This window comes from Lemur catta, chromosome 7, assembly GCF_020740605.2.
Source record: "Lemur catta isolate mLemCat1 chromosome 7, mLemCat1.pri, whole genome shotgun sequence".
In the NCBI taxonomy this organism is placed as follows: domain Eukaryota; kingdom Metazoa; phylum Chordata; class Mammalia; order Primates; family Lemuridae; genus Lemur; species Lemur catta.
The window spans coordinates 34,717,506-34,771,399 of NC_059134.1; the positions used below are offsets into that span (position 1 = coordinate 34,717,506).

General features: G+C 39.6%; 2 protein-coding genes across 2 annotated transcripts; both read left to right on the top strand.

The window, feature by feature from the left end:
• Positions 1-6,651: 6,651 nt before the first annotated feature.
• Positions 6,652-16,987, top strand: MMP12 (matrix metallopeptidase 12). Its single transcript, XM_045555422.1, has 10 exons — positions 6,652-6,781; positions 7,834-8,075; positions 8,645-8,793; positions 8,879-9,004; positions 11,731-11,892; positions 12,405-12,528; positions 13,631-13,764; positions 14,147-14,306; positions 15,838-15,944; positions 16,719-16,987. Exons 1-10 carry the CDS (start codon positions 6,677-6,679, stop codon positions 16,817-16,819), a joined length of 1,410 nt encoding a protein of 469 aa, XP_045411378.1. The 5' UTR covers positions 6,652-6,676; the 3' UTR covers positions 16,820-16,987.
• Positions 16,988-28,961: 11,974 nt separating this feature from the next.
• On the top strand, positions 28,962-37,392 carry LOC123641885 (stromelysin-1). The gene is made up of 10 exons (XM_045556816.1): positions 28,962-29,126; positions 29,949-30,193; positions 30,286-30,434; positions 30,564-30,689; positions 32,600-32,764; positions 32,950-33,094; positions 33,980-34,113; positions 34,517-34,676; positions 35,833-35,936; positions 36,982-37,392. The coding sequence occupies exons 1-10, from the start codon at positions 29,022-29,024 to the stop codon at positions 37,080-37,082; spliced, it is 1,434 nt and encodes a 477-aa protein (XP_045412772.1). The 5' UTR covers positions 28,962-29,021; the 3' UTR covers positions 37,083-37,392.
• Positions 37,393-53,894: the final 16,502 nt, after the last annotated feature.

Sequence of the window (53,894 nt, forward strand, 5' to 3'; positions counted from 1 at the left end):
TGGCAAAGGCAGGCGACCTGGGATAACAGGAGAACTTCCAGTGCAGGGGCCCTCACTCAAAATCCATGTCCATTACAAACTAGCCGTGGTGCCCCTGAGACTTCCTGTATAGCATCCGTGGCTTGCCACGCTTTTTTAGTAGAGGGTCTGACTTCAATATTTTGAAGTTCTTTATGTCTCTTTGAGTTCTCCACGGCAATGAAAATGCCCATGATATAGGTAGCTCTTTAAGGAGCCATCGAACAAAACCTTGAGGAAGGATTCGTTGAAAGGCAGCCAAGAGCAAGAGAGGCGTCTGAGAGCCCTGATTTATTTGGAGTGGAATGGCTTAGGAATTGGGGTGGGGGCATTTAAATATTTCATAATTTTGCCTTAGATCACCCCTAGTTTGAGTATGTGCTTGGAAAGGGGACTACCTACAGCAAAAATGGGAGTACTTGCCTGTACTAGGTCCAGTGATGGCACCTCCATGTTTTTATTTCAATTCACTATTTATTAACTGGCTAGTGATATTATTCCTCTGCAGTCTTGGAAAGCTAAAAAGGATACACAATTTATGAAGCTTATATACTTTCTTGAAAAAATGAGACAAAACATCTAGAAAAGTATACTTAAAATATATTAACGGTAATAATAATAGATGTTAATGATCACACAACATACCCATTATGTAGAAGTACCATGTTGAGTATCTCTCCTGTGTGTGTAGCATGTATGGATCTCAAGTCTATTTCCTTCCCTAAAATTTAACTTCAATTCTGAGCCCCCATCGTTCTGGGCTGATAGGAAATTCAGCCTCAGTCATCTCGTCCTCATTGATCCACCCGGCCTGCATCTCCTCTCAGTTCTGCTGACGGCTGCTTCCGCGGCACGCTGGCTTCTGCATCTCACTTCCCTGCTGTACCCTGTGGTTACTCCTTCTGTGGTCCCACCACATCCTTCCAGTGCTGCCGCAGAGTGGCCCCCGGTTCTTCATGGCACCCAGAACCCACGGACTCTCCCACCACTCCCAGTATTGGCTCAGCTTAGGAGAAATCATTCTCTTTCTAAACTATATCCATTTTAGTGGATTTGGGTTCTTAAAGAAGTCAGAATGTGACTAATGTGCTCAGGGCCACAAATGCTGACACAAGAAACGGCTGATGCCAAGTGTTTCTCTGAGGCTGCGACTCTGGGAGAATGAATCCCTTCTCAAGGAGGAAGAAAAGGAGGCCCCTGCCTTGTTTCTGGCATCCACCTCCAAACTTTGCCTGTTTCAGGTTCTGCGATCTGACCTCTAGGACCCTCCAGTGTTTCCTTTGAAAATGAAGATGATAACCTTTGCCTGTGGTGGCGCGTGCCTGTAGTCCCAGCTACTCGGGAAGCTGAGCCCAGAGGATCGCTTGAGCCCAGGAGTTCTAAGCCAGCCTGGGTGACATAGCAAGACCCCATCTCTAAAAAATAAAAAATAAATAGCCTTTGTCTCCTTATGGCTTTGTGATGGTTAAATGAGACAATGTATTATCAATACCAGTACATACCATAGCTGCTCACTGATACCCCTTACCTTCCCCTTAGCCTGAAAGGAGAGCCTCATGTGTTTAAATATGCAACCAGATGTGGCTCTAGCTCTCCACCACTGTATTCCTGGTACCTAAAACGACCTCAAAGTTAGTAGGTGCTCAGTAAACATGTGCCAGTGACTCTAGTTGAACAATAGGACCTAAGAACATCAGGAATGACCTTCCCCTGGGGGAGCAATAATTACATGGAGGGTGTGTTCTTAAGCCTCACCGAAAACAAGAACTGCTCTTATCTGTAGCAGGAAGGAATCTGGTTCTTGGGAGATTGACAGGAAGTACGTTGAGAGGATAGGATGTAAGATACAAAAGAAAAGCTGCCAAAGATACAAAGAAGTGAAAGAATGCCCTCACTAGAAATAAAAATAGACTACTACACCCAAATTTTAATTCTCTCTGAGTCTTGACTCACCAAGTGCCCCAAAGGGGTGCAATATGTGGAGATAGAGGCCACTTGGGCAGACATAGGGTACTGCAGGGATTGTCAGTGGAGGTCCTGGGATCAAGCTCATTGGCTTTAGAATCTCAGCTGCATCATTTTACGAACTTGGGCAAGCACTTTAATCTCTAAGACTTAATTTCTTCATTTGTAAAATTGGAATAATAATGGTACCTACTTCAAAAGAGTTGTTATAAGGAGTACATTAAATAATAGTGACACCTTAAGGGTCCAATGACTTCTGTCTTCCTTTTATCCAAGACCTTCCTCTTATGCAAGACATATGAGAAGCTCAGATGCAAGCTCAGGAGAAGGGAGGGAGATGAGAAGGGACATCCACTACCTGCCCAGACCTCTCTCCTGTGGTAGAAGGAGCTACAAAAAGACTGTGGGTCAGGGCGCAGTGGCTCATGCCTATAATCCTAGCACTCTGGGGGGCTGAGGTGGGAGGATCACTTGAGGTCAGGAGTTTGAAACAAGCCTGAGCAAGAGCGAGACCCTCGTCTCTACTAAAAATAGAAAAAATTAGCCAGGTGACTTAACATAGAAAAAAATTAGCCAGGTGTGTTGGTGCATGCCTGTAGTCTCAGCTACTCAGGAGGCTGAGGCAGGAGGATTGCTTGAGCCCAGGAGTTTGAGGTTGCTGTGAACTAGGCTGACACCAAGGCACTCTAGCCCAGGCAACAGAGCAAGACTCTGTCTCACACACACAAGAAAGGAAAGATTCTGACCCAGGCTCAGACTTGAAGCTGACAGTCCCAGTAGAGACATGGCTTCCAGCGGACACACTGAGGAAAGCAAGAATCAAAGGGTCCTTGGCAACGCTCTGTGTGAACAAGAGCACATTTATGAAAGTGCAGGGAGTAGCCGATGCCAAGGTTCCTCAAGAGAGGGACAACTTGTGCTGATAAGAGTTTCCTTATTAGAAGGTAGATTTGATAGCTCCAAGCTTCCAAAAGCATCTAAGGGTCTATTATACTTTTGCCTTCTTTAGCCAAACACCGGGATATTCCAGGATATATCCCTGGTACCATAATCTACAGCCATTTTTTGTGTCATCCCCAGGAATCCAGAGGCAAATCAAAGAATGACTATCAGTAAGAACCAGGAGGGAGAAATGATCCCAAGATATACAAAGAAATCCCTGTCACACACCAACAGTCTGTTCATGGAGGAAGAAAGCTTCAGCTAGTTAATTTTCTCCTTTTATGGATGAAGAAATGGAAGTCTGGAAAACGGAAGTGAATTGCTTAAAGAGTCATCTGGGAGGTCTCCTGACTCTGTCTTGACTTGTTGCTACAACACAATTCATTTTTATTATTCTTCAAATTTCTGTCTTCCTATAAGTATTTTTGGGGTCTCACTATGTTGTCCAGGCTGGACTCCAACTCCTGGGCTCAAGCACTCCTCCCACCTCAGCCTCCCAAGTAGTGAGGACTATAGACATGCGCCACCATGCCTGGCCCTGTGAATATCTGATTACTGCAAACATTACAAAAATAATGCCATGATACCCTCAAGCTTTTTAGTTAAAGTCATGCTGTCCCCTTTCCTCTTGTGGGTGCCAGCAGTAGCCAGACAGTCCTGGGACTATGGCAGGTGGGTCTGGATTCCCCAGGAAGACAGCAGTACTTCCCCAGGAAGTAGCCTGCTCTCTGGAGGGTGAACGTCTGTGCACCTCGTCTCCTGCCTTGGTCTGGGCAGCACCTGCTGCCAAGGTGCCTTCTGCTACTGTGGCTCCCTAGGAACTGGCCTGGAGCAGCTGGGGAGCACACTGTTTGGAGCCATCCTAGCCAGTTGTGTGGACTTAGACAAGTTAACTTTTCCACGCCGTATTTTCTTCATATGTAAAATAGTGATAATATTAAGGTTTTGTAAAGAATAGGTAACAGAGTCCATTAAAAACACCTAGCTGTGTGCCTTTGTGTGACAGATTGCCAGTAAATGTCAATTCCTTGCCTTCTCCCTTTACCCCTGTATGCACATATGTTGGCCATGCCATAGTTGGGTTAGACTAGCTAACTTTTTCCACATAGAAAAAGGTTAACCTAAATAAGAGATGAAATATAACTGTTCAAACTTTTCTAAAGAAAACAGATTTGGGCAATTTGTAGGGAACGTAGTTCCTCTGTGTTCTCACTCTGTTTTCAACCACAACTGCATCCATACCCAGCAAGGAAACACGAATAGCCTGGGTACAGCTGATGCTGATGGTGGAGATGGCTCACAGAGTCCCTCTCACCTTCTTCTGGAATAAACTGGCACTTGACCCTACGTGGACATGATCATCACCTCACCTTTGTAAGGCAGAGAATGTCAGAGTAACTGGTTACAAATCCACTGCCTTCCAGACTAGTGCTTAGCCCAAAATTGTGTCAGAGAGCTCCTTAATCCCAAGACATTCTTCCCAAGGAGGAAGTTGCAGCAGGCTGGTGAAAAACTTGGAATTGTGTAGGACTGTCACACTGGGTGCAGCCCAGAGAAGGGAGGCCAAGGGAGGAAACAGGGAAGGTAAAGATGGCGTGGTTCCTTTATCTTGTTTCTTTTCTCCCCCCAGCAAATGGTTTCCTTTCAAACAACTATAAGCTAAAACATAAAATGCAGCAGGAAACAGTGATGGGCTACCACCGTGTACCTCATCAGGTAGAGACAATGTGATGACATATTCATACTGCTGTCAGTGAACAGTTTATTTTCCTGTTCTTGCTCTCCAACAAGGTAAATACCTCAGGATAGAGATAATGACTCAGGTGTCTCTGAACTGACTTTGACTTTGCAGCCTGGTTGGATGGAAAGAGGAAGGCTTTGGAAACAGACTTGGCCTCAAACCTCAGCTATGCTACCTACTATCTGTGTGGCTTTGGGCAAGGTATTTAAGTTCAGTTTCCTCATCCATAAATGACTACGGTGAGGATTAAATAAGACCATGCATGAAACTGCTGGCAGCTGCTCAAGGCTTTCCATAAATGTTGGCTCTTTTTCCTTTGTAATACCTAGAACACGGGCTCTCAATATTTCTCTTATTATTAACTGCCCCCCATAAGGAGGTGTTTTAGACATTTTAGACATTTCCCCCATAAAATATCAGAGATATACCATACATCTGTTTATGCGCTGTACGAATATCTGTACTTTACACTTAAAAAATATTTTTTTTGTTCCTGATGACCAATTTTCATCCACTTGGGGGTGACATAACCCCCACTGGGAATGCATGTCATGAAGTAGCCCGTATTCTACACTAGTTATTGGTAGATGATCCATGATGCTAGTTCCACCTGGTCCGATGTGGCATCTCACTAGGGGATTGATAAAATGTTTCTGGAAGACACACATAAAACCAAGAGATCTGTATTTCAGAGACACTATTTCGATCACAGAAGGCAAGTCTATTGAATTTTGCATCATTAAAAAGCGACATTCGCACAAGGGAATGACCAACTGTATTCATAGGTTAGACAGACTCAGAGAGAAAACGAATCAATGCCTAGAAAGAGGAAAACAAATCAGAAAGAATCTGCACAGTTCTCAAGAGTGAGGCAAGACAATTTTTAAATTACTAAATTGTTTTTTCTTATATTTTTCTCCTTTCCTTCAAGCCCCACTCAAGCAGCCAGCTGACTCTGTTCCCCAGGCCAGGGAGGTGGATCAGAGCATAACACACTCATATTTGCTGCCCACCCCATCCACCAGCTTGATCATATAGAATCAGGAGGCAGCTAACGCGTGGTGTGATTGGAAGGGGCGTGGAGGAGAACCCCTCCTCACACAGCAGCACTGCTGCTTGCAATTCTATCTTTAGAATGGTATCTCTTGACTCTTAAATGTTTTCTGTCTTTAAACATTCTCTATTGACTAAGAGGCAGAGTCTGTGGGAATGGAACAATTAGATCAAGGGAGAAGGAAGCTGAGTTGACAGAGAGATACAGATTCCAGAGGCAAACTTTTCCTCTCTCTCAAAGTCGAGAAGTGCTAACCCTCATGCTGCTAACTCTAGATAATTTGGGAAGCAAGGAAAGTTTGCTTCTGGAATCTTTCCATCCAGGTACTTAGATGTCAAGTTATAGAATCAAGATGCAAGCCTGTATAAAACATAGAACAAACACTGAAGCAGCACCATGTCATAAACTTTTTCCTTGCTAAATACGAAATCTCTACATCCCAGTTCTCTGGGGAACTAGATTCGGCTTAGAGAACATTCATCAATTCTAGCAAAAGGATTTTATTTATCTAATCTTTTTTATTTACTTAAAAAAACTGATTTCATCTATAATGAACACAAGGGAAGTATTATAATGAAAATTGAGAATACTAAGCTTCCTAAAAATATATTTAAAGATCTCTTTCTATATTGAGCCCTTGGTATTTCTTTTACAAGGGCTTATTTTGTGGGGTAGGTGGAACTTGGGGCTTGTTTATCATTTTGAAGAAATATCCTCTGAATTGCCTAAATGAGTGATGGGTTAGATGCTAATTGACCCACGGTTGGTTGAATAAGGTCTTGCTTTTGTTTGCGTGGTTTTGAGATAAATAAAAGGATGATATCAACCGTGAGTCACTCGTAAGGATTTCATATTACAGAGCATGGCCTAAGGGCTATATAAAGAGGGACATTTAAGGAACTTGTGCTGCAAAGGCACAGAGTAAGTTGAGTTAAACCATTCAGGAGGCATCTAGAATGAAGTTTCTTCTCTTCATACTGGTCTTGCAGGTCACTGCTTCTGCAGCTCTTCCCCTGAGCAGCAACACAAGCTTGGAAGAAAATGATTTGGTATTTGCTGAAGTAAGTATAGACACTATAGTATTTATCTGGCTGATTTTTGTCTTTAAGATTCATTGCATTGGCTAGTTTGGTTTTTCTTTTGAAAAAGTACTAGTTGGAAACTGGTCTTGGAGGCTGTTTGCTTCCAGCATTAAATTTGTCTTTGCCAAAGAAGAATGTAAAAAAAGAGGTATTGGTTATGAAGAAGTGTTATAAAATGGCAAGTGAATTTGTTTCTTTTACTAAAAAGCTTTGGCCAAGGAATTTCAGTTCACTATAATTGGAGTTCACTGCTGCTATAGCATTTTACATTAAACATTTAATTTCTGTTAATAATCAGGCTTGGCCAGTTTAACCACTTCAGGCTGCCATAATAATTTAAGCATATTCCCTTTACCCTCACTCATCCCAGATATTTCTTTACAGTATGTTTTTAAAAAACAAGATCTTTTTTCAATCCTGAATTTCTTTTAGCTAATTAAAAAAGTTTGATTTCTTTATTTTCTAAGATTATTTTAACACTGAATTTATCATAGTTACCCATTGTGTTTAGTTTTGGGTTTTTAAGCAAGAAATTTTTATCCCAAACTTTTAAAAATATTTATTTATTTATTTTATTTGTTTAGAGACAGGGTTTCACTCTATTGCCCAGGCTAGAGTGCAGTGTCGTGATCAAAGTTCACTGCAGTCTCAAACCCTTGGGCTCAGGTGATCCTCCCACCTCAGCCTCCCAAAGCACAGGGATTACAGGCGTGAGCCACCGTGCCAAGCCCAAAATAGCTTTTAGAGAGTAGAAACAAGTTTGAAGAAGTAGAAACATAAAGGTATTTACACTGAGCTTCCAGGAAATTTTTTGCTAATAATTTATGTCATGTCTCTGATAGGACAGACAAATTAAGATTTTTTTCCTCATTATAATTAATTGTCCAAACAACAATAATCTAACCTGCGATTAAGATGTCTAAAATTCCTGGTTCAAAAGCATTAATGTGCGGTTGAGTCACACACAGGGAGCTCCCAAGGAGAAACTTTTCTGTGTATAGGCATGCATTACTGAATGTATTTTTTTCTAGATGTACTTGGAAAAATTTTATGGCCTTGAGATGGAGACAATTCCAAAAATGAAACTCAATAGAAACTTCATGGAGGCAAAAATCCGGGAAATGCAGCAGTTCTTGGGGCTCCAAGTGACCGGGCAACTGGACACATCTACTCTGGAGATGATGCACACACCACGATGTGGAGTGCCCGACGTTCATCATTTCAGCACCATGACAGGGAGGCCAGTGTGGAAGAAACGTTACATCACCTACAGGTAATGTAGGTGTATGTTGCCATGTATTTTTCCACTTTCCCATAGGTCTTACTTCTAACTGGAACCATTTAGATACAGCCCTCAATCTGGAAGTAGCTAAGTAGCCTCCCTCAATTGTTAACGCTATCTTTGTATTAAAATTCATTATCTCTAGAAGGGAGGATTGCTCACTCAAGGAGGAGCTGTTTGGCTTGCCAGTCCAGACCAGAGTAGAAAAGGTGTGACTAAAAGGAGAGTGAACCTGAACGTACTATAAACAAGAGACAGGAGAATGTTCGTAGACTAGTCACGATGGATAAATGCAACAGTCTGGGCGCAGGAGCCAAAGGCATAAGCTTTACAGGGATGACCTGTAAGTCATAAGGAGAAGAAATTTTTAAGTTATATTTTAGTTAAGGAGGAAACTGTCCAAGGAAGATTGCTTCTATACTTAATGAAGCCAGTTTTTCTTATCTGAATTTCATTTATGAAATGATATCTCTTCCAGTGGTGCTAGCAAAAATGAATATTGTGCTAAGACAAAATTAACCCATGGTTTCATATGTTTTTCTCTCTCTTTGCTGATAAAGAATCAATAATTATACTCCTGACATGAGGCGTGAAGATATTGATTATGCGATCCAGAAAGCTTTCCAAGTATGGAGTAATGTGACCCCCCTGAAATTCAGAAAGATTAACACAGGAGAAGCTGACATTATGATACTTTTTGCACACGGAGGTAGGGAACTTGGACTTCATCTGTGTCATTTGGCATGATCTATAGGATATACTGAAGAACTAATTATCTTTCCTTTTTTAAAAAGCTCATGGAGACTATAGTGCTTTTGACGGCAGAGGTGGAGTCATAGCCCATGCCTTTGGACCTGGAGCTGGTATTGGAGGAGACACGCATTTTGATGAGGCCGAAATCTGGACTAAAAATTCCAGAGGTAGGCCAAAAAAACAAGCAAACAAAAAACTAAAATAACAAAAACCCTAAAAAAATTCTAAATTATATCCTCACTTTATCTAAATTATATCCACACTGTATCTGAAAAATAATTACATGATGGAAAAACTTGTCCTGATCATAATTTTGCCTCTAAATCAAATTTAATACTTTGTGTGGGTCTCAATTTCACCTGCTATAAATTGAGGGTATTAGACTAGATTATCTTAAAGACCAGCTCTAAGAATCTTTGAGGATTCTATGAGCTATGAACTAGTTCATTGGCATACATTTAGAGGAACCTTGAGAACAATAGTATGAAAAGGTAAAAGCTGTTATTTAGGCGGTAATATTTTGACAGTGAAATCCATAAACTCAAAAGTAAACCCAGTTACTAATTCTATGTGTGCCAAAAACTGTAGGATAAGATTGTAATCTTTATGATTCATAATATGCTGACAATTTCTTAGATTCATAGTGACACAGAATGATAAGACTATGGAGAACCTAGAGATCTGTATAGAGAAACACAAGATTATATGGTCATGTCGTCTTTCACAATGCACAACTGATCATTTAATACCTTGGGTGCATTTGCAGAAGGACTCTAACTCACCATCCCCCTCAGACATTTGGGATGAGGTTAAACTCTCCTGTTATTTGGGGAATAGCATGGGAAAAATTCCAATCATCATGTCAGAAGCCTTCCTAATCTTTCTATTGGAAATTCTATATTGTATGACTCCCTCACGTGGAAAGTAAGTAGGGAGAAAGTCACCAAGGATATTCTCTACTCAGCATCCCCCTCTCTCTGGCTGATACTGCGTGCATTCGATAGCAATATTTTTATAGATACTATGTCCACCAGAAGGGCTATTTGTTTTAGTCTGACACATAGCCTAAGGCTTATAAAATTTTTGATGAGAAGAGGACTTTTGTATTGTCAAAAGACAGATTATGTAGGATTAGGTACTTGCAGTTCAGAAAATCCTTAGCCAGACATGTTAAATGTGTCTAAATTTTATCTGAGTTTATTTGGGGATTGCAATCTCTTCATCTGAAATGAGAGACTTGTGATGGTTAGCCACAAAGAATGTTTTGGAATTCTACTGGACCTTAGAAAAGACCGAGACATTAGTGGCTAGTTTGTAGAAAAGCTGGGCAGGAACATGCATTTCCTAGCCCAGTGTATGCTTTCCATCTGTCCGTGTTGCCTTATTTTTTAACTGGCTTGATTCCATGCTTTCAAAAAGTTGTTCAGGGAAATTCTAACTTAGAATGCTCATTCTCAGTCTGATTTTTTGACCCAGTAAATTAAATGAACAATTAGGTCAATGTTTGCTGAGTTTCTATTATGATTTTGGGTGATGGGGGTGCTTGAATGGAAAGTGAAAAGGACACAATATTACCCTTGAGCACACAATCTAGTGGGAGACAGAACACAAACAGAAATCCATTATTTTAGGATGAGGACCAATGGGGATGACTTGTAGGAGTATTATGGGAATTCAGAATAAGATAAATTTAGGTTTAGGTCAAATTGTAAAAGCTTTGTTTACTCTTCCCAGTCTTATGCAGAGTATAGACAGTGACTGAGCTCTTGCTTCTTTTTTCTATTAATATTTAAGAGAAGAAATGAAAGTATCTCTGAGTTAGTTGCAGGACTGAACTTGGGTAATAGAGAGTACTTTAAGGCCAGGCTCTGTAGCTAAGTGGTATATGACTCTGGACAAGTCAGTTCTTCTGAGCTACAGTTTTGTCTTAGAAAAAGAAAGAAAAAAAATGAAGGCATCAGATTAGAATAAAAAAAAATTTCAGGAGTTTATAAATCTGTGAATTGGGAAATTTGGGAGAAGAGATACACCCCTCTCCCCTCTCTTACTTGCAAAGGTGCATTCTCTAGGACATACAGAAAAAAATGAACAAGCATGACTATAATTTGGTAGTATAAACATGTCTCAATTATAAGTGTATAATTTTATTTAGAATCATGTGCAGTAAAAGCATGAGTTTTAGAGACAAGAAATTTGGATTTGAATCTTGGCTTAAACTTTTGATTTGGTCAATTAACCTTACTGATGCTATTTCTTTGTCCGTAAATGAAGAGCATGGTGGCTTTCTGTCAGTTGTGTAAGAATTTGACATAATGTGTTACATTTCTCAGTGACTCTCAGTACCTGAAACTTAATGGTAGCCTTATATTTGGGTTTAGGAAAGGACGATTACTAAAGACTTTTCTGTATCTATTCAAGCCTGATCAAGAGTAAAAACACAATGGAGTCATGGAGTTGAGAATGATTTAGAAGCAATGAAAACTGTTAAACACAGACATGAATTATTATAGGAATTTTCACAACAGAATATATTTCCTTTGTCTATCAGTGCAATGCTCCTTAACCGGAGGCAATTTTACCCCCAAGGGGACATTTAACAATGTCTGGAGACATTTCTTTTGGTTGTCAAAACTAAAGGGGATTTGCTACTTGCATTTTGTGGTAAATCCGGAGATTTCTAAACATCTGTAATGCACAGGACAGCCCTGGAAACTAAGAATCCTCTGGCCTGTAACATCAATAGTGCTAAGGTTGAGAAACCCTGTTGAAGAGGGTGAGGAAATAAGCAAAGTGTGTCCAGAGGTTTCTTTTTCACTGTGTCAGATGTTGTGTTATTGTCCACAGGATGACAACAGATTCACTGCTTTACCCCTTTTGGTTGGTTTCCTCCTAGGCACAAACTTGTTCCTTGTTGCTGTTCACGAGCTTGGTCATTCCTTGGGTCTCGGCCATTCCAAAGACCCAAAGGCCATAATGTTCCCCACTTATGGTTACCTTGACCTCAACACATTTCGCCTCTCTGCTGACGACATACGTGGCATTCAGTCCCTCTACGGTAAGTTGAATTTCTTTATCATTTTGCCATATGAAGATACTCCTATGAATAGTCTAATAATATCTACATTTGGATAAAATTTTAATATATATCTTTTCTTTTCAGCTTCATGAGAACCCTGTGAAGTAGGAAGCACAGATATTGTCTTCATTTACAGATGAGGACAAGAGACCTAGTATGTTAATGTCAGAGCCAGAGGCAGAACCTGAGTCCTCAAGTCTGGTGTTCTTGTTATCTAAGATAGCATTGCCCTCTTGAGGAAGGCCCATGGAAAAAATAATCTAACTGAAAAAGGAAAATAAAAGTGATCATATTTTTCTCCTCCATGATATTGCAACCACATGACCAAAAAAAAAAAAACTTACTATATGCTTCCTGTGAATGTTATAGATAACTTAAATTGATTTTGATGCAGTTTTCATTAAGAAAATTGAGTGTTTTAAAAATTGGTTCTTTCTCTTATGAACTAAAATGCAGATTTTTTTCTAATGCTTCTTGAAATGTATTTTCAGGAGGCCCAGAAGAACACCAACCAGTGCCAAATCCTGACAATCCTAAATCAGCTATCTGTGACCCCAATTTGAATTTTGATGCTGTCACTACAGTGGGAAATAAAATCTTTTTCTTTAAAGACAGGTAGGATCATTTTCAAATCTAACCAATATCGAAGGCCCCATCCTTAGATTTTTTTGTCAGAGAATAGTTTTCCAATGATGAAAAATGAAGTCGATAAAACTTGTAAGTAGGAACTTGGACTTGATTCTGTAGGCAATGGAGAGATCTGAAGATTTTGAAGCAGGAGAGTAGTATAATTAAATGTGTGTTTTAACTAGAAAAAGATGGGTTTTCAGTAGGAATCTGGGTTGGGGAATTAGAAGACAGGAAGCAGAGAAGCCAGTTTATTTTAATCACAGATAAAAAATGGTAAAGTCTGGAACTAAGGCTGTAGAAAAGTACTTCTATAAAAGACCTGATTTCTTTTTTCTTTTTTTTTTTTTTTTTGAGACAGAATCTCGTTCTATTGCCTGAGCTAGAGTGCCATGGTATCAGCCTAGCTCACAGCAACCTCAAACTCCTGGACTCAAGCAATCCTCCTGCCTCAGCCTCCCAAGTAGCTAGGACTGTGCCACCATGCCCAGTTAATTTTTCTATTTTTAGTAAGAATGGGGTCTTGGTCTTGCCCAGGCTGGTCTCAAACTCCTGAGCTCAAGCTGTCCTCCCGCTTTGGCCTCCCAGAGTGCTAGGATTACAGGCATGAGCCACCGCACCTGGCCTTGATTTCTTGATTATAGACAATTCCAGGATGACTTATGGTTTTTGTCATGGAATACAGATTGAAGCAGATAATGATGAGGGTGAGGGGCAATGGGAAGATTAATATTTGCTAAGCAGGATAAATATTCTCCATTTTTGAGATTATAAAACTGAGACATTTGAGGTCAGGTGACTTCTTTTAGGTTACACAATTGGTGAATGGATTGTAGGGCCAGATTAGAACCTTAGATCCTTGGATTCCAAGCTCCAGGGTATTTCCAAGTTGCCCGTTAAAGTCTTTGTTAATGATGAAAGAGTTGATTAAGATCTTTTCCTTGTGGGCTCCTACACAGACATCAGTGGAACAGAATGTGAGGATAATGGAAAGAAATAATGAGTCTTTTTACCAGTCCTTCCCACTCACATTCCATGATTCTTTAGTCTACTGTGATTTTTAACGTGTGTTAAATGTGTTTTATGTCAGATTCTTCTGGTGGAAGGTTCCTGAGAGACCAGAGACAAGTGTTAGTTTGATTTCTTCCTTATTGCCAACCTTGCCATCTGGCATTCAAGCTGCTTATGAAATTGAAGCCAGAAATCAAGTTTTTCTTTTTAAAGGTAATTCCAAAGTATAGTTTTGCCATTGAGTCTACTTCAAGGAAGAGAACTATTACTACTTTGAGTAGACATTCCAAAAAAATTTTTGGAGTAGATAATCCAAAAAAAAATTCTCTGGATTTTATTAATGGTGGCTCTGAACTGTAAGTTAAAATAGCCTAAATACCTTGGTAATGCATATAACTTTTGGGAAAAGTTTGTAAAATATAAGATGGTAATACTTGTGAAAAAATATGGAACCATAGGAGATAAACCATGTGTAGGAACAGCAACCAATACATTTTAGAACTGTGGGAAAGGAACAGTATTGTTTGTAGTAAGTCATTATTTTTATTACTCTTTCTGTACAATTCCAATGTACCCTTTTTCTTTGTCTTCACAGATGACAAGTACTGGCTACTTAGCAGTTTAAGACAACAGCCAAATTATCCCAAGAGCATACATTCTCTGGGTTTCCCTGACTCTGTGAAAAAAATTGATGCAGCTGTTTTTAACCCACATCTTCATAAGACCTACTTCTTTGTAGATGACCAATATTGGAGGTGAGCTTTAACAGTTGGTAATTTGACCCCTAATTGACTTGTGAAACAGGCAAGGAATGGGGTTTTCCAGAAGGTAGTTTTTCAATGCAAGTTCCAAAGATTCTTCACCTTCCTGGGAGAGGGATCAAGAGAATACAGGACTGAAATAGTTATTGTCAACTTAGTTTTTTTCTCTGTACTGTTGGTTTCTGATATATGACAGACTACATTTTTTTATATGTGTGTGTGTTTGTGTGTATATATGTATATGAACTCTTTAAATAAAATGTCATGCTATTAATCATAGAGGAAACACATTGAAAAATAGTGTGATAGATGTATGAGACCTAGTGTCTAGTCTACAGTCAGTTTGGAGGGTGTATGGATTTCCAGACTCCTTTCCATAATCATAATCACTTGACCAAAAGACAAAATGAGGAAACCATTCTCTGAGTGACAGGAGACAGCCTGCAAGTTCTTCCCTAGTAGGAAATCGGGTAGTCCAGTGAGGACAGGAGCTCAGCTGAGTGTCTGTCTCTTGCCTCAAGTGTCTACATTTTGAAAAAGGACAGGATCCTCTATACCCTCTTCTGAGCAAACCAGTCATTTCCTATATTGCTTGTATGGCTGACATGAGGCATAATAGAATGTGTTGGGAAGGTTATATTATAACCACTGTGTTTTTCCTTAAACATTTAAAATTCAAGATCTAATTCCAATTGGATACCATATACTTACGACTTGAATTCATCCACCAACTCTTACTCCTGTTTGAGACACAAAATTTTTTATTTTAGCAAATAAGACTTTCTGAAGAGCTCACAGATAAACGTAGTTTGTCATAGCTAATCATTATTAACATTAATGTTTCAACTCTGACCAGTGGCTCTATTTTGTTTTCTGCTTTTCTGTGGCCCAAGGTTTTCCTTTCCCTTAAAGGCCACTGCTGAGCGAGCAATAAAAACTTGGGGAACTAAACTGAATAAAAATAAGATAAGTAGATTCCATCACCACTTGGAAATCTAGAGTGAAACACAACTCTTTTTTTTCACTTGCCAGTGAAAGAGAATTTAGGGGAGAAACTGGGACCTGCCTATGTAGCCTGGAAGTAAAAGAGTTTATTTTCAATTTGTCTCTGACATATATGTTTAAAACCCTTTGGCTCCCTGGCTCTTAAAACCGTTGGCCCATCTATTATCTTCTGGGGTGAAATGGTTGTTTTTGTTTTCATGGAAAACTTCAAAAAGAAGGCAATGACAGGCAGCTAAATAATTGGTCAGTGGAGATGTACCAAATCCCCTTCAATGCCAGGCTCTGTAAGGCAGGACGAAGCACTAGTGGAAACATCATGGGTGGTGGAGAAAAGGATAACCCGGAGTCAGGAAGCATAGGTTTTGAATCCTTCAGGAAATCAGAATCAGCGAACTGTTTAGTCCTTGGCTTTCTTCATCATTTTCTTCATCACTCTTCAGGAGAGAAGAAGGTGGGTTCATGGTTCATGTCATGAAATCTGTTTTCTGACCAACTTCCTGCTGGTTGCTTATTTGCTCAGGTATGATGAGAGGAGACAGTCCATGGATCCTGGTTATCCCAAATTTATTACCAAGCACTTCCCAGGAATTGGGCCTAAAATTGATGCAGTCTTCTATTCTAAAAACAGTAAGTAGATTAGGGAACCGTGAAGACACTGGAAATCCCATTTTTCAACAAGGTCAGAGAATGGGATTCCAGGTTGGAAAGGAACAGGACTCTGCAGTTCTCCGTAGGGCCACGGAGGGAAAATGCACACTGTGCTTGGCTCCAGAAAGGCAGGCCAGAATACGCAGGGCTGGGGACACTGATGGTGCGTTCCTGGGGTGGTCTGGCAAGCACAGGGAATGTGATGGCCGCTGTTTCCCATGTGCAGAGTCACTGGAATTTCCTTTGACACATCAGCTGCATAGTATGTGCAAATGTGCACATGGCAGCCAGGACTCAGGCAAGCCTGGAGGCTCATCCTTTCCTGTACCTTGTGTCATGGACCTTTCTTTCAGCCCCTTCTGCCCCCATAGGCCCCCACGGACTGGGCCTGAGGGTGGGAGGACAGAAGCTTGAGTGTTTATTGTGTGTCTTCAAGCAAGGTCAGCCTAAGCAATTGGTCACTGGGCCAAGATTTTTTTGTTTTTATTTTTCCCCCAGTGTCTTTTTTCCTCTATCAAGGCCCCTGTGTTCCCTACTGGAGCCAGTATCCTCTCTCTTGAGTTCTCCACCTGGAGTATGACTTGCAGTAGGTAGATATCTGGGGGCAAGATACACAGCCAAGGGTCCCCAACATTTATATTCTCAAGTCACATCTCATCTAATCTAGATAAGATATAAAACAGACCTATGTTTTTATGTTTATGTTTAATTCTCAGAGGAGAATTAAATGATTTAATTTGTTTTCATTTTCAGGACACTACTATTTCTTCCAAGGATCTAACCAATTTGAATATGATTCCATATACCTTCGTGTCACCAAAAAGCTGAAAAGCAATAGCTGGTTTGATTGTTAGGAATGGTGTAATTAATGCTGCTTGTCAGTTCACTTCAGTTTAATAAGTATTTATTGCACACCTGCTATGTGTTCAGTGTACCACTATGTAGTGATGTGTGTCATAAGATAAAATCTACAAGCCCTAGGCAAAAGATTATATAAATAAAATGTTTTTTGATTTTGAAAATACTCATTGTCAACTTTGCTTGACTCTACTATTAAGTTTGAAAATAGATACCTTCAAAGGCCAAGAGAACATTTTTTGGAGAATGCTCTGTAAGTTCCTAACATCCTTGGACTGAGAAATTATAATTACTTCTCCAGCTTAACTAAAACTAAGTATATGTATTTTTGCTTAAATAAAAACTTTGAAAGAAAGTATTTGTTTTCTTTTTTTTTTCCTTGAAAAACAGAATGTGTACTTTGAAAATAACTCTGGACCTACTCTTAAATAAAACACATCTGTCTGTGACTGTACCAAGGAGTGAACAGAAATATGGCAACCTGGAAAAGAAAAAGCATAGATTTCTTTCAGTCACTTACATAAGGCTACCTGAATCCTTGGTCCAGATAGGAGAGCGTTCTCTAGGCTGTACATGTCCCCCAGGAGTACATACCGTGCATGGCTGCAAGACTGGAGAGGAGAAGAGATGAAATGGGAACTTCCCATCATGGTAAAATTCAGTCAGGTGTCATAATGTGAGCCATGTAATTGCCGTGCAACCTTGACAAGTGATTAAATCTAAGCTTCCTTAAATTTAGGAGGAAATATGAGTGGTACCCACCTCATAGGTTTATTGTGAAAAGCAACACAATGCATGGTGAGGATAGCATGATTTTTTTCCACTACCCTGACACACAGTTCTCCTGTCTTCTGGGTCGTATACACTGTAGAGCTCTCACTGCTTATGGGTTTGTGGAATGCTTCTAGTTTTCAACTTATTAGCAGACCGTTGCCGATTGATATACTCAAGTTCTAAGAAATGGTCAAGTGCATTTCGGGTCAGATGATCATTTTTGACTCAGTGGAATGAGCTGAAATCAAGGGAAATATGAGGCTTAGAAAGTAGGTAGAGGTGGAACTCTTTGTTCTTCATGTCTTAGATGCATTCTCAGCTCAAGTATGTGCTCCTTCGTTATAATAATCCTAGACTTGTCTTTGCAAAGAGTAGGATCAAGTTGCCACTGGGAGAAACATTATTCTCCACAGGTAACTAGATACAAGATTTCCTTCAGGATCGGCATCAAAAGAAAATTAAATGATATCTGGGTTGAATTGTCTTTGGCCTTAGGTAATTGAGAAGGAAGCGGTTTCTCCTAAATGACAACTGAATAGGAATAAAAGTCCAGAGCGCACGGGTCACTATCATGAACGTTCATGGAAATTCCTGCAAAGACTTGACGTATGACCCTTATCTCCATCCGTGTCATATTTTAAAATTTTGTTAAACAAATCCTTATAATTAACCATGTGCCAGACACTGTTCTAAATGCTGCATATACACACACAAAAAAAATAAAAATAGCTTATTTAATCCTCATTATGAACATGAGGTAAATACTACCATTTTCATTTTTCAGATGAGAAAATTGAACCATCAAGAAGAGTTTAACTTGTCCAAGGTCAGCTTGCCTTGATGCTGGGGTTCAAAGGCAGGCAGTCTGATACCTAGACTCCATGTTATGAACTACCACAAAATTCTGCCTTTCAGATTCATAAAGTGGAAAACAATCAACTAAATTCAAAACTCCTGACATTTCACTCTATAAAGCTTTGCATTTTTACTTGACTTTTCAATTAGTCTTTAAAATATCTTAAGAGTTCTGTGTTTGTCAGTCTGGGGAGTATCATTTTTTCTCTGGGAAATGGAACAGTGGGACTGCTTTGGTCTCTTTCTAGGGTTTGTGGCAGGAGGCTTAGGTGTAATTTCCCCACTTTGCTTATTGCTCAAGATTTAGTATTGCCAAGGTCCTTCTGATAAAAGAATCTGCCCTTGAGGGATGTTTGTTCTTGGCTAGCTGCTCTCTCATTCTTAATCTGGTTTCAGTTTATTTTGTGCGTGTACGTGTGTGCGTGCCAGCGCGTATACAAGTGTAGAGGAGATAGGGAAGCCCCGGAGATTTCTATTAACTCCTACAAACCCAGCAATACATTGAAAAGCAGGTTTTATTAAGACTGAAGTTGCTTTATGGTGAAAGTCTCCTTCATAATATATCACTTGCTATACTACAGGAAGTGAAGATGTGGCCTGTCTCTTCACCTGTTGCAAATATTAGGTCATTAAATATGACATGTCTGATTTCGAATCAAAAATGTAGTTTATTATATCTCAAACAAGAAACAGTACAATTCATCAAAATATGCACCTAAACTATCAAGTCAGTTTTGCCATCTTAAGGATAGCTTGTATATGCCAGCAGGGAAGAAGCCTGGAGAGTGAGTGGTGGTGAAATCAGGAAAGGCATTTTCCACAGCTTGTTGAAAGTTGAATATTTTTCCTTGCAAGAAGTGGTCCAAAGCCTGGAAGAAGTGGTAGTCAGTTGGTGCAAGGTCTGGTTAATATAGTGGATGACAGAGAGTTTCCAAGTCCAGCCTCTGTAGTTTGAGCAGCATTGTTTTTTGCAAAATGTGGTCTTGCAAGAGGATCAGCCTGTCTCTGTTGACCAATCTCATCTGCTTAATCACAAGCATCCTCATCATTTCATCCAATTGGTGGCAGTAGACACCTGCTGTAATTGATTGACCAGGTTCCCTGAAGCTGTAGTGGATAATACTAGTGCTGGACCACAAGACACCATTAGCTTTTTTTTTGATAAATATTCGGTTTTGGACTGTTTCAGCACTTCACCTTTATCCAACCATTGTGCTGAATGCTTGTGATTGTCAAAAAGAATCTATTTGTCATCACACGTAACAATATGGTATAGAAATGATTCACCTTTATGTACTGACAGCAAAGACAGGCAAGCTTCGAGATGATTTCTCTTCTGACACTTGTTTAATTCATTTGGCACCCATCTGTCCAGCTTCTTTACCTCACAAATTTGTTTCAAATGGTCCAATATTGTTGGAATAGTAACGTCAAACCTTGCTGCTAATTCACGCATAGGTTGAAATGGATTCACTTCCACTACAGCTTTCAGCTCATCATTATCCACCTTGGTCTCAGGTCACCCACATGGCTCACTTTCCAAATTAAAATCACCAGAATGGAACTTCTCAAACCATCGACATACTGTATCTTCATTAGCCATATCCTTCCCAAACACTTTTATGATATTTCTATCTGTCTACAATGCATTGGTTCCATGATGGAACTCATATTTGAAAATAACTCTAATTTTGGACTTATCCATGGTTTCACAAAAATTGCTCTAAAAAATATGAAAGATAATCACAAGCCAAAACATGTGTTTGAAAAGACTGAGAATGTACCTTCACAATAGGAAAAAAAAAAAAAAAACCCAAGAAGTGTCAAAGTGAAATGTCAGAGATATTAGCTGTCAAACTTAATACTTAAGGAAATTGGATATTTCATACTTAATGACCCAATATCTTGAAAGGCAGAGTTCTGGGCAGTGACTGCTCATACAAAGTCCATGATATTGACAAGTTAGAAAATCTGCTCAGTAACTTACTGTGTGATCTTAGGTAAGTTAGTTGACCTTTTTGAATCTCAGGAAAAATAATATCTGCCTCTTAGGTTGTTCTGAGAATTAACATTGGTGAAGCCCCTGACACTAAGTAGGTGCTCAGCTGAAGCTTGTTTCTTCTCATCTCAACTTGTCCTGGACCCAGAATTTCCCGGTTTTGCTGCTGTCCTCCTGCACAGGTAAATCCATACCGTAATAACCACTTTGAATTGTGGAGAAGGTAGAGAACCCATGTGGTCACTGTCCCCTTATTTCCTTCATTCTCAACTACTAAAAACCATCCAAAATTAGAAATACTGTCACTTAATTCTTTGCACCATTCTAGATATGTAAGTGTTATGAATAATAATGTTTATTATGTTCCTAGAAGTTTATATATAATTTCTGCTACATATAGCAAGCCCTTGGATAGCTATTGTTATTGCCATTTTAAGACTGAAGGAAAAGGGGCATAGAGAAGACAAGCAATTTGTTTGGTGTCACGGATCTAGTAGGTACAGAAATTAAGATTCTAATTGGAGACTGTTTAACCCCAGAACTCATGTTCTTTCTACCATACCACTTTGATTCTTTTGGCTAATAATCTTTTAACTAACAGGGAGTATGATCTGCTACTGTTTGACCCAATTATTAGGCACAAAATGGTTAATAAATTCAACAATCCTGCTCCTCTTCTGTACTTTTTGGAGCAGTTAAGCTGCCATAAAAATATCTTCAGGAAGATGTATACATAAGTGAGGTTTGAAGAGAAGTTTTTCCACTTATGCTCTAAATTCATGACTTTGAACATCATGTTCCTACCCTATAATTGAATAAAATACGACTTTCAAAAAGCAAAAAGGATTGTGAAATTTGTCTCAAACCACGGAGGTACTGGATTGTGTGTGTATGCTCAAAACATAGCTTAGAGCTGGATTTTGTTGATGAACGCTTAGGAATTCACAGCCAGCAAGATTTTGTTCATTTCCCCAGGATTTGGAACATTCACCAACCTTTGTGAGTAAGGAGGCTCTGTGTATAATATTTTTGAATCTGAGTGACACACAGTGACTGCTCATAGATGTGTGTCCTAACTGCGTCACATCTGGGCAGCACGAGTGGAAGATGATGGCCAGGAAAGACTGGGCTTCAAAAGAGGGGCGAGAAGTCACGAGAGGTGCCCAAAAAACTGATGACTAATTATCCAGCAGACACTAGGTTAAGAGACACATCCAGCTTTTACTGTCTATGTGGACTTGAACAAACATTTTAACTTTTTCTGAGCTTCAATTTCTTTATCTGTGAAATGGAGATACTAAGCTTTACCTTAGTGGCAATGTGGGTGTAAAGATTAGACATATTGGGCACACAGTAGATGATCACTATAGCGTGGTTTTATCCTTTCTTAAATGACAGTTCTGCATATATAGCTGTTTGATCGCATTGCACACTGAGAAAATGCAAAGTCATTAACTGCCTAAAACTGAATAGAACACTGAAAGTTCAGAATTCTGATTTCCTTCTTCCCCTGGCATGATTTTAATGCATAAGCTGGTACACCAGCACCAGCTCTGCTGGGTTGTGCCAGTTAGCTCTGCCTTGGTACATGTCCAACCCTAATTTGAGCTGTTACTACCACACAAACTTTCATTCTGTCATTCTTACATAATGTGGCCCATCCTTTGGATGTCTCAACATTAACAAAGTCATGACTCAGAAGAAGATGAGGTGTCTCTGAGCTGTGGCAAAGCAGTGCCTAGGACCATTACCACAGATTTGTCAGGGCAATGAGCATGGCTGGTTACAGGTATTTGAAGAAACCCAACCCTGAGAAATAAGTACTTACGAATTCTAGAGTTTAAGCAAAAACTATGTGGGTAGCAAAAGAAGAGATCATCTAACCAAGGAAATACCCAGGACTTTTCAGCCATTACAGAGGTGCATGAGCCAGGGAGTTGAGAGACAACTTTTCCAGTGAGAGACTGAATGTACAAACGGACAACAGCCAGATCGTATATGTAAATAGAACTCTGACCCACAACCTGAATGAACCTTCCCAGGAAACCATCCTATTACCCGTAATAAATAGCTGAAGAAGCCAGCCTGCTGTAAGTCAGGTTTGCAGAGTGCCAGATTGTTATCTCTAGTGACAAATCAGGAAGCTAAATAGTAATTTCCATCACAATTGGCCCCAAATGGCCAGGAGTTGGTTAATAACTGATAGCATCTCTAATTTTTGCCCCTATTTCCAACTTAGGACCAATCAGAGAAAGATATGCACCCCAGCCAATCCCATAGGATGCCCATGCTAGCCTGCCAGCAGCTTCCCTGTGTGCCAACAGTCTCCCTCCTTTTTTTCCCCCCACTATAAAGCTTTCCCACTCCTCTGTCTGCCGTTGCATCTCTGCCAAAACACAAATGGCAGTGGCTGACTCCCTTGCTAGAGCAAGCTCTGAATAAAGATTCTTTGCCTTTTCTAGTTTGGTTGGTCTTTGTTTGTTTCCACACCGGGCAAGTCACAAAGAAAGGAGTCCAACCTTAACTGCAGACCAGATAGTTCTGATTCTCCCCAATTTACAAGACTCAGTGTCGTGCCGTACCTTTCTCATCCTGCTTGTTTATTTTTGTTTGTATCATCACTTTCCTTTCTTAATTCTGTTTACTTCTATCTTCAATCTTTCAGGTTGCCTTTGTACCTCACTTGGATGATTCTAATAGCTGCTGAACTAGTCAACTTTGCTTTCTTCACATTCTAGTCCACCTCGATCACTGCTGCCAGATAAATTTCACAGAGGCACAGTTCTGATGTTGCCACTTATCTGACCAAGAGCACTAAATGGGGAAATTGTCAGCCTAAAAAGACAACTGCCTAGTCGCCACTGAAGCAGCCTTTCCCAAACATGCACTACAGCACATAAATGAAAAGAAAAGCTTGTTTCAGAATGAATTTGTCCACTCTTTACAGGAACAGTGAAGTTACATTGGAAAAAAAATTCAGATGTCTGTTTGCCTTATGAAATCTCAGGAACTTCTCGTCACGTCTAAAAGAACTAGAAAGATATTTTGCTCCTCACAGGGGCTAGGATATGTATTTTTCTATCATCTAGAAAACATTGAAGCTGTATCTCTACTGGACAGGTGCTGATTTTGTTTTTTGAGACAGGGTCTTGCTCTGTTGCCTGGACTAGAATACAGTGGCATCATCAGAGCTCACTGCAATCTCAGACTCCTGGGCTCAAGTGATCCTCCTGCCTCAGTCTCTTGAGTAGCTGGGACTACAGGCATGCGCCACTATGTCCAACTAATTTTTCTTACTTTTTGAGATGAAGTGTCACTGTGTTGCCCAAGCTGGTCTCCAATTCCTGGCCTCAAGTAATCCTCCTGCCTCGGCCTCCCAAAGTGCCGGGATTACAGGTATGAGCCACCACCCCCCGCCCATGTGTTGATATTGAAAAGAGGAAAAAAAGATTGTGACCTGGGAGTTTCATACCCACATAAGATATCTCCCATAGCAGACATTAACAAAAGACATGCTCAGACATGCTGGAATCAATTAACTTCACTCCTGAACCACCTTTGGAAAAAAATTACATAAGGACATATAGTTGCCAACTGACTAAAAATGAACAGCTCCAGAATGCATAGTTCAGGATGTAAAATCCTTAATAGAGCTGCTTTTACTCAGTTTGTTAGACAAAGTCAATTTTCTGATTGAAAGAGGACTTGTCAGGTGGATTTTGCAGCCTGGAGTTAAGCTTCATCCATGTTTCCCATTCCTGTTCTCCTGCTTCCACTCTAATCCTCATACAAGAAAAAGTGTTTCTCAAGCAACATTTTTTACCCCACAATCAAATGGAATATACTGCCTGTTGGAGCACCACTGAAAACTTCAAGTTATGTTATTCTGTTTTGCACAATTGGAATATTTGTGCCAAGAATATTACAAAATGCTCATTCCCTCTGTAAAATCAGAGTTGCCTAGAGCCACATAAAAGCCATTGTCATTGCCAAGGAATTTGAATGATGGATTTCAACATTTTTACCACTCATGTTGAGTGATCTGAGTCATTAGCTTTTATAAACGAAGAAAGATCGAGGCATCCACGTGCAGAAATTACCCGTGCCTAATCCCCTTTTCTGTTCTGGTTCCCCTTCCAACTAGAATGTTTGAAATTGTCTGTGGCAAATAGGCATAAACATCAGAATATATGGTCTGATTTCAGCTATGAAAAACATATGTGAAAAAACCTATAAGCAATAGGTTTTATCCTACAATTTAAACAGAACATATTGCTTTCTTAGTACTTCTGTCTGGCTGGTGAGATTCAAAATTGTGGGAAAATATAAAGGAAATTTTATAAATTCCCACTGTCAGCATGACATAAAAAAGAATACACAGGAATTTAAAAGATGAGAGGAAAGTACATAGTTAATAGCATTAATAGTGTTATTCTACTTTGACAAGACTACAAATGATTAATTTTCTTCTTTCTATTTTTTTGTACATTTTAAATTTTCTATAATAAACATATGAAGCTTTATTTAAATATATAAAGCTTTATTTAAAATATTTTGTGGACATATGGCTTTCTACCAACAATGGAATAAACTCTAAATACCTTAGCTGCAGACTAATGGTCTTCTATGATTGGGCTCCAACCTATCTTCCCACAACTTTATTTTTCATTTTTTCATTACTACCCTTCACACACCACACCTTCTATTTCAATAAAAAGTAACTCTTCAACATTTTCTATATAGATTCTAACTTTTTACCCTCCTCATAGTTGTTTATTCTGTTCCTGAATTTCCCTCCATGTCCAAATCATTCCAGGCTCAATTTCTCTGCTGCTTTTCCTATGGGATTTTTCTAAAGTAAACACCTTCTGCTTAATTCCTATACAACTTTTTACTTTATTTCTTACAGAATTAATTATATAGGGATCATCTCCTCTCCTAGATTATGATCTTCCTTCTATCATTCCTTCATTACTTTGTTCTTTTGCTCCCTCCTTCTTCTTTCTAGTTTTTAAATAGTTAATTCGGTCACCTTGTTTTTCTAAATTTCTGTTTTAAATTTGATTTCCAAATCTACACTTTTAGTTTGGGTATTCTGAAGTACTTGCAACTCAGACACTTGAGGAATGAACGTATAGCTGAAAGAATGATTATATCAGCTGGTGGTAGCAAGGATCTTACGTTATCACGTCTAATTAATCATGGAGAAGCATGATAAATAGGAAGACAAATGTAAAAATTATCAGATAGAACATTCCTTGGATTAACTGCCAGCTTTTGAATCCAAGTGGGATTAGATTGAACATAAATTTAATTCCAGGTCTCTGATGCCTGTGAGGTCAGATTTATAAAACCAGCCATTGTATATATTTAATCATATAACAAATGATTGTTCTATGGAAGAGCCATTTTCATTTCTGTGCTGAAAATACCTAATTTTTTTTTTCTGGCATTCAGAGCTCCCCTCTACATTCAATGTATTTACTCTCTTTTTTCTTCTTCTTCCTTCTTTCTTTTCTTTCCTTCCTTCCTTCCTCCTTCTTTCCTTCTTCTTTTCTTCCTTCCTTCTTTCCCTTCCCTTCTTCTTTCACTCAGTTGCTTTTCAATTTACCTATTCCTTCTCATTAATGCATTGCCTTTTAAAATGTAATTTACAGTCAGGCACCATGGCTCACACCTGTAATCCTAGCACTCTGGGAGGCTGAGGCAGGAGGATCAATTGAGCTCAGGAGTTCAAGACCAGCCTGAGCAAGTGAGACCCCACCTCTACTAAAAATAGAAAAATTAGCTGGGTATGGTGGCTTGCGCCTATAGTCCCAGCTACTTGGGAGGCTGAGGCAGGAGGATCACCTGAGCCCAGGAGTTTGAGGTTGCTGTGAGCTAGGCTGACACCACGACATTCTAGCCCAGGTGACAGAGTGAGACTCTGTCTCAAAAAAAAAAAAAAAATGGAATTTACAAAATGCAGTTAGACTATCTTGTGCATGGTCAGAAAACTCCTGGTTCTACAATTTTAGTTTGAGTATTCTGAAGACATAGGAATGAAGACTTTGAGTATGTAAGTCTTTTTTAGGGAGACTTAAAGTGATAGATCGAGTCTTTTCCTATAGAAAAAAAACCTTTAAAAATTTAATTATTAGAGAATTTGGTAAATATAACATGTCGGATCTGGAAATTTAGAAACATCTACATGATTTGTGAATTTTTTGACTTTTCTTTCACTTGTTCGATTTTTGCTAGAAGCATTTCACTCATAATTAATATATTAATTAGTTCTCTAAGCAATTTTTGGGTACATACTATACGCCAGGTACCGTGCTAAGTACTAGGAATATAGAATCAAATGGCCCATCTTGCCAGCTCCATATCAACAGTTGGGAAAATAAACATGGTATCTGTCAGGCTTCCCTCTAAACGTTAAATATATTTTATAAGTTATAATGCCCGATAAAATCTACAAGGGAAAAACCGTAATCTAGAAGGAACTGACAATTGTGGCTGCCACAGTTGTTCTGCTTTTAATTTCTCTTTTATCTGCCGGCTCCACTGCTCCTTCCTGGAATCCGTATCCCTGTCACCACTTTGACCACCAATCTCCTTGTCCTCACTTGCTGTGGCCAAATATTTCTCCCTTATTTCAATCAGGACAAGACACAGATTTTTTTCCTTAAAGAAACAGAGAATCACAGGACGTTCTTTTTGACTTGCCTTTTAGACAGAATCTAATCTAAAAATGGAGGCTTAAATTTGATGTATGGCCCTGCCAAGTGGGGGGCATCTGGTTAGGCACCTCCAGTTATAGGGATCTTACTACCACCGAGGAATCCTATTTGAGCCTCCATACATATCGGGTAAAATCTCTCCGGTGTTTATTAAGAAGCATACGAAAAAATAAAACAAAGAATGCAAAAGGAATGTAAATGGGAGGGAGGAAAATATGCACTTATTAAATGTCTACTAAGTGTGCAACACTTTCATTCATCATTGTACTTAGTTCTCACTCCCAAGATGTTCTGCCCTTTAACAAACAAATCATCAAGCAAGTGAGCAAAGGAAGAAAGAACAAATAAAATGTGGTGATCAGGGAAAGGTGCCACAAGATGGGCGGTGGCAGGTGATGAGAAGATTATGCAGAGTTTAACTAAATTTCTTCTGAAAATGTTTAAAGTCTTTCTTATAAGCATTTATTATACACTAATGATGTGAGCAACTCTCTTCCCAACAAAGAAAAGGAAAATAAAAGTAAAAAAAAAAGAAAAAGAGCAGGAAAAGGAAGAACATGAGAATAGAATTTAGGATGGCTTTTTGTTTTCAACTGCAAAACATCTACTAATGTGAATTTAGGGAGGAAACAAAGCGATTGAAAGAGAATAAGAAAAGTATGGAAGATAAAGACAGAGACTTTCAGTTCAGTGAGCAATGTAATTCATTTCAATTCTATAAGTGTTCATGGAACAACTATTATGGACTTAATACCCATTAATAAATTGGGTACAGAATTACCCAAAGAGGATACATTTCCTTCTTTTTCACAGGCCCTCTTTTTTCCAACCTGCCCATGATCTTTCTCCTCAAGGACCAGCAAATCCAGGCAGAAATCAACAGCAGGTATTTTATTTTTTATTTATTTATTTATTTATTTATTTTTTGAGGCAGAGTCTCACTTTGTTGCCCGGGCTAGAGTGAGTGCCGTGGCATCAGCCTAGCTCACAGCAACCTCAAACTCCTGGGCTTAAACAATCCTACTGCCTCAGCCTCCCGAGTAGCTGGGACTACAGGCATGCGCCACCATGCCCGGCTAATTTTTTCTACATATATTTTTAGTTGGCCAGATAATTTATTTCTATTTTTAGTAGAGACGGGGTCTCGCTCAGGCTGGTCTCGAACTCCTGACCTCGAGCGATCCACCCGCCTCGGCCTCCCAGAGGGCTAGGATTACAGGCGTGAACCACTGCGCCCGGCCAACAGCAGGTATTTTAAATCACAGATTCAACAAATAAATTCTCCCTTCCGATTTTCTTTTAGATATGTTTTCTCTGTGTAATACTATATAGTATAGAGTATAGTTATGTATGTATGCTTTTCATTTACAGACATCTTACTACATTTGATTTTAAATTATGTTCATCTTAAAATAAAACTGCTTTTAAAAGTTCTGCACAATTCTGAGTTTTACCAAGTCAGCCCACTTCTTCTATCAAACACACAAACATAAATTGTCTAGTGAATTCTAGTCAGCTTTTCCAGAGTGGAAAAAAAAATGCTCCAGTTTTCTCTTCTACCAAGACAGGAAGCATTTCCTGGAGCTTAATCACCCGTTTAACCTTGCAAAATTGGGAAGGTTGAGCGAAATTAGTAAAGTAGGTTGTATCATCCTACTTTCAATTTGGACTTTTTGGAAATGGTCCTGCTGCCTTTTGGATGAAAAGCAATGATGAGTCAGTCAAGCTGTGAGTGATCTAAACAAACATTGTCACCCTATAAAAGTTGGGCTCCAGGGGTGGACCTGGAAGGCAGTAGGCAAAGAGCAAGGCACTGAGACAGCATAGAGTTCAGCAAAGCCCGTGGAAATGGAGAGTCTTCCAATCCTATTGTCACTATGCGTGGCAGTTTGCTCAGCCTATCCATTAGATGGAGCTGCAAGGGGCGAGGACACCAGCATGGACCTTGTTCAGGTAATTAACAGAGGTAGATAGACACCACACTCATTGGCAGGGCCAAGTGGAGAGACCATCTCTGCCTTCCACAGTAAGTTCAAACCCTTCTGTGTGTCTTAAAACCCACATAGAATGATTTGAGCTTGCTATGTAGGAACAGTTCAGGGACAGAGAGTTATAAAGTGTTGGCCATGGAAAGGGTCTCAGTATCACAGTATTTGGGCTTCTCCTTTTATGTAAGAAGCAACAAAGGCCAGAAACATTAGGTGTTTTCTCAAGATCACACAACACCATAGCAATAGCAGCACTGGGGCTTGAGGCACATGATACCGAGTGGAAACTGTGTGAACCATGTCACGCTTTGAACTTCTTTAGGTATTTTAATTCAATGTAATTTTACCTAAGTATTTGTATTGCTAGTGACATGTTTAGACAAAGGAATTTGTCCAACTCTTTTCTTAAGCCAGGGACTTGTGAGAAATATAAAGTGAAAAATTAAGGAAATTGAATAAATTTACCTTAAATATACAAATATGCTCAAAGAGGCTTATTTGTTCATTTTGTTTTGTTCCTTTAAGTGCACTGGATATTTATCTTAATTTTTCACTTTACTTTTATTACTTTGATAGCAAACTAAGCTGCAGAAATAGTTAAAAGTTAAAGCAAAGGTGAGAGGAAGGCTGTAATTAAAGAATTAAATGAAATGTGACATTTATTATTTCAGGAAACTAGAGAAATACTTCAAATAGACTAAGAAAAGTGGGCAACTGCAAAATTTACTATAAATGGCTACAGCTAAAAATCATAAGAATGACCTAAAAACTATACTTATTCTATTAGCAATACCTAGAAAACTACTACAACCTTCCAAAAGATGCGAAGCAGTTTGTTAGAAGAAAGGACAGTGGTCCTGTTGTTAAAAAAATCCGAGAAATGCAGAAGTTCCTTGGGTTGGAGGTGACGGGGAAGCTGGACTCCAACACTCTGAAGGTGATTAGCAAGCCCAGGTGTGGCGTTCCTGATGTTGGTCACTTCAGTACCTTTCTTGGCACGCCCAAGTGGAGGAAAACCCAACTTACCTACAGGTAATGGGTCCAAAGAGTTTTCACATAGGATTGAAATGTTATAAGCTGTGTCATAGTAGAAAATATTATCTTCTTCAATTTTTCTCACACAGGATTGTGAATTATACACCAGATTTGCCAAGAGATGCTGTTGATTCTGCCATTGAGAGAGCTCTGCAAATCTGGGAGGAGGTAACTCCACTGACATTCTCCAGGATGGATGAAGGAGAGGCTGACATAATGATCTCTTTCGCAGTTCGAGGTAAAAATTAAAGCACAACAAAACAAAAACACATGAAATGCATCCATTTATCTGCTGTTGTTTTATTGGAAAAGGCAAAAAGAGATCCTAATTACCTATCTTTCCAATAAAAAAATTTTTTTTTGTTAGAACATGGAGACTTTTCCCCTTTTGATGGACCTGGAAAAGTTTTGGCTCACGCCTATCCTCCCGGGCAAGGGATTTATGGAGATGCTCACTTTGATGATGATGAACAATGGACGAAGGAGACAGCAGGTTCGTGCCATCTCTCAGAATGGTTTTGGTCTTAATTTCTTTTTACGTTTAGAAAACTCTTAATGACTAAAAATGCTCAAGAAATGGGGTATTCTGGATTTCCCAGTGGATCAGTGATCAGCAGAATATATTTTTGTTTAAATCATTATTGAAAAAATTTTCAGATGCCTAAAATTTATATTTCCTGTCTTGGTTAACCACAATATAACAAACATCATTAAGTATTTCTTTAATGATTGTGGATTGTGTGTGATTTAAGGGCCACCATTATTAAGAACAATTTCTCATTATATCAAAATGCAGGCTGGGCGCGGTGGCTCACGCCTGTAATCCTAGCACTCTGGGAGGCCGAGGCGGGTGGATCGCTCAAGGTCAGGAGTTCGAAACCAGCCTGAGCAAGAGTGAGACCCCGTCTCTACCAAAAATAGAAATTATATGGCCAACTAAAAATATATGTAGAAAAAATTAGCCAGGCATGGTGGCGCATGCCTGTAGTCCCAGCTACTCGGGAGGCTGAGGCAGGAGGATCGCTTAAGCTCAGCAGTTTGAGGTTGCTGTGAGCTAGGCTGACGCCACGGTACTGACTCTAGCCTGAGCAACAGAGCAAGACTCTGTCTCAAAAAAAAAAAAAAAAAGGAAACAAAATGCGGATATCTAAGGGATAGTGTATTGCATTGAATCTATACCAAAAAGTGGCCTGGATATTGCTTAAATAATTTTCCCCATTTACTTCCTTACTCTTCAAAACAGACATCAGAATTAAATTTCAACAAGTGAAGTTCTCTTTTTGCCTTTTTTCTGGCCAAGGCAATATTTTACTACCTCTAGGCAAAGAGGAATTTTTATGGATTGTTTCTTTCCAAGGAAAGGACTAACCCACAAATACAATGTCCAAACTGTTTAGGTAGAAGAATGTTTCTCAGTACATAACTGTGTATTTTGGGGAATGACTTCCAAACTTTTCAAAAGATCAGCTGAAATAAATAACGCTACTTCTGAGATTTAACTGGGATTTATAACAAAAATGTAAATATCTGTAGAAAGTACAAATGTGAGTTTAGTGCTGGATAAAATTCTTGGTTTGGCTGAATTAACAACTTCTTTTTACAAATGAACCTTCCTAGGATCACAAGGTGTACAAGTAACATTTGCAAAAGTAAAGTAGATTTACTTGTTATGTTGATTGTAATTACCCAGTGCCTTCCAGTTTCAGTATTATGGGTTTAAAAAAAAAAACAGTACGAACAGGGAAAACATGTGAATGCAGCTAATGTTTGTGTGCCTAAAATCTCTTTTGTGACAAATGCTAGACATGATTGGGCATGTTATGTTTTATACCAATTTTGCAAATCCTATGACATCTTTCATAATTCATCTTTTGAGACTCAATATAATACATACTTGATAGTGAGGCCAAAAAATTATGAAAGCAATATTCCAATAAAAAATAACAGGAGTATGGTTGTTTAAGGATTTCAGAACTGAGATGAATACAGTTTCATTCAACTGAGACTGCAAATGGTAAATGCTAATATATTGAAACAGTGTTTAGCTTTGCATTGATAAATGAAGAGAAATTTTTATCGATGTGCTAAACAAGTAGGTTCATTGCATTTCTGAGTACAAGAAAACGGACCTGGTTCTCCTGGAGTTAAGAGGCTCCTGAGGCTGAGGGTGGGTAGGCAGGTGGATATGGCAGGGTACTTCACATGAATGATTTCAAGTATGTCCTGAAATATATTTAGCATTCCATTAAGTGTATAATCAGTCAATTGCTCAATTAACCAACAAACAAGGCAAAAATAGCCCTATATGGTTCCAGGAAGTAAACAAATACAATGCACAGCTGACCTGTGTAATGTACATGTATTTTAGGAATAAGTGGCTATTATTTATGATTTCATAAATAGGAACCAATTTATTCCTCGTTGCTGCTCATGAACTTGGCCACTCCCTGGGTCTCTTTCACTCGGCCAACACCGAAGCCGTGATGTACCCACTCTACAAGTCATTCACAGACCTGGCCCAGTTCCGCCTTTCTCAAGATGATGTGGATGGCATTCAGTCCCTCTATGGTGAGTGACGCTGGAAAAATTAGGCATCGTAGCTTTGCAATGATGGTCTTCAGGGAAGTTTTAAAATGCTACATAGAACATTTATAATTTAGCTCAAAGGACCTTGAGAATGTTCGGAAAGCATGTAAATTGACAAACCCATCACATTTCCCTAATGTTTGTATCCCTGGATCTGTTCCCTTCAGGACCCCCCTCTGCCTCCCCTGATGACCCCCTGGTGCCCACGGAATCTGCCCCTCTAGGACCTGAGACACCAGCCATGTGCGATCCTGCTTTGTCCTTCGATGCAGTCAGCACCCTCAGGGGAGAAGTCCTGTTCTTTAAAGACAGGTCAGACCAGAAAATTGTATTTTCCTATCTAACGTTTTGATTTACAATACTTAGAAAGGAAAACAAAAGGAAATGTGATAGAGACTTTTAAACATTTAAAACAAAAATGTTTCCTCTGAGCTTGAAATCATTCAGACCTGGTGCTGCCCTTTCCACATTTTCCTAAAACTGTCAGGTTCATTTCTGAAGTCTTAGGATGAGTTGATTCTTATCCTCTAATGGTTGTTTCCAAATGTCCTAAGACATGGTTGCTTTTCAAAAAGCACAAGTAAATCTTTAGAATAAGAATTTTACCTTAACCTCCTTCAAAAATGACACCAGGATAAGCATTACATTTAATCAATTAATTTACTTACTGCTGTACAAATGTGCACATGATAAAACATTCAAACTGCACAAATGGGAAGAAAGTTAAACATTTTGGTTCCTCAGTTCTCCCTATATTCATTCATAATCAACACCTCTTTTATATCCTTCCAGAATTGTTCTGTCCCTGTATAAGAATATACTTGGACAGAACATACACATACACACACATACGGCCTAGATTTTTGAAAAGTATAAATGATGGTATAGCACATACACTGTTTTGCACATATTGCAGGTAATTAATTAGAGCACATACTGGGCTACTGAGTTTGCATGGTAGGATAACTTTTCTTTCATAGATAATGATACTCTGAAAAGCTATGACAGGAGGTCCACTGCAGTCTTCTAAAGAAAAAGAAAAGAATTTTCCTAATGGCAATATACTTGATTTCTGTCTATCATCCAGCCTAGAAGATGAGAGAATGGGGGAAGTTGGGTGAGGCAGGACAGTGCGGAAAATACTGTGAAGGTGAAAGACTGTTTTTCAATTTACATTTCTTTCTATATACATTTTAGACATTTTTGGCGCAAATCCTTCAGGACACATGAACTTGAGTTTCATTTGATCTCTTCATTTTGGCCATCTCTTCCTTCAGACATGGATGCTGCATATGAAGTTACTAGCAGGGATACTGTGTTCATTTTTAAAGGTAACTATTATATAATCATTTCTTTAACTCTTGAAATAAACCCTTTCACAAGGAAACTGAACAGGATTTGAATTTTTTTTACTATGTCAAAATTTGGCTACTAAAACAGCCAAAGGTAATGAAGAAATAACCAGGGCTGGTATTATTTTATTTATATTTTACAGATGATAAAAATAAAGATAGGAAGATAAATTGCCCAGAGTTGTGAATTCTCTCGTTTGATCTTTGTTCATTCATACAATCTGCAAATTTTTGCTAAAAGCCCGCTATAAGGTGGTGACTAAATCTAAAATTCAGGCTTCTTCTTTACCATGGAAATCAAAGGTGTTAAAAAGTATTTTTAAAGCTAAAAGGCTTAACTGTTATAAATTTAATATGACTCTGAATTATTTATTTTTAACAGGAAATCAGTTCTGGGGAGTCAGAGGAGGTGAGGTACAAGCAGGTTACCCAAGAAGCATCCACACCCTGGGTTTTCCTCCAACAGTAAAGAAAATCGATGCAGCCATTTCTGATAAGGACAAGAAGAAAACATACTTCTTTGTAGAGGACAAATACTGGAGGTGAGAAGCAAAAGGATGACTTTGTATGGAGCTTAATTAGGGAAATTATTTTCTTTTTCTAAGAAAACCCACCCCACCCACCCCTTAGGGCTGCTTCCCTTCCAGTAGGAAGAAAGGGTTTTAGACAACTTCTGGAAAGTACTTTCAAACATAGCAGTGCCTTATAACAGGTGTTTCTTAAGCTCTCCTACTTTGAGTCCCATGTGCAATTGGTCGGTTCTTCCCTTTCTGCTGTTGCCCCTCCTCCTGGAGACCCCTCTTCCCTTCTCCACCTACTCAAATCCTGCCTGTCCCTCAAGTCCTGGCTCAAGTGCCACTCTTTGCAGGCAGCCTTCCCTCCCGGACTTTAAACCCAATTAGGAAGATGCCCTGAGAGTCCATGCCACAATTTAGCCGTCTTACAGTTCTGCTCCTTGTCTCATTGTGTTTGCCTTGTCTTCCTAACGTTTCTATATGATTTTCAAGGGCTTCTTCAAGCCTCACTCATTCATTCCTTCTGCCTGCGTAAGAGATGACAAGCAACAGCAGTTCAGTTTTAGGGATACAACCCAGGACTCGCAGACAGATTGACTCCTGGGCCAGCTGCCCAGACTTTGAGACATCCAGACTGACCATCTGACATCCAACCAATGGGCCCAAAACGCATTTACTGTGCTTTGCTTCTCATCCCAATCCCTTTTCCTAGGAGGCTGCCATTAGAAGACTTAGATGTGCAGGGTGGGGAGGGCAGGTATATATGGCCAACTGGTAGAGAACTTGAAATTGTACTTTAGATGAATGATTCAATTCACTTTATACACACCCACATACACAACACACACACACGCACACACACACACACACATATAAATATAAGTCTCTGTGACAGAAAGATGATTAAGGTTCTCTCTGTCCAGGCTTAAAAAATATAGTTAACAAGCAACATGTGCTACATACAAAAGGATGCTGTCCCTGTTCCTGATGGAGACATGGTTTTAAGAACTAAGTTTGCAATACCATTAAAGTTACATATTTCTCTAATCCTAAATATGCTTGACATTTATTTGCAGGACTTGGAAAGTTTACTAGAATTCCACAGTAAACCTAACGTGACTTATGAATTTTGGTAACGTGGTCTCTGTGCATTGCTGAGCTGTGTTTCTTTCACTCGCAACAGATTTGATGAGAAGAGACAGTCCATGGAGCCAGGCTTTCCCAGGCAAATAGCTGAAGACTTTCCAGGGGTTGACACAAAGATTGATGCTGCTTTTGAAGCATTTGGTAAGAGGATACTAATTTTGTTGGCAATGGGGCACTTGAAACATTCTATGGTATCAGAGGGAAGAGCAGAATTGAAACAATTTTTAATAACAGGGTTTTTTCCCCCAAATGAGTTCCTTCCCCAAAATTTTGATTCACCTACTTTTGTACCAATTATATGACTACTTCACATAACAAATTATTTTGAATCATAAAGATAATTAACACAAATCTTTCTACTTTATTTGGTTTTATACATACATATAAAACCAAAGTGCTCATGTCACTTCCTCACTTCTCGAGCTGCTACCTTACAGATTACCGTGTTAGCATAAAAATTTCATCAAGTGATGTGGCCAGGTGTAATACTGGCGGCCTGGTCTTTTCCTCCATCCCATCTTATTGCTACTACTAATTTTCAGGGAGATTTTCTCTGTCTTTCCTGAGTAGTTGGTCATTGCCCATATAGGTCAGTTGCAAACACTTACCTTTCCATGTGCCCAAAGTTAAAAAAAAAAAAAAATTCCTACTCAAGGGTAGGTGAGTGGAGGCTGATGATCTTTATTGAAAGATAACTTGAGCATGTTTGCAGAGCCCTAAAGGGTCCTCTGGTGTCTTGAAAGAGTTGCTGTGCTTCTCAAGTTGCAACGTGGGGAAAGGGGAAGAGGATTGTAGGGAGGAAAAAAATAAGTGATCATATTTTCCAGAAAATAGGAGAATTTTATTGATTGGAAGCAGAATAACCTTGTAACCCAGAACGTGGCTTTGCTGTCAGACAGAGCTGGCGTGGAGTGCTGTCTCCATCCTTTCTTGTTGAGTAACCTTGGGCAAGCATCTAAATCTATCTAAACCTCAACTTGCTTATCTATAAAATGGAGTTAGATACACTACCTTACAGGGCTGTTGCAGAGATAAATGAAAACAAAATCATGCAAAATGCTTAACACAGTCCCTGGCACAAAGTAAAGTTTTATAATCACTTCCTTTTTTTAGTTCTCTATTATTATGAGTTTTGAATGTTGCCAGATGTCTTTATTTGAAAAACTATCTTACTATTATTTTGCAGGGTTTTTCTATTTCTTCAGTGGATCTTCACAGTTGGAGTTTGACCCCAATGCAAAGAAAGTGACACATATTTTGAAGAGTAACAGCTGGTTTAATTGTTAGGAGAGAGATGTAGAAGACACAATATGGGCATTTTAAATGGAGCTAGTAATTCTTCACCTAAGTCTTTGTGAATGAAAAGGGTTTGTTTTCTCCTGCGTGTGCTGTGACAGAGAACTCGAGTGTGCCCTGTGCCTCTTGCCAGTTGTCTTCATGTTACCACAGGGCATTCAAACGGGCTGCTGCTTAGCTTGCACCTTGTCACATGGAATGATTTTTCACAAGAGAAGGGGAAGCACTTGTGCAACAAATGACTGTATCTGTGTAGACTATTTGCTTGTTATTTAATAAAGATGATTTGTCAGTTATTTTATTTGTTTTGTTTGTTTCAAGAGCAAGTCGTTCTCACACTGTTGGGGACATTATGGACTGCCTGAGCAGTAGACAGCCTGAGATGCTTGGCCAGTGGATAAGGGTCTCCATGGCTGGGGCTTTGCAATGGGCTCACTTAGAACTGAAGAGAATCTACCACTTGCCCTCTTCATTAGCCCTGTAACAGGATTCTTAATCTGCCACCTAGACATTGTATGTGTTCTGACACACCTAGAGGAGAAAAATCTAGGGGGGTGGTCACATTGTAGGGCTGGCTCTGGGAAAAATTGGGAAATGAATCCTGTAATTATAGCCGATTGCCTAATTCACACACCTCATTTTATGTGGGGAAATCAAACTTGTTCTTCATCTTTTCCTTTTACTTATATATTCCCTTAGTGGAGCCCCTTCCCCTGACCTAGCAAGCAAAAGTCCTCAAATCTACCTTATTCACACAAAAAGATATCCTCCTGTATTCATTTTGTATCTGCCTGTGCCCCACTGGCAAATGATGATTCTAAAACAGGTTTATCATCCGTAAGTAACATCTTTAGCACAATGCCTGGTACACAGTAATAGCTTATTCCCTCTTTAATTTATCCATTCATTTGAGAATGGTTTATTAATCAGATTCCATATGCCAGGCATTATGCTAGGTTGTAGCACAGAAACCAAAAAAAAAAAAAAAAAAGGACACAATCCCAATCCCAATCCCTTTCCTTGTTGAGATTACAATTCAGCAAAAGAATATATGCAGATAGCCACAAATATGAATAAACAATTGTAAATATGGTAAGAGTTACAAAGGAAAAAAAATAGACTTCTTTGTTAGAATAACAGAAGAACCTAATCTGAACTAGGTGGTTTTAGAAGAACTTTTGAGGGAATGGCTTTGAAGGTTTTGAGGGGAGGCGTGGAGACTAAGTGGGGAGATGATGGCTTGGACCAGCAGTCCCCAACCTTTTTGGCACCAGGGGCCAGTGTCATGGAAGACAATTTTCCACAGTCTGAGGCGTGGGATGGGGGATGGGGGATGGTTTCAGGAAGATTCAAGCTCATTACATCTATGACAGTTGCAACCGCTCCCCAGCCCTAGCATCACAGCCTCAGCTCCACCTCAGATCATCAGGCATTAGATTCTCATAAGGAGCGTGCAACCTAGATCCCTAGCATGCTCAGTTTAAAGTAGGGTTCGAGCTGCTGAGAATCCAAGGCAGCCGCTAATCTGACAGGAGGTGGAGCTCAAGCAGTGATGTGATCCATGGGGAGTGGCTATAAATACAGATGAAGCTTCGCTGGCTCACCTACCTCTCACCTCTTGCTGTGCAGCCCAGTTCCTAACAGCCCCACGGACTGGAACCTGTCTGCAGGCCCAGGGTTGGAGACCGCTGGCTTGGACCATGTGGTCACACTGGAGAGTTAGGGATAAGAGTGAAACATACAGATATGAGACACACGGCAGGACTCAATAATGGATTATATACATGGTTTGACAGAGAGCAAAGTATTCAGAATAATCCCCAGATAGTTTTCTTGACTGTAAGGGTTGATGATGACGGCATTTACTGAGATAGGGGAAGACTTGGAGAGAAGGTCTGAGAGGGAAGAGCAAGACTTACAATGAATTGTTTAGTGTTGCCCGTTTTTGAAATGTCTGAGAGATATTCAGGTAAGCCATCAGATAAAGGAATCTGGAACACAAAATAGAGGACATAAATATGGGCATTTTTAGCACTGAGATTATTCTTAAAGCCACAAGTATGGGAGAGATCATATGGGGAGATTTTAAGATGAAACTAATGAATGGAAACATTTTGTCAAAAAAGATAGCATTTCTTTATTTTTAAAATTACCTACATTTATTTAGTTTAGTTTTAAATAGGTACTACCTAGTCACAACACAAATTTCAAAAGTTAAAAAACAATATGCAACAAAAATAATTTTCCTCTGACTCCTTTTCCCAACATCTAGCTCCTTTTCTTTCTTTCTTCTTCTTTTTTTTCTTTTTTTTTTTTTGAGACAGAGTCTCGCTCTGTTGCCCGGGCTAGAGTCTAAAGTGCTGTGGCATCATCATAGCTCACAGCAACCTCAAACTTCTGGGCTCAAGTGATCCTCCTGCTTCAGCCTCCCGAGTAGCTGGGACTACAGGCTCGAGCTACCGTGCCCAGCTAATTTTTTTTATTTTTAGTAGAGAGGGGGGTCTCACTCTTGCTGAGGCTGGTCTTGAACTCCTGACCTCAAGCAATCTTTCTGCCTCGGCCTCCCTGAGTGCTAGGATTATAGGCGTGAGCCACCGTGCCTGGCCTCTCCAGCTCCTTTTCTCAGAGGCAACCAAGTAGATTTTTATGAATCTTTCCAGAGCTATTTCATGCATACCAAACATTAATACTATCTTTTTATTTTTATTTTTGGATGGGAAGAAAAAAAATCACATCTTTATTTTTACTAACCTCTAACAGAAATTTAGCAATTCCTTTCATTAAAAATAAAGGAAATAAGTCATAGTAGTAATACTATATTTTTAAATAAAAATGGTAGCATGGAAAATCACATTGTCCTGCTCTTGTTCTTTTTTTTTTTTACTTAATATATCTTGGCAACCATTCCACTTTAGTACATGTAGAACTGCCTCATTCATTCATTTTTTTATAAAGGAATAGTTAATTTAACATTAAGACTACAATACGAAAGGCCCAAATGAAATGAAGGAACACAACTGCCCATTGACACCAAGAACAATGCTCTTTTAACATGTGCCTGTTGAATGGAATGGGGATTTAATAAAGTTCACTACTGAAAAAAAAAACACAGTTAGACTCATCACAGATAACATCCTTACACAATCTAATTGTGCAATGAAAATTAATAATGCTTCAAATAGTTTAAACCTGGTTTGATACCACACCTCCATGTTTGTACAGTTCTTAATAAGATTATCTACAGTATTTAAAACCATTCAAAGAACAAACCATTGATTAAAACCAATTGATTTAAGACTCAGTCATACCCATAAATATGTAGTTATTATGCATCAATTAAAGAAAGACTCAAGTAATATAGAGCCCCAAAGTAAATGGTTAAATATATGAACTACTTGTATTGACATCAATTATTTGATTTTCTCATGACTATTAAAAGTTGGTTCTTAGCAAATAAACCCTTTAAAGGCAAAATTCACCTCATTTGAGTTTTGACCCAGCAGTTCAACAAGAATGATGAAGTCCACAGTCTTTCTGACAAAACTGATATATGGTAAAGTCCTCACGTAAAGTGGTCAATAGGTTCTTGGAACCTGTGACTTTAAGGGAAGAAACTTATGAGGAAATGCATTTTATCATAGGCTAATTGATTTAAACAAGTTAAGTTCCTGTAGCATATTTTTTGTCACAAAAGCATCACCAAACTTCTAATGAAAGACCAAAACACTTCCAATATTGAACACTGAAATAAATGTGAGCTATACATACATTTAAGAAAGTTAAAAACAAATCAGATGATTTATCTGTTTATTCCAGTTCAGGTTTGAGGGTGGCGTGAGCCTGTCCCCGCAGCTCAGGGCACAAGGCAGGAACCAGCCCTGGACAGGATGGCACCCCATTGCAGGGAGTACTCTCACACACCCACACCCACACTCAGTGGGACCGGGACCACGTAGTCAGCCCAATTAACCTGGCGTGCCCAGCTCTGGGATGTGGGAGGAAACCAGGCAAACGTGGGGACAAGGTGCCAACTCCACACACAGTGGCCCCCACTGGGAACTCATTTTTTTTCCTCCTCGGCAGTATAAGGAAATGGCATATTTGGAGGACCTGCTGTGCCATGTTTCTAAGTCACTATGCTCAAGAATGAGAACAACGCATATTCCACTTTTACATTTTACTGGAATTTTACATGTTCAGCTCATGATTTAAAATCTATAGGTTTCCGTTCCTTCCAACTGTTTGAAGACACAGACAATTCCTCCTATTTTCTTCAAACAGAAACATTTCTCAAGTGTCTACATGTCCTAGTTTTTCAGAGGTGGCCGCTTTTTGGGAATAGTCTGACACCATCAGGCCTCTGAAGCAAGGGGACGGGGAGAAGAAAAAGAGCAATGCAAAGCTCCTTTGCTAAGTTTCACATTAGCCATTACAAGCCATACCGGATGAGTGTGGCTTTTTTTTTTCCCCCTATTGTCAGAAAGTCTGAGTGTTGGTGTGAAACGAGTACTAGGCTGTCCCACCAGGGCTTCCTGGTAGCAAGACCGTCAGGGAAGCCTTGACTGGAGAGTTTACCGACCAGGCGCGAATTCCAAGCACTGCGTTCGTTCGGGCTTGTTGCCGCTTGTCGTGGTCTGTACCAGTTCTCCTGTCAACTTTAGGAAAAACAAGCTGACGGCTGGCTCGATCACTGCCGACTGGGCATCGCTGGGCGGCCAGCCTTGCTCGAGGTGCTGGCTCTGAGCAGCGCTCTCTCGCCGTCGCGTGTCCCCGGCTGCCAGCGGCGTTGCAAGGGAGCCCCGCCCCGGGCAGACTCTGCTGTCGCTTTCGTTTGTCATCTCTAGCTTTAAGATCGGTGCATTTGCCTCCAGAGCTTGCACACACGCTTCATATTGTCTCCATCTTGGAATTAACTCATTTCGTGCCGTAACTTTGAAGTCTCTTTCGCTCAGTCGAACCCTTTTGGGAAGAGGTTTTTTTCGTGGGTCATCTTGAATCCGAAGAGTTGCCTCCCAGACGCGGCCGCGGCCCCCCGCCCACCAGCTGCCCCGTCCCGGGAGGAAAGGCGCCCTGGGGCGGGTGGGGGCGGCCGCGGGAGTGGCCGGGGGGACCCGGGGGGACCGACCTCGCCGGGCCCTTCCCGCAGTCTGGCGCTCTGCCACGTGCAGCGTCCGGTGGAATAAATATGCAGTTTATTCGATTCCCCGTTGGGGATCGAATAAATAAATGTATGCATTAAATAAATGCATAAATAAAAAGAATAAAATGTTAAAATAAAACAATCAAAAGGCACAATCAAATAATCAAAAATAAATATATTTGAAATAAATGTAAACATATAAATAATGTAATTTTATAATTTATATTTAAAATATATAATATAGTTAAAATAAAAATAATAAAACACAGGCCGGGCGCAGTGGCTCACGCCTGTAATCCTAGCACTCTGGGAGGCCAAGGCGGGTGGATCGCTGGAGGTCAGGAGTTTGAGACCAGCCTGAGCAAGAGTGAGACCCTGTCTCTACTAAAAATATAAAGAAATTAGCTAGACAACTAAACATATATAGAAAAAATTAGCCGGGCATGGTGGCGCATGCCTGTAGTCCCAGCTGCTCGGGAGGCTGAGGGAGGAGGATCACTTGAGCCCAGGAGTTTGAGGCTGCTGTGAGCTAGGCCGATACCATGGCACTCTAGCCCAGGCAATAGAGTGAGACTCTTTCTCAAAATAATAATAATAACAATGAAACACAAATCAAATAAAATTATATGCATCAGTAGATTATTCTCAGAATTCAGTGTATCAGTAGATTATTTTCAATATTTTGCTATAACATCCAATGCCACAGTGAATATTCCTGAGCTACTTGCTTACTTGATGAAACGTCTGTTCTTCAAAGGCTGAGCAGAGATGAAGGGTCAGGAAAACTGTCTGTTGAATTCTCAGACGGAGGACCATTGGATGCTCTTTACAATAGCCATGTTAGTGAAGTGATGGAGAGGAATTCTGACTGAATTTGGTAGAAAAGTTGATAAGTCAGGGTGCTTTTGGTTATAGGTAGCAGAAAATTCCAACTGGTTTAAAAATAAAGGAGTTTACTAGTTCACATTTCTTAGAAGTACTGTACTAGACAGGTTTTAGTTTCATTGTGATCAGGGCTCCAGCTCCATCACTCTATTCTTGATTCTACCCTTGTGTCAGTTTTATCTGCAGGCTGGCTTTCCTCATGGTAGCAAAACAACTACATTGATTGTATAGCATCCAGGCATTGCACTTACATGAAGCACCACCCCAACCATGAAAGGAAAGTTCTCTAAGTTCCCCCTGTTAGGACCCTCTCTAAGCAGGTGGTCATCCTAGACCTATCACCATGGCAAGGAGGAGTCAATTTCACCCCAGCCATGTTAGTGTTAGGTAGTGAGATGGGGGGAAAGATACTGAGGCCGCAATCTCTGTCCATCCACCACAAAGAGAAATTGGGAGGTGAGAACATGGAAGTAAGTGGTGCAGATAATTCTCAGGAGACATTGGGCTGAGAAGGAAGCAAAAATTATTTTCTTTATACCGTCAGACCTGATTCATAGTTCTTATACATGTTCTTGCTTGGTTGGGAACTAAATAACTTTTTACCTACTGAACACCTGCTTTGTGCCAGGCACTAGGCTAGACACGTGATGCACATGGTTCATTTAGCCCTTATAATAACTGTTGGGTTGGTGGTTTGTCTCAATCATGCAGAAATATAAGTTTAGAGTGATTCAGCAGCTTTGCCATCGTAACATAGAAAGTACCATAGCTAGAACCTAATTTCATACTGTCCTGGTTTCAGAGATCATGTTCTTATTTTGTTTAAGATAACAGACAATAAATCAGCCTTGGTGACTTTATCTTATATAGTTTTCACTCTTGTCTGAAACAGAGGTTCTGCTATATCATACTGTATGACCACAATGGGGCTGGTTCTTCCTCAGTCCTGCAGTTTAAAATCCCTACAAACCAAGGGCCTTGGTTCTCCTATCTGTGTCTGACATCTAGCCTTGCTAAATTCCCATGTACTAGCCCAAATTATAACGGACAATGGGAACCCCTCACACCGGCTACTATTACTGTCTGTAAATTCCCCCAGGCAATCTTGTTCCAGAAGGCCTGGTGTATGTTTGTGTGCTGACAAGTCCTTTGCTCAGGTTTGATACCAACCAGAGGTGAGAGAGGCACCAGAGACCAGACTTGTAGCCCCTGTCAGGACAAGACCAGACCTAATGGTGACGTGATGCTGAATCCCAGAATGATGTTCAATAGATGGCTCAATTCCTCTTGCCTTGGGCAAGCTTGGCTCTGGAAATTTAGAGTACGTTTGCATTTACAGGAAGTGATCCAGTGATGCCAGATTGGGTGGAAGGGAAGGAAAGCAAAAGCTGGGGATTAGGTTGGGACTTGGCAATAAACCAACAGAATGATGGATTTGACACAGATAAGAAAATAAAAGATAAAGAAGGTACAGAATCACCAGTCAGTGAACGTATGAGTCATAATCTTGGAAGCCTGTCATCGAAAATTAAGCAATATGGAGATTAGTTATTAATATAATCCTATTGTGAAGGTGAGGAGAGTGTACTGAATCTACGCAAGTCTGGCAGGAATAACTTGTGAAAGTAGTTTTCTGTAAAATTGAAGAAGTTGGCAGGGGTTAATTATGAGAAAGTGTCCAGCTTGCTAAATTGGGATTTGGGTAGCATCCCAGAAACAGCACAAATGTTCTTGGTCTTGATTTACAATCACTGATAGTAATCTGTATGTATAACTTTAGAGGCTATAGAGGACCTGAAATAGTAATTACCTTCCCTTTGATTAAGGAGCAAATTAGCCACTTCTGGAAGGAAAGTATGTATATATACACACACACACACACACACACTCGTGTGTGTGTGTGTGTGTGTGTGTGTGTGTGAGAGAGAGAGAGAAAGAGTGTAACGATAATAATATAATATTGAGACTTAGTTGTTTAAGTAAAATTATTATGCTCTGCTACTTTGAATATTTTCTCTGTTTTTAAGATGTTTGAAAAGTATATGAGAATTTGATTTAAGGCATTTAATTTTTTGATTTATTAGATTAATAAGCATTACTTAAGTGCTTAGTAATACCCTGTTGGATTTTAAGCCTGCACAATAGATTTGCATTATTTGAAAGAATTAGCTACATTAAATTCATAATTATAATTTGATGTATTGATAAAAATATTATTCATGAATACAAATACCATTAAATTATTAAGGATAATTCATTATTTTAACTGCTATGAATCAATTTTTTAAATATTAATCAAAGAGCTAGTGAAAAGGATTATATTTATTTTTATACAAATATACTAGATTAATAAACAGAATAACAAGATTAGAAAATTGAATTTGAAGTCTTAAGAAAACTTAAGATTTAACCCTTTAATAAATTGAATATTAACTATAATACAAGTAAAACTCTAAGTATTAATAGGCATGCAAAAAATAGGCCCCTTAGACATTAACAAATCCAACTGAGAGACTGACATATATTACCAGTCCTATCTTAACATAGAAGAGAAACAAATGCTTTACATATAGTATTTCTTTTAATTCTCACCTATGAAGTAATTATTATTGAACCCATTTTACAAATATAGGCATTTACAGAGAGGTTGTGCAACATCCTCAATGTTGTGCAGACAGTAAATGTCAGAGCCAGATATCTAATCTATCTTGTCTGAAATCAAGCTTATGTTATTACATCCACTCTGCTGCCTCTGTACTTTTCATATTGACATGAATTGACCTATGAATGTGATTAACAGCAAAAGAGATAGAGCAAAGACTGACTGAGGTAATAGGGGAAGAGTTGGAAAAGAAATAGAATAAGTGGTTGGCTCAGTGCAGCAGGTTGAGTCAAAGAGATAAATTGGGGTTACTTAGGAATGGATATGTTACACAGACATTAAAAATTCCAGGTTCACAATTTTGATAAGATCCTTTAAGTGTCATTTTATATTATTTTTCCATTTATCTAAGGAATTTTTGTCTGGGAAGAAAATATTCATGTGCACTTAAGTGCCTATTCACTAGTAAAGTAGCCATTTCAAAATTGAAGAATAGCTGATAATTTCTCAACTGGGACAAATCCATGATGAAACCACTGAAAAATCCTATACTACAGGAAAAAGCATGGTGACTCATAAAAGAACGTTGTGTAGGGCCTCCACACTCTTGAAACAACATGTGACATGTGAGACCACAAATGGATTTTTCAAAGCATGAAAATATTGTATATATCTGCTACAGAATATTGAACCAATATGCCTGACGTATTCTTCATCTGAAAATGACAATTCAGTCCTTAAATTTTTCTGCATGTGAACTTCTTCTGAATTTCTTTTCCTCCAAAGCCATAAAGTGTTACCCTTTGACTCTGAGGTAGATGAAATAGTCTTTTTCTTGGTGCTCTCAGCCCACATCAGTCTTGTGACTAATCAGATTCCAATTACAGCCTTGTGAATGAGTGATCAACTGATGAGGAGAGTCATAACCATGAGACTATGGTTTGTAGAAATTTAGGTCAAAATCCTGCTCTGCTAAGAAAGGTCAGAAATGCTTTCTAACTTTTGGGAGCTCACAATTTGGGAATGATACCACTGATATGTAGATAAACACAAAGGGAAGACAGGCTAGGAGGTATTAATTAATTAACTAATTAATTCTTTCTTTCTTTTGGCAATATTGACTAAGCACTCACTATATGTCAGGCACATTGCTAAGAGCTTAGATAAATTGGTGAACAAAATGAAGATCTTTGTCTTCCTAGAACTTAACATTCAAACAAGAGAGACAGACAATAAACAATAAATATAGCAAATAAATACCTTAAATCACATATTAGGAGATAAGTGCCACGGAAAATTACAAAAGGGCAGAGTGGGGTAAGGGGATTGCCAGTGAAGAGGGATGGGGTAAGGATGGGTTGCAGTATTAAACAGGGTGCTCAAAGTGAGCCTCACAGAGAAAGTGAGATCTCAACAGAGACTGGGAGGAGGCGAGAGAGCTTGCCAAGTGAGTCCAGGGAAAGAACAGCACTCCCGGCAGAGAGAACAGCTGGAGTGAAGAACTCTAAGGTAGAGGGTGCTCAGGATCTTCAAAGAACAGTGAGTGGACTGCTTACAGCAATGAAGGCATGGGAGGACATGGGAGAACTAGAAGATGAAGTGCCAAAGGTAAGGGTTGGGTGGGAGCAAATCATCAAATTATGCAAGGGGATGTGGGCCAGTGTACACACCTGGGCTTTCACTATGAGTAAAATGAGGGGCCACTGGAAGGTACAGAGCAGAAGAGCCCCAGGCACTCTTATATTAGATTTGGGGGAGAAAGTAGGGGCACATAGAGACCTCTGAGGAGGCTATTGCAGTATTCCGGTTAGGAGACGGTGCTGGCTCCAACCAGGGCGGGCGCAGTGGAAGTGGTGAGAAGTAGTGAGAAGTATATATTGTGGGTAGAACCAGCAAGATTTAATGATGGACTGATGGAAGAGTGAGAAAAAGAAAGGTATTTAGTATGATTTCAAGTCTTTTGAACTGAACAACTAGAAGGATGAAGCTGCCAAGCTGCCATCACCTGAGATGTGGAAGGCTGTGGGTGGAGCAGGGTTTGGGGGGAGGATCAGAAGTTCAGCTTTGGACGTGTTGCGTGTTTGAGATGTTTATCTGACATCCAAGTAGAGGTGTTGTATATATGAGTCTGCAGTTTAGGGAAAAGGCTTGGATTGGAGATAGGAAGTTGGGAGTTATCAACATATATAATAGATGGTTTTAAAGTCTTGAGACTACATGAGTTTAATAACAGAGTTTATATAGAAGAGAAGCAATCCAAGGGCACTACAATACTGAGCTAGAGAACACATGCAGAAATAAGTTTATATTTGACCACTCTTCCATAGAACTAGAATGCAGCATCACAATCACTAATGAAGTAAAGCAGGTGAGCAGGTGTATTATAATCTATAATTTCAGATTGCCTGTTTTTGCTATTTGTGAAAATCGAGAGTGTGAATTATTATATTTGTATACTTGTGTGTCTGACACAGAGAGGAGGAGGCGATGTGCCGGTGGTATGGACAGTTTGAAACAGGAATGTGCGAACCCCGACAGATGGTCCGAGACTGAGCCCGTGATGGATGGAGAAGTGTCTCAGCAGGCCAAGGGAGGAAATGAGGGAGAAGCGAGTGGAGAAGAGAAAGGATTAATATGACAAAACACAGTCACATTAGGATTGATCATGTAGGAAGCAGGCAGGGAATAGGGAGCAGACCAGAGAACCTGCAGGAGGACCCACAGTCCTCTAGGCTAGGAGCTGAGAGAGCTCCAGTTGAACTAAGAAGCAAATACAGCAACTTAAATTTCAAGCAAGGGAAAGGGTGCTTGCTGGTGGCTTGATTTGTGTCCATCTCGTTCTTTCATTGATTTATTCATTCCTTAAACAGACATTTACTAAATGTGTTATTACTAGGCACTGTGTTAGGGTTAAAGATATATGCGGACAAGGTCCCTGCTTACACTTAGTGGACGAGAGAGAAAATGAACGGGCAAGCAGGCTGTAGGTGGGACGTGAGCAAGGCTTGCACAGGTGCAGAGCTGGGGAAACGCACAGCAACTAACCAGTACTGGGAGCTCAGGGAAGGATTTCAGAAGAGGTACATTTATTTAAGCTGAGACCCAGAGGGCAAATATTAGCAAATCAAGGAGAGGAGGGATTGTGTAAAAGCCGAGAGGGGACGAGCCTGACGTTTTATCTCCTTCAACTCCTTAGCATGGTGTCAAGGCCCTGCATAATTTAAGTCCTGATCACTGCTCTATCTCATCTCTCATTATGTCCCACCCCAAATGCTACACTCTAGCCATGTTGAACCACTTGAAGTTCCCTATATATACCTGGCTTTCTTCTTCCTCCAGCCCTCAAGTTCACTGTACCCACTCTCTGGAACACTGTGGATGACATATTTGGTGTGCATGCGTAGTTGTTTTGCCTTCTCTGGACATGTCTTCCTAAAGTCCCCATGGATGTGGCAGACCTAGGAAACTGTGTTTGTACCAGCAATCCCTCAGTTGTGGCCATAGCTGACTGGATTAGAGATGTACACAAGAATAAACAGAGAAAGATGTGCTCTCTCCAAGAATTAGAGTGACAAATTCAGAACACAGGGTCAGCTCATGTTGGGGATTGGATTTATAAGATCGCCTAGGATTGGACCCAGAATTAGGCCCATGGCAAGGCAAAGTCATGCTCTCGCTGGTGTTATAGGGGAACATCAACCTTGATGAAGTCTATAGAAAGAGAAAAATGGAGCAAACATTCAGGCTAGGGCCAAGAACATGCAGGAAAAGAGAGAAAGAGATGCACAGAAATAGAGAGAGCAAGCCTGTAATCTTCCCATTTCTCAATAAGGCCATCCTGAGATTGGATTACATGAGATTCCCCAAGTTTCTTATTATAAATCTACTGTAAATTATCTCCCCCCAAATGATTCTAGGCTTAGATGTAAATTAAGAGTGGGCTGGCAAGCCATAGACCTTCAGAGAATAGATGATGTTGGCTGTGGGATCCCAGCAGGGCAGAGGAATATGCCATGTCCTGGTGAAGCCAGCAGAACGTGAGGAAAAGAGAACCCTGATTTAATCACTGTCTGCATTAAACTGTCTCCTGGAACCCAAGCCATGGGCTTCCTGGGGGTGAGGTTGTCTGCAGGTATTGGTTGTTTCTCATCATGTCAAATAGGCAAGGAAGGGAACATGTTACAACCCAGATTTCCCTACTGAAAATAAGTTATTCAGTAAAACAAATAAAAGCAGTAAAGAAGCTCTTGTAGCCTGTTATTCACATTTAGACCACCCAAGATGTGTCCAGAAATCATTCATGCACCTGGCTGAACTGCAACAGTCGAATGCTGTACGACACCCAGGTGTTGGCAGGAATAGCAGTGTTCTGAGTGTCGAGAAACAGGGCAGGAACCAGTGAGGAAACTAGTAGGGGGGGGCGGGGTGGGGTTGGAGAAATCTAACTCTACCCACCCACCCAACCCCTCCCCTCAAAGCACCTCTCATTAATGGATTCCATGAGATTCCTCTGATTCTTTCAAATAATCCTCAGTTTAACTCACTTTGCCATTCCTCCTAATTAAATGGGTCCTGATGAAAACAGTCAGGCCATTCTCCCAGCTGACTTGTTCTTGAAGACCCAGCTCAAGGGTTACCTTCTCTGGGGTGTGTTCTCCAACCTCCTTCCCTGTCCTCTGGCTATGTTCATTTGTTCTCTCATGTGTATCCATTAACAGGCAGCGCCTTGTAACTGTCCACCCAAATACGCCTTACATGGGCACATCAGACGGTGCCCAGCACCAAGCCTGTGACTTACTCAGTACTCATTAAACTTTTGTTGCATGAATGAAGTTTGAGGAGGAAGCAATGCTTGATCCTAGATGTGAAGAAGTAAGAGTCTACCAGGCCAAGTGTGGAGAGGAAAAGAAAGGCATATGCCAAGGCATGAAAATGAAAGAACACACCATATTTGGGGAAACACAAAGAGTTTGACTATAGTGAAGAAAAGATGGTCTTTTCTGAGTCATACTGTAGAGGGAAGCATATGAAATCATTTACTAATTATATGATTAAGGACAATAAATTTCATTAAATAAATGTAACAACCGAGAAAGTTCTCCTCAAACATATTAATTAATTAATTCAGTTAGTAAATAATTATTCCATTGCAGCAGCAAATTTATTTTGAAAGTAGTCAGGCTATAAACAACAAATCAAACTACTAACTTACTCAGCTAACTCTGCATACAAAGAAAATTTCTAAAGCATTTCTGAAATACATGAAAGATGCTACAGAAAAGGGCAAAAAATGCAGGGGAATGAGCACCCTGGCCTTCCAAGGATTTCCCAGAGAAAGGTACTTAAGATCCATGCTAGTCACTTCATCCCTGTAGGTCAGTAGGAAAAAAGCTCCTTTGGGTAAGATTCCACCCTGGGGTATGGTCCTGATAAGTGACAGGTCACAGAATAATAGGAAGTTGATTCTTAATATAATCATATTATCAAGAAAACCTCCTTAGCATGACTAAGGGGAAAATTTTCACTTTCCTAAGATAAAATTAAGGTGGGTATGTATGATACATGACTTCTTGGCCATAATATATGCAACTAAGGAATTTTCCACCTTCTTAGAATCACACTTTAGCTCACAACAATGAAAGTGATGCCAATGATGATGATGTAACACCTTATAATATGGCTGCTTCCTGGGCAAGATTCCAAAATTAATAATGGAGGTAACTCATTGTATTCGTTTATCATGTACATTAAGCAGAAAATTATATTCTAATTGACTTGCTTTACCTCATTGCATAATAAGAATTCCCTCAAGAATCATATTTAATTTATATTATAGATAATCATTTAGTATCAGTGTTTAGTGTATTGAAACATTCTCATCAAGACATTTGAACCATGGTTCCAATTGTTTTGTTTCCAATGAAATAAAAATGAATGAAAATTTCAGGGCTCAATTTTCTCATCTCCCACGTAAGAGGGATAAAGTAGGTGGTTTTAGGTGTGTTTCCAATCTAGAGAAATTAATATTCATTGAGCAGCTATTATATGACAAGTATGATGTTCAGTGCACTTGAGGACTTAATTATTCCCAAAACCATCATGGCAGATCTTAATATTATTTCCAGTAGAAGGTGAGAAAACAGAAGATTTGAAAGGTTGATATGCCCAAGATTATAGGTCTAAAAAGTTGCAAAATCAGGGTTTGAATCCAAATCTGCCTTACACAAAAATCTTATTTTTTCACACCACAATGCTTTTTCCAGTTCTATGTTCTAGATCGGATAATTCTACATTTGCAATCAAGTTTCTTTGAATATCAATCAATGGGAATATATAGAATTTTTAATACATGTATACAGATAGTATTTGGGTTAATATTCTAAGGAAAAATTTCTCTTTTCAGTTCAAGAAAATACTAAATATAGACCACGAAAATGAGTTGTATGTCTGTGAATTCCTTTACTTTTTATTGCTATGTAGAACCTGATCATGGGGACAATCTTAAAGGTCGAAAGGTAGTAATTACAACACATAGTCATTCAATTTACAAAGTACTTGTCAGTTCAATCATATCATAAATAAATGGGCTAGGCATTATTGTTTCCTTTTTGTAGATAACATCTAAGGTGGCTCAGCTGTGATTCAAACCTCTGTCATTTGATTCCAAATTCTGCACTTTGTCTATCACATCCTTTCGCGGGTACTTGAAAGAAGATTCCACTATACATCCCCTCCCCACATACAAGATATCCTCACTCACTATAACTAGAAAGCCAGTGTTTTATGCACAAAGCACTGTTGTTGGAATGTGTGGGATGACTTTGGAATCAGCCCTGAATTTAAATCTCCACTCTGCCACCTACTGGAGTCTTGGAGAAGGTAATATCTGAGTTTCCCCTTTTCCTCATTTATACTAAGGATCCAGCTCTGAGGGATCCAGCCTCCCTAGGCCCACCTCACAACCACTGCAAGGAGCTCCCAAGGAGCTAAAAGTGGAGCATGGGTCTTTACATTCGGTGAGAACTGCCAAAATGTTCTACTTTCCAGTTTAAGGAAATTTCATCCTCTCTCGTCCTTTCCCCAAGCCTCTTTCCTTTCCCCTCTTAGTTGAAAACACATGGCATAACCTCCTCAAATGAGCTCAGGCTTTCCCAAAAGTTGGAAAGAGATATTGTCTGCAAGTAGCTTTTGATTTCAGTCCTGAAGACACCTCCAAGACTAGGGGACACATAGCTCTTGGCAAGGTCAGGGAAAAACTTGGAAGAAAGTTATGATTTTATCTGTCAATATATTATCCAGGACATATACTATCTATAGAATTATACCATATATTCTTTTGTAGGCACTGTGTTTAGTATGTATACATAATAGTTATATAGATCTGTATATTTTCAGATACTGAGTCATGAAGATCCACTGGTCCCTTTTTATATGGAGACTGTGCTAACCCCCCGTGTAAATGAGTATGTGGATTTGCTCTTACAACCTTGACAGTAGGGCCTTGGTAGAGCTGAGAAACAGAAGACTCTGGGGAACTTGAGGGGGTTCTATAACCTGAAGCTGAGCCCCAAAGTTAGGGAAGAAAACAAACAGAAGCTCTACTTGTGTAGCTTTTAGGAGAGAGCCTTCTGAGGGGTTCTGGCTATAATCCTTGGAGAAGATTTCTCTAAAAATCATTATGCCCGATTCATACTATCTGTACTCAGTCTCTTATTCCACTACAGGCATTCTATTTTTGAAAGCTGTGTGGCCTGGACACAGGCCAGGGAGGAGAACCAGGTGGTGCCTGCAGGAAGGGCACTGTCTTTCTCCAGCTTCTTTCTATACAGAACCTACACCAGATCAGCCCTCCACAGAACCTGGTTGGAGGTGACAGGCGATGGCTATCTCTGTAGTTTAACTTACACTGAATTTAGTTGGTAGAGCATAAAAAATAATACAAACAATATATCTAACTCTTATTTAGCATTTATTCTACTATGTTGTGCCGGCTACTGTTCTCATTGCATGTGATTTATATGGAAATTAATATTATATTATCTCAACTTTGAAGACCTTTAATATGAAATGGGAAAGCAGAAGTTGATTTCCTTTTCAACTGATATCTAAGATTAAATTTTTTTTTTTTTTTTTTGAGACAGAGTCTCACTCTGTTGCCCTGGTAGAGTGGAGTGCC

Bases quoted from the DNA above. Each gene is read 5' to 3' on its own strand.
- MMP12 (XM_045555422.1), top strand. From the start codon at position 6,677: ATGAAGTTTCTTCTCTTCATACTGGTCTTGCAGGTCACTGCTTCTGCA. The intron at 6,782-7,833 runs GTAAGTATAGAC...ATTTTTTTCTAG, and splicing joins ATGATTTGGTATTTGCTGAA to ATGTACTTGGAAAAATTTTA. The intron at 8,794-8,878 runs GTAGGGAACTTG...TTTTTTAAAAAG, and splicing joins GATACTTTTTGCACACGGAG to CTCATGGAGACTATAGTGCT.
- LOC123641885 (XM_045556816.1), top strand. From the start codon at position 29,022: ATGGAGAGTCTTCCAATCCTATTGTCACTATGCGTGGCAGTTTGCTCA. The intron at 29,127-29,948 runs GTAATTAACAGA...TTATTCTATTAG, and splicing joins CCAGCATGGACCTTGTTCAG to CAATACCTAGAAAACTACTA. The intron at 30,690-32,599 runs GTTCGTGCCATC...TTTCATAAATAG, and splicing joins ATGGACGAAGGAGACAGCAG to GAACCAATTTATTCCTCGTT.